Source organism: Bidens hawaiensis, unplaced genomic scaffold (assembly GCF_021521415.1).
Source record: "Bidens hawaiensis isolate Kalapana, Puna unplaced genomic scaffold, B.hawaiensis_p1.1 tig00000780_1, whole genome shotgun sequence".
Lineage (NCBI taxonomy): Eukaryota > Viridiplantae > Streptophyta > Magnoliopsida > Asterales > Asteraceae > Bidens > Bidens hawaiensis.
Genome location: NW_027491045.1, coordinates 1,744,896 through 1,816,984, shown reverse-complemented (window position 1 = coordinate 1,816,984; position 72,089 = coordinate 1,744,896). Strand labels below are relative to the sequence as shown.

General features: G+C 40.4%; 3 protein-coding genes across 4 annotated transcripts; 2 read left to right on the top strand and 1 right to left on the bottom strand.

The window, feature by feature from the left end:
• Positions 1–11,499: 11,499 nt before the first annotated feature.
• Positions 11,500–16,743, top strand: LOC143537909 (cytochrome P450 724B1-like). Its single transcript, XM_077031576.1, has 9 exons — positions 11,500–12,084; positions 12,460–12,784; positions 12,881–13,033; positions 13,357–13,644; positions 14,069–14,155; positions 14,346–14,424; positions 15,971–16,077; positions 16,191–16,318; positions 16,483–16,743. The coding sequence occupies exons 1-9, from the start codon at positions 11,873–11,875 to the stop codon at positions 16,574–16,576; spliced, it is 1,473 nt and encodes a 490-aa protein (XP_076887691.1). The 5' UTR covers positions 11,500–11,872; the 3' UTR covers positions 16,577–16,743.
• A 19,404-nt stretch (positions 16,744–36,147) lies between these two features.
• On the bottom strand, positions 36,148–37,215 carry LOC143536672 (subtilisin-like protease SBT5.3). The gene is made up of 2 exons (XM_077030611.1): positions 36,911–37,215; positions 36,148–36,842 (listed from the first exon to the last, which is right to left on the bottom strand). Exons 1-2 carry the CDS (start codon positions 37,143–37,145, stop codon positions 36,307–36,309), a joined length of 771 nt encoding a protein of 256 aa, XP_076886726.1. The 5' UTR covers positions 37,146–37,215; the 3' UTR covers positions 36,148–36,306.
• A 28,905-nt stretch (positions 37,216–66,120) lies between these two features.
• LOC143537893 (zinc finger protein CONSTANS-LIKE 10-like) lies at positions 66,121–69,803 on the top strand. 2 transcript variants are annotated; one of them, XM_077031558.1, is made up of 5 exons: positions 66,121–66,314; positions 67,512–67,983; positions 68,217–68,408; positions 69,125–69,402; positions 69,469–69,803. In XM_077031558.1, the coding sequence occupies exons 2-5, from the start codon at positions 67,552–67,554 to the stop codon at positions 69,596–69,598; spliced, it is 1,032 nt and encodes a 343-aa protein (XP_076887673.1). In that variant the 5' UTR covers positions 66,121–66,314; positions 67,512–67,551; the 3' UTR covers positions 69,599–69,803. The 2 variants fall into 2 exon arrangements, with proteins under 2 accessions (XP_076887673.1, XP_076887682.1); XM_077031567.1 differs by lacking the exon at positions 66,121–66,314 and adding an exon at positions 66,336–66,391.
• The last annotated feature ends 2,286 nt before the right edge of the window (positions 69,804–72,089 follow it).

Here is a 72,089-nt window from a genome sequence, read left to right as displayed (position 1 = left end):
CTTACAAGAGCAGCAAGCCTCAAGATAGCATTTAATGATGCAACTTTGCTACACAAATGACTAAACTTAGTCCCCAATAGATTTATTCAAATAGTTGTATCAATAGAATAATACTTGAACTTATATATCATGACATTGAATGAGGCAATATGTTGATTAAAATCCTATGAAGAAAGAAAAACATATAGATGGATATGTGAAGAGGTAGGTCTCAGCAGAGCCCAGTTGGACCCGTAAGACTCACCTTGAAGAGGGACGTCTGCGCAACGACCAACTGCTTCCGCAGGACCCACCATGCTCAGAGAAGACCTTACGCGCAGTACGCCAGCTGTACCCGCAGGGAAAGCCTCCCAATGGTGAAGTACCCCGCTTGTTCCCGCAGTCGCGGATACAAGCCATCAGGGAAGGCTACCCGCACTAATAGCAAGGCTACACGCATAAGGCACTAACTCTTGCTACTTCAGTAGTCACCTGAAGGAATGAGCAAGGCGGGAATACTCCCGCCCAAATGAGCCAGTCCGTATGCTTCTGAAAGATCTTTTGTACTATACCTGCCAAGGTATGGGCAAAATAGACGATCTGACCAAAACAGCTCATGAATCAATCACAGGGTGACAGCTCACCGACAACAGTACGAGGAGGAGCACCCTCTAGTACTGTTTGTCACTATTAGCCGCTGCCTACTCACCAACCCTTACTATGGGACGTGCGCAGCCTACAGTTGGTGGAACAGTGCATAGCCGGCAGTAAAGGAACAGTATACAGCCGACCTTGTCACTATCGGCCGCAGCCTATCCACCAACCAGCATGGCTTGTGCGTAGCCCACTGTTGGTAGAACAGGAATACTATTCAGCCGGTTGTACCTTCTTGGAAACCTACCTTCGGCTATAAATACTCCAACACCTTGGAATGGTAAGGACATCATCAGATATATCATTATCTTATCTTCTCTAGCAATCTCTTAATATACACTTATATTCAGAGCAATCTAGTCTGATTCTCACGCCGGAGGGTGGTCACAAGGAGGAACCCCCCCCTTCTCAGTGACGAGCTTACGGTGTCTGTTTTGCAGGTCACCTGAAGAACAACCTTCTTTGCTGGACCTCATCCCCGTGGGAAACATTACTTAACCCCCAGATTATCCGTAATCTGCCCAGGGTCGATTAGTGTTTCTTCATTGGCGCCATCTGTGCATAAAAGCTAGAACTAATTCTTAGTTTTTTCAAAATTTCTTAAGAAATGGTTAACGTTACTCCGGTCCCAAAGCCAGTAAGTGACCAAGAAACCCCGGTAACCACAACCCCAGCAACTAGGGGGAACACCGGCGGTTATACAAATTTTACAAACACTACCCCGGTTACCCAAGCCGGGACAAGTGCAGTAAACAATATTTCACTAGGGTTCACTGATACCCAGTTGGAGAAACGGACGAGGGTCCCTCGCCAAACACTCGATCAAGTTAAGGCGTGGGCCAAAGCACGTCGGAAAGAGTTCCAAGCTGAGTTGGATGAACGCTTGCGTTCACTTCAACAGGCTGACGAATTCGGCAGTACTCGCCAACATCTCAACATGAACAGTGAGTGCGAGTACTCGGACGATGAGCGGGAAGAATCCGATACCGACGCAAACCCTCGCCATAAGGCAAAAGGGAAGCGTAAGGAAACAGACTTCCAACCGACAAGGAATTTTGGAGAAACCTTTAAACCAACGAACGCGGGGAGAAACCCACGTGACTTCTCCAAAACCTTTAGACCAACTGCTGCAAATGCAGGAAAGTCCAAGTTTGCAAGGGACATTGCGGAAGCAATCGCCCCGAGAAGTGCCAAACAAATGTCCAACATCGGCACTTATGATGGTCTATCCGACCCATACGACCACTTGAACAGATTCATTGCGGGGGCAACCGTCAGTAACTGGACGGAACCCACGTGGTGTTATATGTTCCAGATGACTCTGGTTGGAGCGGCCAGGGCATGGTTCGATCGTTTACCGATCCACCACATCTATGATTGGGCGGACTTTCAGAACAAGTTCAGCCAACACTTCAGCCAACAGAGGAAATATACTGAAGAACAGTGGACGATCCTCAACTGCGTTAGAGAGGAGGATGAATCTTTACTAGACTTCATTACTCGCTTCAACTCCAAAAAGCTGAGTCTGGGCAACATAAGTGAAGATCTTGTTCGCGCCGCTTTCATCCAGGGCGCCGAATACCCAGAGCTTATCCGCACATTGACGGGTAAGGACGGCATGCCATCGACATGGGATGCCATCATGACGGCGGCCAAGCGCTTTGCCGAGACGGAGAAGCAACTGGGAAGGGATCTTCCCCAGAGTACACACCTCTACACGCAAAGGACTAGAGAAAACAATGTTCGGATCGCCCGGCAGAACAAAAAGAGGAAGCTAGGTATTTGGCAGTCAAGGGTAAACTTTGACACCTCATCCAGCTCTCACCCTCTTGTTGGCGGAAGAGATAACACACACCCCTCAAGCCGAAAACACCGGTGGACGCCACTCACCAAAAGCGTCACGGAGATATTTGCCACCGAAAAACTACCATGGCCAAAAGCTCCAATGATCCGACAGCGACCTAATGCGGATCAAAGCAAATCCTGTGACTTCCACGGGACAAAAGGTCATAGTACGGAGGAGTGTACATCCTTGAAGGATATTGTTGAAACATTCGTCAAGGATGGAAGACTTGCACACCTTGTGGCATCAATCAAGAAGGGAGGAAGGAATGATAACCGGTACAGAGGCAACGGACGAAAGCCCGTTGACATCAGCATCAACATGGTTCATGGCAAGATCAGAGGAAGAAAAAGGCGAGCGACAGAACCATGCGCGTGGAAGGAAGCTGAGGTGCGCTTCCCGCGAGTGCCAGGAGGACCCAGCAAAGAAGGCCCTATCGTCATCAAAAGCCAGCTGGGGCACTACATCACTTCTCGCACTCTTGCTGACAACGGCGCCTCGTCAACGGTGATGTACAGGCAGTTCTTCGACAAGCTAGATGACGAAGACAAGGAACGCCTGGAAACGATCTACGCCTCGATGGAAGGGTTCGACGGCAGCACAAACACCCCCTGGGTATCCTATCTTTCCCCGTCACTCTTACGGACGGGAATCACTCACGCACAGAAGACGTGGATTTTGTCGTGATGAGGAAGCCACACCACACATACGACATTCTCTTCGGAAGAGACGGGGATGGCAAGATTCAACGCCGTGGTATCTTCAGTCCACGGCATGATGGGATGGCCAACAGCTGAGGGTGTGTAGCGATGATCACCGGCATTCCCCAGGTATGCATCGCATCTGTCTCATCTAAACCCAAACCAAAGATGGCTAAATCAACCATCACCGAACCGGAAAGATGGGCCTTCAACGGCAAATACCCTGACCAGGCCGTTTCCATTGGCCCAACAGTTGTTGATCCCACACGCACCTTACTCAAACGCTTATTACAGAAAAACGCTGACATCTTCGCGTGGACACCAGCTGACATGACTGGTGTACCCCGAAGTAAGGCAGAGCATAAGCTCAAGTGCGATCCGGCTGTTACGCCAGTCGTACAAAAGCGCAGAGTAATGGGGCCAGAACAAACTAACGCGTGTAGAACCCAAGTCAAGGAACTCCTTGACGCAGGCATCGTACGCGTTAGCAGATATCAAACATGGGTTGCAAATCCCGTTATGGTACCGAAGAATAACAAACAATGGCGCATGTGCATAGATTTCAAGGACTTAAACAAAGCATGCCCCAAAGATTGTTATCCGTTACCCGAAATTGATCTTAAGGTGGATTCGTTAGCACCGTTTCGCCTTAAATGCTTCCTGGATGCGTATAAGGGGTACCATCAAATCCACATGGCCGTTGATGATCAGGACAAAACCGCTTTTCGGACGCCCGATGGCACATTTTGTTACCAAATGATGCCATTTGGACTTAAGAATGCCGGGTCCACATACCAACGCCTGATGGACAACCAGTTTCATGCCCAAATTGGGAGGAACTTGGAAGTCTACATGGATGACTTGGTCATCAAAAGCCCTGACGCAGAAGCGATGTTGAAAGACATCGAAGAAACTTTCAACACGCTTAGGAAGATAAACATGAAACTCAACCCGAGCAAGTGTGCCTTTGGAATGGAAGAAGGGAAGTTCTTGGGGGTCATCGTCACTAAAGATGGCTTCAGAGCGAACCCTGAAAAGGTCGAAGCCATTATCAAAATGGAATCACCTACTACCATCAAACAGGCTCAGACACTGAATGGACGACTAGTGGCACTTAATCGCTTTTTGGCAAACCACGCGGATAAGTCGTTTCCTTTCGTGTCAACGTTGAGAAACTGTTTAAAGAAAACGCACTTCCGCTGGACACCAGAAGCGGAAGCAGCTTTTCAGGAGATTTGGTCACGCTTGATCGAACTCCCAACGCTCACAGCACCAAAAGCGGGAGAGGAGTTAATCCTATACCTTTCCGCAACAGATAGAGCAACCGGGGCGGTCCTGCTAGTTGAACGGAAAAGCATCCAGATGCCAATCTATTATGTCAGCCGTATCCTAACAGACGTAGAAACCCGGTACTCTACCCTCGAAAAATTAGTCTTAGCACTTATACACGCTTCACGCAGGTTAAGACGATATTTCCAGGGTCACCCAATCACCATTCTCTCCAACTTCAAACTTGCAAACGTTCTACGCAAACCCGAGTTATCGGGACGCCTAGCCAAATGGGCAATTGAGTTGGGGGAATACGCGATAAAGTATAAGCCAAGACCAGCCATAAAAGGCCAGGTTTTGGCCGACTTTATTGCGGAAGTGCCTGCATCGCGGGAAAAAGAGTGCCAGGAAGAGGCTCAACCCTCTCCAGCACAGGACATCAATGATGTCTGGCGACTTTACACTGATGGAGCAGCCAGTAACGAGGGTTCAGGCGCAGGGCTGAAACTAACCAACCCAACAGGCCAAGAATACACTTACGCTATTCGACTGGATTTTCCAAGTACGAATAACGAAGCCGAGTATGAAGCATTCTTGGCCGGGCTGAGAATTGCGCGTAAGATGGGAGTGAAACACTTGGAAGCCCACATGGATTCCATGTTAGTAGCCAATCAAATCAACGGGACGTACACGGCCGTGAACGACACAATGGCCCTGTACCTCGCACAAGCAAAAACCCTTATGCGCGATTTTAACGATTGCAAAGTCATACACGTCAAGCGTAGTGAAAACAAATCTGCGGATGCGTTAAGCAAGCTTGCATCATTAGCCTTCACCCACTTGGGAAAGGACATCCGCATTGAACTCCTCGAGGCACCTTCGGTCCCGCACAAGGAAATTTGTGTCATCCAAACCGGCACAGAAACGTGGATGACACCAATAATAAAATACCTTGCGGCAGGTACACTACCAAAGTCAAAAACACAGGCAAGAAAACTACGCTGTAAAGCACTGAATTATCAACTCATCGATGATATCCTTTACAGACGTAACTTTCTTGGCCCACTCTTAAGATGCGTGGACAACCAAGATGCTGACTACCTCCTAAGGGAAGTACACGAAGGCATCTGTGGAGTACACGCAGGTCCACGCGCTGTTGTAGCTAAGCTAAACAACGCGGGATACTTTTGGCCGGGGATGCATACGGATGCGCTAGCATACATCAGAAAATGCAGGTCTTGTCAGCTCTACGCACCCAACACGCACCGCCCGAAGAATGAACTTGTTCCAGTCACCTCTTCATGGCCATTTCAGAAGTGGGCCATCGATGTGACAGGCCCATTTCCTACAGCAGCAGGAAACGTTCAGTTCCTAGTGGTAGCCATCGACTACTTCACCAAGTGGATAGAAGCAAAACCCTTAGCCCAAACAACCGCGAAACATATCAAAAAATTTATTTGGGAATTTATTATTTGTCGTTTTGGACTTCCACAGAATTTGGTGAGCGATAACGGCACCAACTTTTCTGACAAGAAGCTACAAAAGTGGCTGGAAGAACTTCAAATCACCCACACTTTTACCTCAGTGGCGCACCCGCAGGGTAATGGTGAGGTAGAAAGAGCAAATAAGAGCATCGTCGAAGGCATAAAGAAAAGACTCTTGGAACACAGATCCGGCTGGGTGGACGAGCTTCCGCACGTCCTTTGGGCAAACAGAACGATGAAAAAGGCCAGTACGGGAGAAACCCCGTTCAGTCTCACTTATGGCACTAAAGCCATGGTCCCGGTCGAAATTGGTTTACCCTCACCAAGGGTCTTGATTCAGCCAGAAGACAATGATGCGGAAAGACGGTTAGACCTTATGCTAACCGAGGAACGCAGAGACTTAGCCGCAGTGCGTGAAGAGAACTACAAGCGACAAATGCAAAAGTACTACAACACGCGGGTAAAACTCTGCAACTTCAATGTAGGAGACTACATACTGCGTAACAACGAGGCTTTGAACCAACAACGCCCAGGAAAACTGGCCCCGGTCTGGGAAGGGCCATACATTATCAAAGAAGTTCTGGGAAATGGCGCATACCGGCTCGAAAGGCTCGATGGCACTCCCATCCCAAGAACATGGAATGGAGCTCAATTACGCAAATGTTATATGTAGATCAATTCCAAACTTGTAAAGAAAAGGCCTAGAGCCACTTCTAATGGAAATGATTCTCCTTTCACAATGTGTTGATAGCCTTACCTTTATACTTATGAACTTCCCACACTGATGTGCCGGTATTCACCGCATAAATATGGGAAGAAGTAAGTCGTTACGTGTGGAAGGCGGCAAAACCCGCATAAACACAACGGTAAAAATTTCAAAAGTTAAGGAAAACCTCCACGCAGGTCAGATGTAAGTAAAGTTAAGCCATCCTATTAAGTGCAAGTGACGGTCTTACCCGCACAATCACGAACGAGGAGGCAAAACTTCAACCTATTATCTACCACGTTCAAAGGTTAACTTATTCTAAACACTTAGAAAATTTCTAAGGAAAAGATGAGGAAAACTTCCACGCAGGTCAGATATAAGTAAAGTTAAGCCATCCTACTAAGTGTAAGTGACGGTCATACCCGCACAATCATGGAAGAGGAAGCGAAACATAAACTTATAATTTGCCACGTTAAAAAGTTAACTTACCTAAGTACTAAAGAAATTGCTAAGTTAAATCAAAACATGCGTAAAATAAACAAGGCAAGGAATTAACACAATCTTTATTCCATCAAAATTCAAATATTACAAAGATTGCTGGGTTATACCCGCATACAAAAGAAGCTGTACAAAAATAAAAATCTACTCTAATGGTGGAAAGGGATCTTCAGGATCAAGCTTCAGGACCACTTCCACTTGGACCCGCACCATCAGTAGAACATGGCGGTTCAAGGAAAGCTTTAAGGATAGCTAGCCCATCATCAGCAGCAGCGACTTCGTTCACCTTCTCCACCACCGGATGCGGGAAGGCGGCATACTGGTTCACTGCTTGGTCATAAACAGCTTCAGTATCCACATCATACAAAGGGAAGTTGGAAGGCGGGATGCCTTTCTCAACAAACCCTAGACCAAGCACGAGTACCCATCCGAGCGGGACTATCAGCCTCCCGCGGATACAGGAGCGACTGCAAGTCGTTCCCCTCAGAAATAAAAGAAAAACAGTTAGAAGACAAACCTATATAAACAAAGAAGACAGAGTATACCGTAAGGGACAGAGTTCAAACCGTATTCAAGGACGATCGGGATCTTTTGCGCCTCCGCATCCTTCCACACCCGGCTCATCCCGAGCATCACCATCCCGGACTCCGCAAAGCGGTAAACCGGAGATTGGACTCGGGATATCTTTGAGAACCATTCCGCCTCCTGGTAGTTGGAGGCGTGAAGGCTGGGGAGTGCTTGCCCATTCTTGAACTTCATGGCAAGGGGGATGGCGCGAGCGGAGATATAAAAGAACTCCCGCTTCCATGAACGAAGACTGCGCTCGGTTGCGCAAATCTTCAAACCCTTGATCCGGGTTATCAGAGTATACCACCCCTAGATGCACCTCCAAGAGTAGAAGGTCATCAGGCGGTCGACGAAGGGCTCAACGCCCAGAATCCGGCACACCCACTCGAAGTGGTGAATCTTTGCGATCGCCATCGGGTGTACCTCGGTCAGGTGTACACCGTGCCTCTCCAGAACACGGTACACAAACTTCGTCAAAGGGAACCTAAGATTCCCATAGACAAAGAATGCGGCATATACCCCGATCTTGCCTCTGGGGGCATCATACACCGTCTGATGAGGTTCAGGAAACTCAGGCTCGAGAGACTCGAGCATGAACTTCCTGACGATGTACTGATATAGATCGACAGGCAGAGCACACTGGCACTCGCCAGCAGTACTCTTGTCATCCTTGTCGGACGTGGATGACGGGTTCTCGGCGTACACCCCAGCCTCCTGGGCTGTAGCCTCAAGATCGTGAACAGAAGACATCTTGCAGGTATGAAAAAGAGAACGATTTCAAGAGAATGCTCGACTGAAAAGGTGAGTATTCGCCGGAAATCGTTTTGAAGATGAAGAGAAAAGTGAAAGTGTGGATTACAAAGGACCCTCTCCCCCTTTATATACTAATCGCAATTAATGCGATAAATTTAATGCGGAAGAGAGAGAAATCGCAGGTGCAATGAAACTATGACACGTGGCAAAAAGCAAGCTGGCAACAGCTGTTGAAAGGACGCGTGCCAGTAATTTCGTGGCCACGCGCCCGAAAATTCGCGCCCACGCGCCTGAAAAAGCGCCTGGAATGACCATATACTGTCACGTCGCCATAACTTCCTGCACGTCCTGACACTGTCAGAAGAAACCGTCGGACGACGTTTCAATAGTTTGGACTGTTCTTATCCTTTCACCAACTCTTCGAATTTCAAAATTTCAAAAAGATTCAAAAGCGGGAAAATACCCCTTACCTTGGCAACCAAGTAACTATAAGACAGGTGCGAGTAAAGTGTTAAGGCAAAACCCTTCACATACTTAGCACCCGCAGGGAATTGACGCCAGGAATACCTTGGAAGTAAAGTAACCGTAAGACGAGTGCGGGTACAGTGTCAAGGCAAAACCCTTCACATACTTAGCGCTCCGCAGGGAATTCAAACCAAGAAGGATCTTCTGGGCCATGCTTGCGGAAACGGGAATAACATCCCCGCATGGCGGGAACGTTGAGAACTATATTGTTTGAAACTCCAAGATGGAATTGGTGGTTTTAACATAATTGATCACTATGTTGAAAACTACCAAAACCCCATGGAGAATCCACACAAGTGGGACTCAATGCTCCTGACTTGCGAGGAGGTTACAGACCTACTCGCTTCATACCCAAAGATCAAGCAGGAAAGTCGGGAATTTCTGCGTGACATTAGGAAAACCGCGGGAAGAATCCCCACGGAAAACCTTAAAACTAAAAACCCTTTTCAAAACCCCTTGCTAGTCCAAAAGTTCACCTCACTTATTAATAATTCATGAGAAGAACATTGGACTGGGGGGACTTGAAGAGGTAGGTCCCAGCAGAGCCCAGTTGGACCCGCAAGACTCACCTTGAAGAGGGACGTCTGCGCAACGACCAACTGCTTCCGCAGGACCCACCATGCTCAGAGAAGACCTTACGCGCAGTACGCCAGCTGTACCCGCAGGGAAAGCCTCCCAATGGTGAAGTACCCCGCTTGTTCCCACAGTCGCGGATACAAGCCATCAGGGAAGGCTACCCGCACTAATAGCAAGGCTACACGCACAAGGCACTAACTCTTGCTACTTCAGTAGTCACCTGAAGGAATGAGCAAGGCGGGAATACTCCCGCCCAAATGAGCCAGTCCGTATGCTTCTGGAAGATCTTTTGTACTATACCTGCCAAGGTATGGGCAAAACAGACGATCTGACCAAAACAGCTCATGAACCAATCACAGGGTGACAGCTCACCGACAACAGTACGAGGAGGAGCACCCTCTAGTACTGTTTGTCACTATTAGCCGCTGCCTACTCACCAACCCTTACTATGGGACGTGCGCAGCCTACAGTTGGTGGAACAGTGCATAGCCGGCAGTAAAGGAACAGTATACAGCCGACCTTGTCACTATCGGCCGCAGCCTATCCACCAACCAGCATGGCTTGTGCGTAGCCCACTGTTGGTAGAACAGGAATACTATTCAGCCGGCTGTACCTTCTTGGAAACCTACCTTCGGCTATAAATACTCCAACACCTTGGAATGGTAAGGACATCATCAGATATATCATTATCTTATCTTCTCTAGCAATCTCTTAATATACACTTATATTCAGAGCAATCTAGTCTGATTCTCAAGCCGGAGGGTGGTCACAAGGAGGAACCCCCCTTCTCAGTGACGAGCTTACGGTGTCTGTTTTGCAGGTCACCTGAAGAACAACCTTCTTTGCTGGACCTCATCCCCGTGGGAAACATTACTTAACCCCCAGATTATCCGTAATCTGCCCAGGGTCGATTAGTGTTTCTTCAATATGACAAGTTACTATTTGCTCGACAAGAAGGAAACACAAGTCGTGGTCAACACTTTGGTATCTGTGGCCGAGGAAGATACCAGCCTACACAAGGCAGAGGTCATTTAGCCAACCTCATATGTAGAAATGTACAGTGAAATGATCACAAAAGAAAACTAATGAAATAATATCTCTACACTATCAATATAGATATTTATAATGAAAACCCTAACATATAGAAAATAAAACAACGAACCTACATTTACAATAAATAAATGTAATACATAATTTCCTGAAAATATATATATAAGATTAATAAGAGATAAATGTAGAACAAAAATAAAATAATCACTTTGCACAAATTCTTTTAAAAAGGTGTAAAAGATAATATCTTACCAAAACAAATACATATATAGCACAAAATATACGATTGTAGAAGAGAAAAGGAAACGACTTTGAGATGGGAGATAGGAGAAAACTTGTAGAAACTTTTAAACACACACAAAAGGGAAATAAAAATTATTACTTATAAAATAAGTCATAGGTCGAATCTTACTTTCAATAGTTTTCTATATAATGTTATCACGACTATCTGCCTAACATAAACTCCGATACATCATCCATTGATTAATGTATTTACATGTCTCGTGTTTCCTTATTATTAGAATAAAAAATGAATCTATGAGCAAATAACCTTGGCGGTTTATATAAACATTTGGTTTTCGCTACATGCCTACACCCAATTGTGTGACGTGAAATCAAGGATGTCCCAGTAGGGAGAGGCTCTACAAACAAAATAGAAAACCACCTGCTACCAAAAAGCTAGCGAGAGAGGCTTTACAAACACAATAGAAAACACGTACAACCCAACTAAAAGGTTACGAATCAAACTTCCTTGGTCTATGAACTATCCCAATCTAAATCCAATTTTTCAACATGCTTTTTATTCATAAGAAAAATAAAAATTCGACATCACTAATAATTTTTGCAATCTTGATGTTGGAAAACAATTAAGATATATATCTTGAATAGCTTTCTTATTTAAACAAAAAAGAAAGAAAAAGAAAAAGTAAATGTAAAAATCAATCCTAACATAAAAGGTAACGAAGTGAAATTGTTGATGAGGACACTAGTACATACATATGTCAAACTAAACCCCTACCCTGTTTGTCTAGATCCTTAGCTAGCTACCTTAGCTATGTTTATTTCTTTTCCTATGCCTGTGATTAAAGTCAAATTTTCACCGACTGTACTCCAAAAAAGCCTGTTACTTTTTTGCTTTTAGTTCTTTGCAAAACCCTACAAAAAACACCTTCACTGTGTGCATCATACTCTCTCTATATATACACACCCAACCATCAAGGTTCCAACAGAGACAAAGGTCCAGTTTTAATCCCTTAGTCTCTTGAAAATGGGATTTTTTTGGATGGTAATCTTTGTGGGGTTTTTATTTGGTTTAATCTTGAACCACTTCTTGCCTTTGTTGTCCTTAAAATATAAAAAACTTGGTGTTCTTCCTAGAGGTTCTTTTGGTTACATGCCTCTTCTTGGTGAAACCCTAGCATTTCTTACTCCTCATCCTTCAACCACAGTTGGTTCTTTTCTTCAAGAGCATTGTTCTAGGTAATTAATTACCTCAAGTTATAATTATTAATTAATCTTTTCACATCAATATCTAAACTTTTTTTTTAATAATTTCATATATTAAATAAAAGGATCTAATTACAGTAGAGAGGTGGATAAACGGGCAACAAGATGCGCCGCCACCCTCTTTTGAATGACAAACCTGATCCTACTAAAAACAAAGTTGCAGTTCTTTAGCGTCGATAAGTTATTGTGCAGTGTGCACTTGCTAAAAACAGTAATATTCTTGATTGCACAAACATAAATTTCATGTTCATGAAAGTGATGCATGATCAGAACTCAAAAGACACATTTGTAGCAAGAAAATATGTTGGAACTTGGAAATGAAAACCCATATTTTATTTTATGTTTCAGGTATGGCAAAGTGTTTAAATCCCATTTATTCTTCTCACCCACAATAGTTTCATGTGATCAAGAACTCAACTATTTTATACTACAAAATGAAGACAAGCTCTTTGAATGTAGCTATCCAAAGCCTATCCATGGTGTTCTTGGTAAGATATCTATGCTAGTGGTTGTGGGTGATACCCACAAGAGGCTTAGAAATGTGGCCATTAATCTTGTCTCCACCATCAAATCTAAACATGATTTTCTCACCTACATTGAGAAAATCACCCTCCAGATTTTGGATTCTTGGAAAGACAAGAAACAAATCATCTTCTGTCAAGAAGCTAGAAAGGTTTGCATTTAGTTAAATTATTATTATTTTTTATATATAAATAATATTTAATCAACATTATGTTAATTAATTAATTTTTTTATTTCTTGTTTCTAGTTTACTTTCAATGTAATAGTAAAGCAAGTTCTAGGGTTAACACCAGAAGAGCCACAGACTGCAAAAATTCTTGAAGATTTTCTCACTTTTATGAGAGGTTTAATATCTTTCCCACTCTATATCCCAGGAACTCCTTATGCAAATGCAGTTAAGGTTTGCACTTCACTAATTCTTCTTTAAATATAATCTTTTTTTCATGAAAAAAAAAAAGAAAAACCTATATTATAATTGTAGTATTTAAGTATGATTAATTGTGTTTTAAGATTTGAGGATAGCTTAGTATGGTATGTTTAACATAACTATCAGGACTAAATAATAAAATTGCACAAGTATAAGAATACATAAATATATATAAAGATTTTTGGGAAAACATAATTATTTTGTTTGCATCATTATTATCATCATCTTGGTTTTGTAAAAGGAAGAAGAGGCATGTACATGTGATGATGAACTTTGTGTTGGTGTCAACTTTACAGGCTAGAATCAGAATATCATCAAGTGTCAAGCAAATTATAAAGGAAAGAAGAAGAAATAATATTGTTTTTAATAATAATTATAATATGTGTGAGAATACGAATATTAATTCTCAAAAAAAGGAGAGTGATTTCTTGGAGATTCTCCTAGGTGTTGATACCTTATCTGAAGATGAAAAAGTTAGCTTTGTTCTTGATGCTCTTCTTGGTGGCTATGAAACTACTTCTATCTTAATGGCCATGGTGGTACATTTTGTTGCCAAATCCCCTGCTGCATTTGAACAATTGAAGGTATAATAATTAGCTTGAATATTAGTTAAATGTCATTCATAATAAGCAACAAGTAAGCCTAGTTGACATGGATTTTTTTAACCAGAACTATCGATTTTTATTTAACCACGAGAACTTGTTAATGAAAAACTCACGGGACCTGCAAAACCTTGCTAACCAACGAGATCAAATAAGCTTTGTATTGGGTGGGTGGACTTTAAAAAAGGTTGTAAGAGAAAACAAGGGAAAAATGGTCCTCTAAGGTTGTGACAGAATACAAGTGAAAAAATAAAAAGAAAAAAATTGTTTGATCTTTCACACTATGAAACTTGGAAAATTCATGCCACTTTAAAGTTAAAAGCAGTTTGTTTGACTTTCTAAAGTCAGATTTAATTTTTTTATTTTATTTATGTATAAAACTTGAGTCATTATGTGTTTTTGATAGGTAGAGCATGGAAGCATCAGAAGCAAAAAGAATAAAGATGAGCCTTTGAATTGGGAAGACTATAAAATGATGACATTCACCCAAAATGTAAACTCAATTATAAGTTTAAATCAGTCTCTCTTTTTTCAAAATATTCTTGATATTAGTTTGGCTGATATTCCATTAGTGTTTATATATAATTTTTTTTTTCATTTTCAGAATATAATTAATTAGGTAGCTAATATTAATTTAATATTTATGTCAGTAACCGAGTACTCACTTTACTTTTGTCAAATAGGTCATCAATGAGGCTCTTAGATATGGGAACATTGTCAAGTTTGTGCATAGAAAGGCTCTGAAAGATATCAAATATAAAGGTAATTATATTATGTCTTTGATTTTTTTGAACGGCCAACTAAGTAATGTCGGGTACCTCGTACGCGGCCCCCATTGGCTAAAGGTAGCTCGAGCCGGCCACTAGTCCGGACGGACGGAGCCCCCTAGCGGTCCACCTGTTGAGGGATTCACCGGATAAAACCCGACCCCCACGCCCGCCAAACAGCACGACAGCGAGGAGCCGGTAAAACCGGGTGAGATCAGGACTCGAACCCTGGCAAGCCATGGTCATCCCTCATATCTCCCATATAAGTTGGTGGTAGTGAGGTTTGATCTCCCTACCTCTCACTTATAAATTGAGTGCTCTACCATTGAGCCACAACCAACATATAATATTATGTCTTTGATACCTTAATTAGTATTAAAATTAAAATAAACTTAAAAAATCCAGTATTTAATTTATCTATATTATATATAATGCATGAAACATGGGCAAATTAAGACACATACATTTTAAGTAATTCACAACTTGTAAAACTTAATGTACACCTTCTATAGCATGTAAGATATGGACAAATTTGTCCATTAAAAAATATACATGAAAAGAGTTACAACATTGCCCCCTCATCTTTACTCAACTTTTGGAAATTTAAAAAATTATTACAACTTTAAACATTCATCTTTACCTATGTATTCTTTTTTATTTTAATTGTAACTAACTTCCCACCAACGATTTTTCAACGGCCGTAACTTTTTCATACGTTAATACTTTTTTTTTTAAATTACACTATAAAAACGAGCATTTTATTGTCATTAATTTGGGTATGGTATTGCTATAGTTTTTTTCATTAAAAAAATTAACAAGTTACATATAGGCGTTCAAAATTCAGTTTTAACGGTTTCTAAGTTAAATAGTTAGCTAAACCGTTGGTTTGATTTTTTTTCATTGAAAACGAAAACTAAAGCGTCGAAAATTTAAACTGAATCGTTACTAATGGTTTGGTTTCACGCATTGAGTTTCAATAATAAGTTTACAGTCCGGTCCGGTTTTATATGGCATATTTTTGGTATAAACCGTAAACCGAACTGTTTTCTACGATTTGAACATTCAGAAACCAGCTAATTAAAAGTGGCGATTGGTTTAAACGTTTTCAAGATTTCAAACGAACTTTGAACATCCGTAATTGTTTCATCCGTAATTGTTTCATGATTACTAGAATTTTGGTTTCCCGCAGCATCGCGCGGGCACCCGTCTAGTTTTATATATTAATACAAAACAAAATTTTAACTATATTTAATTAATTTACTCTTTTAAAATAAACTAATTTTATTTCTATGTGAATAGGGTATATGACTTGTTTGCCTTATAAATCAATAAAAATTGTATATCATATATTAAAATCATGAAGGTCAAAAAAGGTTCCATCACAACAATGATTCATGCATGCATGAGCCACTTTATGTATTTTATAAGCTATAATAATTAATATTGATTATTCTGTGGGTCTTTCTTATATTAATTATTTGATATTATTAATTTTACTCGAATGCTGAAAACATAAATATTTTTATGTATTTTATTGTCAGATTATTTGATACCAGCAGGTTGGAAGGTCCTACCAATTCTAAGTACAGTTCATTTGGACCCATCTATCCATTCAAGTCCCCTGGAATTTCATCCTTGGAGATGGGAGGTAATTCAATTTATATTAAGTATTATTAACTAATATTATTTCCTTTAATTTATAAAATCATAATTATATATATAAAGGGATGTTCATTTCATAACATTGTTTTACATGTGTAGACACAAAGGCAAGATCAAACTAGCAAGAAATTTACACCATTTGGTGGAGGATCAAGATATTGTCCGGGGTCCGAACTAGCTCGGGTAGAGATTGCATTCTTCCTACACCATCTTGTACAAAATTTCAGGTGATTGTCATAATTTATCTTTATATTTTTTATTTCAGTTTGTAATTGTGTCTTGTTCTGTTTAGTTTCTAACTAGGCCGGTTTTTAATATAACTTGGCCATTAAAAATTTATTATAAATCCAAGGATAAACTTGTATTTTTAACAGTGTTTATGTTGTTGTAGATGGAGTGTAGAAGGTGATGATCAACCAATTGCACATCCATATGTAGAGTTCCAAAGAGGTCTTGTATTAAATGTGGACCATTTTGCCCTTTGAATCAACGTTGCTATATATTCTGGAAATTATCCATTTCTTGAGAGAATAATAATCCACCAAGGATACTTTTTTATATGCTTTGAATAGTATTGTACTGTAGCATTTTATTCTCTTCCTTTTTTTTTCCTTCTTTTTCTTGTATATTAATTAAATGTTATTCATAATTAATAAATTCCTATGATGAAAATATGAGAAAAGTACACCTTTCATTTTCGTTTTAAGTTATATCAAAAGAAAAATCATTTCTATAGTTATCTTGACTTGAAAGCAAAATAGAGACATGGTCTAGTAAATGAATCTAAATAAAAAGAAAAAAAAGAGTAATGCCACCACTACAAGAAAATGAAGCTATTGCAACCCCGACAAAAAGTTGCAACAAAAAGTTGCATTAGGGCCTAAAAAAGTTGCATTAGGCCTAATGCAACATTTTATCAAGGGCTGCGTTAGGTGAAGTTGCATTAGACTTAATGCAACTTTTTTGTTAGATAATGCAACATTTTCTAAAATGGTTACATTTAGTATTCAAATGCAACCTTTTTAGGATGTAACCTTAACATGCTATTGCAACTTTTTTTTATTTTAATTACAACTTTTCTAACATACAAATGCAACCTTTGTCACCTTAAATGCAACACTTTTTAAATATTTTAGTTACAACTATTGCAACTTTTTAACATGCAAATGCAACTCTATAGCTCACTGATTATATTTTTTTTATTAACAAGCAATAATATCTCATTTACACCAACATAATAATAACATAAATATAATAGTTAATCGTATATCGCAATTTAACATGTCAAATCTCAAAATAATAACTTAATCAGAATAAACTTGTCAATTACAATTATAAAATGTAACAAAAATCTACAACTCATCCCTATGATCCTCAAACATTCTGGTGTGTAACTTTATCATAAATAATAGTATAATACTCTTCAATCTTCATTGTAGCCTCAAAGTTTGCTTGTTGACTGTCAAAATATTTTCCCCATAGCTTTTAGCTTTACTTTTTTCTTTTGACGGTCCTTTTTTTCTGCATTTCAAGCGACTGTTTTTTCAACTTCAATGCTTGTTTTGTAACACCTTTGTCATTGAGTCAAAGGAAGCCATCATGCTCCGGGTTCATGACGGCCGTATAATTATCAACCAAAGCACCTCCATCTTCTAGAGGTTTGTAGTTTTTAATTTGTTCCTTCAAAAGAGAATAAAAAAATATAGTAAAAATACAGCAGCCAGTAAACAACAATACAATTTACTTGTTGAAAATATTTCATTAATGATTTAACAATGGATTTCAACTAAGCTAAACATCTATCATAACACAGTTACTAAATGAATGTCTTCATACTCAGCTGATTTAAACTATAGAACAAGCAACTGAATTTTAAAAGCCAAATATTTTTCTTATACAATAACAGGTCAAAACTTTAAACTATTAACATGTTATTTGCGAGTCAAAAATAACCCAGCAATGGGTTGTGTTAGTTTAGTTTTTTATCAAAATTAATCCGATAACGGGCCCAAGTTTCTGTCTTTGTTTAATATGAACTATTAAAGAGCTTTACGAGTCAAAACTTTGAACTAGAAGTTGCCTTAAGGGTCAAAGTGTACAGACCATTTTCTTAACTGATTCTAGTGTTATAGTTGCTTGTTGTTTATGCATAGCTACTAATTTTTAGGCAGATCACATCGAAAATACCAACCTTTGAAACATTTGGACCGATAGTTTTGTGCAGACTACATCATTTAAATCGTAACATATGAACATCCAATGGTGGGTGACCTGAGATTCAAAACCAAAATATATCTTAAATTATGACACAATAACTAATAATCAGAGTAGAATGTAAAAGTAAGTTAAGGTAAATCCTTGTATAAACTCACCTGTTAAAACATTCCACTCTTATATAGTCTTCTTTGACAACAAGTAAAGTAAATTAGAAGTTTTAAATGCCAAGTATTGTGGTGCTATGTATATCAACAAGTATTGAGTTAAGATGCAGGAAATGATATGTATCATACTTGGTATACATCTTAAAGTTTAATATGAAAAGTGATGGTGCTATGTATTTCAACGAGTATTGTGGAAAGATGCACTGTAGAACAAGTAACAAGTGTTTTATAATAGTTTTGAAATGAGTGGGGGCGCGCATTACTAGTTTCCTAAAACTAGAGGTGCAAACAAGCTGAGCTACTCAAGATCGGCTCGTGAAAAAGCTTGATTAAGACCATCTTAAATGAGCCCAAGCCCGAGCCTAAAATTGAGCTCGTTTGATAAATGAGCCCGAGCCCAAGCTTCACTTATCAAGCTCGAGCCGGCTCGCAATCCTAAACGAGCTTTTCATTTATATAATTTTTATATTATATATATATATAATTATTATACATATTGTTATGTAAAAATAACTAAATAATATATATTATGTTATATATAGAATTATAAATATATAAAATAAATAGTAAACGAGCTGAGCCGGAGCCAAGCTCGAGCTCGTGTAAGTTAAACGAGCTAAGCTCAAGCCCAGTGTAAGTTAAAAGAGCCGAACTCGAGGCCAGTGTAAGTTGAGCGAGCCAAGCTCGGGCTCGTTCGCACCCCTACGTAAAACCAACAGAAAATTTTCAATTCCCATCCAGGATCTTCTTTATTCTCTGTCAAAAGTTTATGTTTAATTCCACTTGTAAAGAAGCAAAAGATTATTGAATATAAAGAATGCAAAGTGATGTTGTACTGATTACTGCTAATGTACCTTTAGAGTGGACAAAACAAGCAACCCGCCCTGGGCCAGCACATTTCAACACCGACCCATCTTGCCACCTTGAATGTATAAGTTTATAGCATAAACTTCAGAAAGAATCTGACATCCCCTAAAAATTGAGGTTGACAAACAATGCAAGTTACAAAGATTGTATGAATTACCACCAAACCCGCTTTGCCTCTTGGGTCTCTACATGTAACCCGACCTAGAAAAAAAGCATTTACGTCATGAGAAACAACAATCAACAATTCATATACTGTTTTACCAAGAAATGCAAATTATAAGCACTTGCCTCCACAAGTAAATTAATATAACCACTTTTCACAATGAAGCAAATTTTATTAGAGTTAATGAAAACAAATCATGATACAATTGTTCTTAGCAAGTAGTAACCTCAGTTATGCTATATGATTTCAGAATCTCAGCTAGATACAACACTCTCCAAAACATTCTTCACCTTAAAATCCCTCTTTTAAGCTCGCTATTTAGCTGAAACATAAAGACTATGTAAGCAAAATTAATATAATAAAGTATGTGATTCATTATATCATTAAAATGCCATCATTTAACAATGTTATAGAAGCATAAAAAGTACCATGACCTGCATCCTCTAAATTATCAGCAGGATCATCATCAACATTACATTCAAAGCAACACAAAACTTAGCAACAACACCTGCAACAGAAAAGTGCACACCAGTAACAACACACAAAACTAAAATGGTTCAAAATACAACAATCAACAAGAAATTAAAGAAAAAACTTAATAAACCGAACACCTCTGTCCAAAATATGAGAAAATAAAGAAATTAATAAACTAATAAACATAAGTCAATCTTTAACTTTTGTAATCACAAATTCAAGTTAACAGAAAGATTTCACCCACACAAATTAGAAAAAATGAAACGGGAAGGATACTAAGTTACAACATCCCAACATGTTAGTGTTTTAGTCGCAAAGAATATATAAAAAAAACATTTAAACACTTTGAGGGGTCGGGGAATCCCATTACTAAACCTAACACCTAAATCTAAAAATACAAGAAAACTAAGAAATTAATAACCTAAGCCAGTCTCTTATTAGAAAACAAGAAGGCTTCACCCAAACTGAAATCAGAAACATACATCCGCGGGTGTTATTTCCACCGATGTTGCATAGATGATGACGGATGTGGCTGTCGACGGTACCACCCTAAGCCTTGCTAACTCTCGTAACTCGGATGCTATGGTGAAAGAGTCACAAGCTGGAACTTTAAGAGGGAGATCTAAATTAGTAATTATTTTTTGTTTAAAATTTTAAAATAGTAGGAAGACATTATAATAATACAATAAAGTTAAATTTATATAATGTATAAGATTTTTATTTTGATAAAATATCTGGAAAATTATATAAATTATTAGGCTAATTCATATAAGATCAGAAGTTTTACATTGACACATATTATAGGTTGAGAGTCGTGTTAGCACTTAATGAATTTGAAGATCTAGTGCAACTTTCTGAAAATAAGAGTTGTATATAAACTCCTTAATTCAAACTTTCTACCAAAAGTTAGAAATTTCAATAAATTTTGCAACTTCTCAAAAAATGTTACAATTTTTAGTAAAATTCGCAACTTTTATTAAAAAGGTAATTTTGCAAATTTTTTATGAGAAAAGTTGCATTAGAAGATCTAATGCAACCTTTATGTTTAACAAAGTTGCATTAGATTCAAACGCAACTTATTTGAAAAAAGTTGCTACTAAAAAGTTGCATTAGGCCTCTTTTCTAGTAGTGCACCAAAAGGCCTTAAACTCTAGCCAATCTACCTCTTTCCAAACTCTTATCATTGACCATTTTCTCAAAAATGTGCAATTCTCCCTAGTCCTTCATATCCGGCGTTGTCGACTGTCTCAACCTCTACTCATCTTCTTGACAATGAGGGTTTTCATTGCTTTGCGTCGTTAGTTGTCTTATTCTCATATGCCCAATCCATCTTAATCTGAGTTCCATTACCTTATTCGATATACTAGCCACCCTTTATAATCATATAAACTAAAATACAATAATAATAATAATAATAATAATGTTTCTTAATAATTATTCTAATTGATCTCAAGTTAAGTGTTGGGATAATGGGATATGAGAATAACACAACGTACATTACATAATATTAATTCTTTTTTCCGGTATAGGTTAAGTTAGGTACTTAGGTTAACTACCTTTCTAAGGTAGGTACCAACATCGAGCATGGAGTTAATGGTCAAATATCCTTGTCATACGCTAAGTTGATGCCCACAATGTGTGTTCACCATAATAATTTATCGATTGTTTTTAACAGAATAACATAACCTTAGTTGGTCGCATGCACAATGGAGCTTAAATATATTAATGCAGGTGTTAGCGATAGAAATATGTGTTTTGTTGAAAGGACCCAAATAAGAACTTTACTAGGTGCTTGTATCAATGATGCATAAACTTCTACTGCATTATAAAGTAACTAAGTCTAGTATTTTCACCATATATCTCTCTCTGCCATGAAAACTTCTAAGTTCTACCACAAGCACACAATAATACGCTAGCAATGGTGTATTCTTGTTAACATCGTTAAAACAACTTGTATACATCTCAGCTTAGCAAAAGGCGAGAACTTATGAACACTAACAATGTGTTCACCTCAATGTTGAAATGATACAAGCCATTATAAATGTCTCTATGAAGTAAAGCACAATTTCAGGACGATGCTTGTCACTACTCCCTAGTATTTATTTTCTCTTCTATGATACACTTGTTAAGTCATTAACAAGTGTTAAATGAACATAACTGAAGAAACACTAACCGGACCCACGGGCAGATTACGAGTAACCTGGGGGTTAGATAGATGTTTCCCACGAGGGGTTAGACCCAGAAAAGATGGTTCTTCTGATAACCTGCAAAACAGACACCGTGAGCTTGTCACTGAGAAGGGGGGGGGGTTCCTCCTTGTGACCACCCTCCGGCGTGAGAATCAGACTAGATTGCTCTTTAAATATAAATGTATATTAAGAGATTGCAAGAGCAGATATCAGGTATAATATGATGATAATGTGATAAGATATGATAAGATGAGATGATCATACCATTTGGGGTATTTATAGCCGAAGGTAGGTTTCCAAGGAGGTGTGGCCGGCTGAATAGTATTCCTGTTCCACCAACTGTGGCCTACGCACGTGCCCTGCTGGTAGTTGGTGGGTAGGCAGCGGCTGACAGTGACCAGGCCTGCTGTGTACTATTCCTTTTCCACCAACTGCCGGCTATGCACGTGGTATGACAGGAGTTGGTGAGTAGGCAGCGGCTAATAGTGACATACAGTACAGGAGCATGCTGCTCGCCATACTGTTGTCAATAAGCTGTCGTATCTTTAGTCAGATCTTTTGCCCATACCTCGTCAGGTACAGTACAGAAGATCTTCCCGTATCGTACGGACTGGCTTAGTTGGGCGGGAGTATTCCCCCTCCCGCCTTTGTGCGGGATTGTTCCCGGCTTTGCTCATTCCTTCAGGTGACACTGAGTGATTGAGAGCTAAGTGCCTTGTGCGTGTAGCCTTGCTGCGCGGGTGGCCTTCCCTGATGGCTTGTATCCGCAGCTGTGGGAACAGGCAGAGTACTTCACCATTGGGAGGCATTTCCTGCGGGAACAGCTTGTGTACTGCGCGTAAGGACGTCACGTCTCTGAGCATGGTGGGTCCTGCGGATCCAGTTGGTTTCTGCGCAGACGTCCCTCTTCAAGGTGAGTCTTGCGGGTCCAACTGGGCTCTGCTGGGACCTACCTCTTCAAGTCCCCCCAGTCCAATGTTCTTCTCATGAGTGTTTAATAAAGTGAGGTGAACTTTTGGACTTAAGCAAAGGGTTTTGAAAAGGGTTTAGTTTTAAGGTTTTCCATGGGGATTCTTTCCGCGGAAGTCCTTGTCACTTGCAGAAATTCCCGACTTTCCTGCTTGATCTTTGGGTATGATGCGGGTAGGTCTGTAACCTCCTCGTAAGTCAGGAGCGTTGAGTCCCACTTGTGTGGATTCTCCATGAGGTTTTGGTAGTTTTGAACATTGTGATCAATTATGTTAAAACCACCAATTCCATCCTAGAGCTTTAAACAATGTAGTTCTCGACGTTCCCGCTATGCGGGGATGTTATTTCCGTTTCCGCAAGCATTGCCCAGAAGATCCTTCTTGGTTTCAATTCCCTGCGGAGCGCTAAGTATGTGAAGGGTTTTGCCTTAACACTGTACCCGCACTCGTCTTACGGTTACTTTACTTCCAAGGTATTCCTGGCGTCAATTCCCTGCGGGTGCTAGGTATGTGAAGGGTTTTGCCTTAACACTGTACCCGCATCCGTCTTATGGTTACTTTGTTGCCAAGGTATTCTTGGCTTCAATTCCCTGCGGGTGCTAGGTATGTGAAGGGTTTCGCCTTAACACTGTACCCGCATCCGTCTTATGGTTACTTGGTTGCCAAGGTATTCTTGGCTTCAATTCCCTGCGGGTGCTAGGTATGTGAAGGGTTTTGCCTTAACACTGTACCCGCACCCGTCTTATAGTTACTTGGTTGCCAAGGTAAGGGGTATTTTCCTGCTTACTTTTGAATCTTTTTGAATTTTGAAATTCGAAGAGTTGGTGAGAGGATAAGAACAGTCCAAACCTCTGAAACGTCGTGCGACGGTTTATTCTGACTGTGTCAGGACGTGCAGGAAGTTATGGTGACGTGACAGTACATGGTCATTCCAGACGCTTTTTCAGGCGCGTGGGCGCGATTTTTCGGGCGCGTGGCCGCGAAATTAATGGTACGCGTCCTGTCAACAGCTGTTGCCAGCTTGCTTTTTGCCACGTGTCATAGTTTCATTGCACCTTAGATTTCTCTCTCTTCCGCATTAAATGCATCGCATTAATTGCGATTAGTATATAAAGGGGGAGAGGGTTCTTTGTAATCCATACTTTCACTTCTCTTCATCTTCAAAACGATTTCCGGCGAATACTCATCTTTTCAGTCGAGCATTCCCTTGAAATCGTTTTCTTCTTTCATATCTGCAAGATGTCGTCTCGTGATCTCGAATCTACAGCCGATGACAAGAGTACTGCTGGCGAGTGCCAGTGTGCTCTGCCTGTCGATCTGTATCAGTACGTCGTCAGGAAGTTCATGCTCGAGTCTCTCGAGCCTGAGTTTCCTGAACCCCATCAGACGGTGTACGATGCCCCAGAGGCAAGATCGGGGTATATGCTGCATTCTTTGTTTATGGGAATCTTAGGTTCCCATTGACAAAGTTTGTGTACCGTGTCCTGGAGAGGCACGGTGTGCACCTGACCGAGGTGCACCCGATGGCGATTGCCAAGATTCGGCACTTCGAGTGGGTGTGCCGGATTCTGGGCATTGAGCCTTATGTTGACCGCCTGATGACCTTCTACTCTTGGAGATGCATCCAGGGGTGGTATACGCTGATAACTCGGATTAAGGGTTTAAAGATTTGCGCAACCGAGCGCAGTCTTCGCTCGTGGAAGCGGGAGTTCTTCTACATCTCCGCTCGCGCCATCCCCCTTGCCATGAAATTCAAGAATGGGCAAGCACTTCCCAGCCTTCACGCCTCCAACTACCAGGAGGCGGAATGGTTCTCGAAGATATCCCGAGTCCAATCTCCGGTTTACCGGTTTGCGGAGTCCGGGATGGTGATGCTCGGGATGAGCCGGGTGTGGAAGGATGCGGATGCGCGAAAGATCCCAATCGTCCTCGAATACGGTTCGAACTCTGTTCCTTACGGTATGCTTTGTTTCTTTTTGTTGATTTAGAATTTCTTCTAACTTTCCTGTTTATTTCAGAGGGGAACGACTTGCAGTCGCTCATGTACCCGCGGGAGGCTGACGGTCCCGCTCGGATGGGTACTCGCGCTCTAGACGAGAACGAGTTGCCCATCCTAGAACAAACGGCGGATCGGTTCGTGGAGGTCTACCCGCTAGGCCACGAGATCCTTAGCGCCAGGCGGCCAGGTAAGGCGCTATTCGACCCTCGACCCCTCAATGTTGAAACCTCTGCTGGAATTCCTCTAATCGTATGTTCTGATGAGGAATCCGCAGATGGTCCTCCGTTGGTGCGGAAGAAGAAGGCTGCCGGCGGGAAGGGGAAGGAGAAGGTGGCCTCCACTGCCGATCCAGTGCCTCGGTCTGACTCAGAGGCCGAGAGCGAGGAGGTGGCGGGGAACCCCGGTGGTGATAAGACCACCGCTCCGGAGGCTGCAACTGTCACCTCCGGAGAGCCCCGGATGACAATGGTGAGCGGCATGAAGAGGCCGGCTCCATCGGGTTCATCCCCGCCTGTCCGTACATTTAGGCTCAAGAAAACCCGTAAGTACAAACTTCCTTTATCTTTAACTTCATAGCTTAATATCATTAACACTTAATCTTCTTTGTGCAGGCGTGGATGTTGACGCATTCCAGAGTGGAGCGCAGAGGAGTACCCCTCCGCCCATGACGGTAGGCTTGGTCAGCCTACCTGAGGCGACGACCCAGGCGGCTCCGCCTGCGCCTGCTTCCACTGGTTCAGTTGCTCACTCCGTTGAGCCGACTGTTCCAGCTGTGATGACGTCACCGCCGGCTGTGAGTGCTATTTTTACCGCATCTTTCACCGAGCCGGCGGTTACTTTTGCTGCGGATTCCGCGGCGGCTTCTACCATGCCTCCGTCATCGGCAACGACGGCCGATCCTTCAGGTATGCATGGGGCTTCTCGCTAATCTCTGCCTCTTTCCCATCTGCCTGACCTCTTGGATGGATTTCCGTTGGGTTCAGGTGATGGGTTTGGCGGCTATCGGCCTGTTATTGACCCTACAGGTGCGTAGGGTTCTTTTGGCCTATTTTATATATATTTTTTTATCATCTTTTCCTAACTGCTTTTTGTTTTTTGCAGTGTCGGATTCCAATGAAGTGTATGTTCCACGATGGAACATTCGCCGAGGAACAACCCTTCGCACCCCTGTGGAGTACGTGGAGTGGGCTCGTCACGCTGCTCCTAGTGGTGCGTTGGGGGAAGCCATGGCTAGCTACCAGGAGGGTAGGCTAACCAATGAGCTTCGGGTTCTCCTGGCCCGGATGCAGCCGCGCGTCGAGCTGCTTTGTCGTGAAAACGACAAGTTAAAAGCAGCTCGCATTAAAGAAGTAGCTCAGGCGCGGGCTGTCCGGGAGGAGAACCAAAGGCTTACCGCAGCTGCTGCGGAAAAAGAGAAGGCCTTCAAGGCCCTCGAGGTTGAAGTTCAGGCCCGGCTCGAGGCCCGTTCCAAGGCTGCCCAAGCTGTTAACGAACAGCTTCGTCTGGCTAAGGAAACTGCAAGGAACGCAACCGAGAGGGCCACCAAGGCTGAAGCTGTTGCTGAGCCTCTACGCCTAGAGAATGAAGAGCTTAAAGCCAAATTAGAGACTCTCCAGCAGGCTCATGATGCCTTGGCGATGGAGGACGCGAAGAAGCTCCAAGAAATCCTGGACCAGAGGGGCGTGCTTGACCACACTGAGCGGAAGCTAAAGGGCGTCGAAGAGGCTGCTGCAAAGGAAGTGTTGCTTGCCAACCTTAATAAAAGTGAAGCCGAACGCGCCTGTACCCAAGCTCAAGCCGCCCTCCAAGAAGCTCTGGTTGCCAAGGAATGGCTTCTTCGAGAAGCGTTGTCTCAGGTAAGCTTTTCATGTCTTTACGCTTTTCTTTGTAAATAGAAAAGGTTCTGATACTTGTATTTTTCTTTGTAGGTTGTGCATCGGGTCTTTGCTGATACGTCATATGACGATGCTATGAGCGCAGCCCTCAACACTTCTCACGAGGATGGGGAAAAGGCTGGCTTCCTGCTTGGTCTAGGGTTCGTTGAGAAAGGCGTCTCGCCTTCCAACTTCCCTTTGTATAATGTTGATACTGAAGCTGTTTATGACCAAGCAGTGAATCAGTATGCCGCCTTCCCGCATCCGGTGGTGGAGAAGGTGAACCAAGTTGCTGCTGCTGATGATGGCCTAGCTATCCTTAAAGCTTTCCTTGAACTGCCACGCTCTACTGATGGTGCTGGTCCAAGTGGAAGTGGCCCTGAAGCCTGATCCTGAAGATCCCTTCCCACTGCTAGGATAGATTTAGCTTGTATAGATTTATTTTCTTGTAGGCGGGTAGTTACCCGGCCATTCTTGTAATGAATATTATGAAATATAAATCTTTGTGCGGGTAAGACCGCTACTTTCTCTGGATTCCTTGCTTTATAAACGTTATATGACTTGCATACTTTAGTTTAAATTAGCAATTTTCCAAGTGTAGAATAAGTTAACCTTTGAACGTGGTAGATAATAGGTTGAAGTTTTGCTTCCTCTTTCGTGATTGTGCGGGTAGGACCGTCACTTGCACTTAGTAGGATGGCTAAACTTTACCTACGTCTGACCTGCGTGGAGGTTTTCCTCATCTTTTTGAAATTTCTAAGTATTTAGGATAAGTTAACCTTTGAACGTGGTAGATAATAGGTTGAAGTTTTGCTTCCTCTTTCGTGATTGTGCGGGTATGACCGTCACTTGCACTTAGTAGGATGGCTAAACTTTACCTATATCTGACCTGCGTGTAGGTTTTCCTCATCCTTTTGAAATTTCTAAGTATTTAGGATAAGTTAACCTTTGAACGTGGTAGATAATAGGTTGAAGTTTTGCTTCCTCTTTCGTGATTGTGCGGGTAGGACCGTCACTTGCACTTAGTAGGATGGCTAAACTTTACCTATATCTGACCTGCGTGTAGGTTTTCCTCTCATGATTTGTGCGGTTAGGACCGGCACTTTCATTTAGTTGACCAAAGTTTACCTATGACTGACCTGCGTGAAGGTTTGCCGTTTTTTGGGTTTATGCGGGTTTTGCCGCATTCCCCACGCAACGACTTTCCCCGTAATTATGCGGTGAAAACCGTCATATTAGTGTTGAATAAATTAACCGTTCGACGCGCGGTTGTTAATAGGTTAGTGTTCAGTTTCCTCTATCATGATTCATGCGGATAGACCGGCACTTTCATTTAGTGGGATGACTGAACTTTTCCCCTTCAACTGACCTGCGTGAAGGTTTGCCGTTTTTTGGGTTTATGCGGGTTTTGCCGCCTTCCCCACGCAACGACTTTCCACGTAATTATGCGGTGAAAACCGGCATATCCGTGTTGAATAAATTAACCGTTCGACGCGCGGTTGTTAATAGGTTAGTGTTCAGTTTCCTCTATCATGATTCATGCGGATAGACCGGCACTTTCATTTAGTGGGATGACTGAACTTTTCCCCTTCAACTGACCTGCGTGAAGGTTTGCCGTTTTTTGGGTTTATGCGGGTTTTGCCGCCTTCCCCACGCAACGACTTTCCACGTAATTATGCGGTGAAAACCGGCATATCCGTGTTGAATAAATTAACCGTTCGACGCGCGGTTGTTAATAGGTTAGTGTTCAGTTTCCTCTATCATGATTCATGCGGATAGACCGGCACTTTCATTTAGTGGGATGACTGAACTTTTCCCCTTCAACTGACCTGCATGAAGGTTTGCCGTTTTTTGGGTTTATGCGGGTTTTGCCGCCTTCCCCATGCAACGACTTTCACACTTATGTATGCGGTGAAAACCGGCATCAGTGTTGATAATTCATAAAGTATAAATGTAAAATCATCAGCGTCGATGTTCTAAGGAGAATCATTTCCATTAGAAGTGGCTCTGGGCCTTTACAAATTTGGAATTGATCTACATGCAAACTGTGTAATTGAGCTCCCTTCCATGTTGTTGGGATGGGAGTGCCATCGAGCCGATACCTGGTTCGGGATCTCGTTCTTTACGCAGTATGTAGTCTCCACATTGAAGCTGCAATTTTATTCGTGTTTTCCCCAGCTGGGGTTCTACACTCATCAGCCTGCTCCGCGTTCATTGCGCCACGAGGTGCGCGAGCGTCCCATCTCTGACAAATGCTTCGACCATATCCTTTACGTCTATGCATTCTTCAGTGTTGTGGCCTTTTGTCCTGTGAAAGTCACAGTATTTGCTCCGATCAGCGTTGGGACGATGTCGGATTATTAGAGCCTTTGGCCATGGGAGCTCCTCAGTGGCGAATATCTCGGTAACGCTTTTGGTGAGTGGCGTCCATCTGGAGTTCTGGTTCGACCGTACGTTATCCCTTCCGCCTAACCGATGTTGCAAGCCAGATGAGGTGTCAGAGTTTACCCTTGACTGCCAAATGCCTAGCTTCCGCTTTTTGTTTAATCGGGCGGTAAGGACGTTGTCTTCTCTTGTTTTCTGGGTGTAGAGGTTTGTGCTCTGTGGGAGATCTCTACCCAGTTGCTTCTCCGTTTCCGCAAAGCGTTTTGCTGCTGTCATGATGGCATCCCATGTGGATGGCATGCCATCTTTACCCGTTAAGGTGCGGATGAGCTCTGGGTCGTTCGCGCCCTGAATAAAAGCAGCGCGAACAAGATCTTCGCTAATGTTACCCAGACTTAGCTTCTTTGAGTTGAAGCGAGTGATGAAGTCTGGCAAAGATTCATCTTCCTCTCGAATGCATTTCAGGATTGTCCATTGCTCTTCGGTATACTTTCGTTGTTGGCTGAAGTGTTGGCTAAACTTCTGTTGGAAGTCTGCCCAGTCGTAGATGTGGTTGACCGGTAGACGATCGAACCACGCTCTAGCAGCCCCAACAAGCGTCATTTGGAACATATAACACCACGTAGGTTCCGTCCAACTACTGACGGTTGCCCCCGCTATGAATCTGTTTAAATGATCGTCTGGATCAGATATACCATCATAAGTGCCGATGTTGGACATCTGTTTGGCACTTTTTGGGGCGATTGCTTCCGCAATGTCCCTTGCAAATTTGGACGTTCCCGCATTTGCCACAGTTGGTCTGAATGTTTTGGAGAAGTCACGTGGATTTCCACCTGTGTTTTTTGGTTTGAAGGCTTCCCCAAAACGCCTTCTCGGTTGGGAGTCCGTTTCCTTACGCTTCCCTTTTGCCCTATGGCGAGGGTTCGCGTCGGTGTCGGATTCCTCCGAGTCATCGTCCAAGTATTCTTCGAATTCGTCAGCCTGTTGGACGGAACGCAAGCGTTCGTCCAACTCAGCTTGGAATTCCTTCTGACGTGCCTCCGCCCATGCCTTAACTTCATCGAGTGTTTGGCGGGGGAGTCTTGTTCGTTTCTCTAACTGGGTATCGGTGAATCCCAGTGAGCGATTATTTACTGCACTTGTCCCAGCTTGGGTAACTGGGGTAGTGTTCGTAAAATTTACTTCACTTGCCACGGCTTGGGTAACCGGGGTAGTGTTTGTAAAAACTGTGTAGCCGGTATTCCCCCCAGTAGCTGGGGTTGTGGTTACCGGAGTTTCTTTAACCATCTTTCCAGAAGTTTGAAAAAACTGAAAAGAAATGAAGTTCTAGCTTTTATGCACGGATGGCGCCAATGAAGAAACACTAACCGGACCCACGGGCAGATTACGAGTAACCTGGGGGTTAGATAGATGTTTCCCACGAGGGGTTAGACCCAGAAAAGATGGTTCTTCTGATAACCTGCAAAACAGACACCGTGAGCTTGTCACTGAGAAGGGGGGGGGGTTCCTCCTTGTGACCACCCTCCGGCGTGAGAATCAGACTAGATTGCTCTTTAAATATAAATGTATATTAAGAGATTGCTAGAGCAGATATCAGGTATAATATGATGATAATGTGATAAGATATGATAAGATGAGATGATCATACCATTTGGGGTATTTATAGCCGAAGGTAGGTTTCCAAGGAGGTGTGGCCGGCTGAATAGTATTCCTGTTCCACCAACTGTGGCCTACGCACGTGCCCTGCTGGTAGTTGGTGGGTAGGCAGCGGCTGACAGTGACCAGGCCTGCTGTGTACTATTCCTTTTCCACCAACTGCCGGCTATGCACGTGGTATGACAGGAGTTGGTGAGTAGGCAGCGGCTAATAGTGACATACAGTACAGGAGCATGCTGCTCGCCATACTGTTGTCAATAAGCTGTCGTATCTTTAGTCAGATCTTTTGCCCATACCTCGTCAGGTACAGTACAGAAGATCTTCCCGTATCGTACGGACTGGCTTAGTTGGGCGGGAGTATTCCCCCTCCCGCCTTTGTGCGGGATTGTTCCCGGCTTTGCTCATTCCTTCAGGTGACACTGAGTGATTGAGAGCTAAGTGCCTTGTGCGTGTAGCCTTGCTGCGCGGGTGGCCTTCCCTGATGGCTTGTATCCGCAGCTGCGGGAACAGGCATAGTCCTTCACCATTGGGAGGCATTTCCTGCGGGAACAGCTTGCGTACTGCGCGTAAGGACGTCACGTCTCTGAGCATGGTGGGTCCTGCGGATCCAGTTGGTTTCTGCGCAGACGTCCCTATTCAAGGTGAGTCTTGCGAGTCCAACTGGACTCTGCTGTGACCTACCTCTTCAATAACCATTTACAAAAGTTAGTAACTTTAAGTCATGAACGTTGTAATATGGTGCCTTGATTTATGTGTTGTTTCTATGTTGACATAGTGCAATATGAGGAGAACATTTGGGCACTATTCATTAAAGATGGCTGGTCACATGTAAAGCACCCAAGATGAGTTAAGTGACATGACCAATCTTGCTCTCATCTTTCAACAACTTGTGGATGTTTCACAACACCACTTGCATGAGTAGTTGGTCCATACATTATAAATCACACATTAATAATTACATGTTACATGTTTGGAACTTTGGATAATCGCCATTAATTGATTAAAACCATCAATACATAATGTTTCTCTATGTATGTGACATGCCTTCATGTCTTGAATAACATAAACAAATTATCGTGTTGTCATTTCGCCTAATATATGCAAGTCTGTTTGACATATATGTTAACTTTGTTATCTAACCACCACCAAAGGTGCGTTTTATGATGTTATCGGAAGTATGTTACACAAGTGTACATTCATGTACACCATGATTTCGATTAAGCTTACATTGATGATGAGAATAAAATTTGATACATGAGTACAGAGGCGGTCTTTTCTTTGGGCCAAACTAGGTCGCGGCCCCACCATCGTTTACGTTTGATAGTGTATTTTTACCAAAAGTAACCCGAAAAATTATATGTATGAAGTCCGGCTCAGCCATGTTATTTGAGTTTGGCCCATTCACATTATTTGAGTTCGGGCTAGCCATGAAAGGTTGAAAATAAAGCCCGGTTACCAAAATGATTTTTTTTGAACAACCTAGTTAGCCATCCCAAGCTAAGTAGTGCATCATCTATTTTTATCTATTCAAAAGTCTTGCGGACACTAGATTACGTGGCGAGTATTATTTGTTTGATAGAGTGGTTTCGGCTATTCTTGGCACTTCCGTTTTCTACTACAACAATAGAGGGGATTTTTTTGTAATAAAAACATTCAAGAATCGTCTTCGCAATAAGATGTCCGATGATTATCTCACGAAGAACTGATGAGTTCAAAGAGCTTAAAGGTCGTCGAGCTAAGTTGTGATTCTTTTTCAGGTACTCATCCTTCTTCTTGCATCTTGTTTTTGTTTGTTTAAAAAAATAATTTTTTTTGTAAGAACGTTAATTTGAATGATTGAATTTAAATTAAATTATTGAATTGGTATTCTTGTTGAGTGATTGAATATAGTTTTATTGTTTGACCCGACCAGAAACATAGAAGTAGGGGAAATTTTTTTTGGCTCTTATGAATTTCGTAAAACTTCCACCACAAACAAGCAATATACGCCAGCAATGTTGTATTATTGTTAACACTAGGATAGAGCTCATGTGATGCATGAGTGGTTATTAAAATAAAATGAAAATGTTAAATTTAATAATATACATAATAACATATCTTGCATTTTCACCCACCTTATTACTTAACATAGGTTGAGTAAATATTAAGGCTAGATACTTTAAACCGGTTTCGAGCAAATTTACATTTTTAAAGGACTATTATTACATTTTTCTTAAATATTTGCATTTTAAACCTTAAACTTTATTTGTTTACATTTCTTATCTTTTATTTTAAAGCTTTCCTAAAACAACTTTTCTAATTCGAGGCTTTTACTTTTATTTAGGTTTTGCTCGTTAGACTCGTCCTTCCGTTTTCCCGCCTTTTACCGACCAAGTTTTATACTTAAGCGTGAGTACTTTCATACCCCGTTTTCCATCATTCGTTTTGGGGGTGATATTGCATATCTTATTCAAACAAAATGATTTATACTTGAGTCGTAAACCACAAACGTTATTGTATACTTTACTTAAATAAATGCTCGATTTGGTGTTCTATACTTACATGCTTATATGCTAATGTGTTTACCGCTTTTGGAGGGTTGATTCGTAAATCCGTGAACTATCTTGTATTCTCTTATAGCACGGTGCCGTTAATGTATTTTTATTAACGACCTCATGTAATCCGAATCTATTTGGTATTCTCTTATTGACGGTGCAACTAATGTATTCTTATTAGCGACCTCATTTTTATTTAAATTATTGCTTTTATTTATTGTTTCGTATACAAGTTGTGGTTTTTCTTATTATATGCATATTGTTTAAAAACTATGAATTGCTCACCAACGTTTGTGTTGATAAACTTTTTTTTATGCAATGTTACAGGTTTGACGTTAGGATGATTAATTATGGAGTTTGGAGAAAGCGTAACGAAGACCGTTAGGATATTAGCAAATTGAACAATATATTTATTTGCTGTATTTTGTTATAATTATCTATGAATATTGTTATGTGACTTTATGATGTTGTGAAATTAAATGAGTTGTTAAATATTGTCGCTTTAAATAGTGTCATGCGTTTATGGGCAATCTGTCGCATCTCGGCATGTTCCGCCGCCTTTGGTTGGGGTGTGACAACTGGGTTTTATCGGGAACGACCAAGCCAAACTCGGATACCAGCGTGGATCCAGATTATGTCAACATAGTCCGGCCTGAGTCGGGTGGCGGGGCTCCTCCTCCTGTTAGACTGAGGAGTGTGATATATCTTAACTGCGAAAATAACCGTTCAAAAAAATTTTCATCCTAGTTGTGTTGGTAAGGCACAAACATTTTAAAAGTCAGGTAGTGAGTTAGATTAACACCAACAACATATTTTTCTTTTTATACTTCATTATTAAGGAAAAATTGTAAAAATCATTTTTCATTTTATCCTTAATTCATTATCATGGAATAATTGTAAAAATGGAAACTTGCACACTTGGCAGCTTATGTGGAGGTTCTAATTGAATAACATGTGTAATAATGGTATTGCTTTAATAGTATAGGTAGATCGTTAATACAACTTGTATACATTCTCAACTTACCGGAAGGCGAGAACTTAAGAACACTAATAACGTGTTCAACATAATGCTGAAATGATACAAGCCATTGTAAGTGTATACTGATTGGTTAGGAATATTGTCCCCATGAAGAAAATCGCAATTTCAAGAGAATGTTTGTCACTACTCCCCAACATCTATTTTCTCTTCTATGATACACTTGGTAAAAAGAACAGAATCATTTACAATTACAAAAGTTTGTAGCTTTAAGTCATGAACGTTGTAATTAATATGGTGCATTGATTTGTTTGTTGTTTCTATGGTGACAAGTGCAATTTAAGGATACCGTTTGGCCATTAATATTGATTAAACAGTCACATGTAAAGCACCCGAGATGAGTTATGTGTGCTCTCATCTTTCAACAAGCTGTGGATGTTTCACAACACCACTTGCATGATTAGTTGGTTCATACATTACTAATCACACATTAATAATGGCATGTGATATGTTTGGATCACCACCATGGATAAAAACCCATCAATACATAACGTTTCTCTATTTATGTGACATGTCTTCGATCATGTCTTGAATAACATTCAAAAGTATTATGTAGTCATTTCGGCTAATATATGCGAGTCTATTTGACACATGTTAATTTGTTATCTAACCACCAAAGAAGCGTTTTATGATGTTGTCGGAAGTATGATAAAGAGCGTGCATTCATGCACATGATTCAATCAATTTTACATTGATGAGTAAAGTCTAATACGCTAGTAGGGGTGGCAAATATGACTCATAGGTTAAATGAGTTGTATTAAAATATATAGAATGAGTCAAACTAAAAAAATATGATTGAAACGGGTCAAATTGGGTTGACATTTCTTGAGTTTTTTTTTTATGAAATGAGAAAAACGGAGAGAACTTTTAATTATTTTTTTGAATTTTTTAATGAGGAGTTTTTGAATCTCAACCCATTTTGACTCATTTCAAAAATTCCTCATTAAAAAATTCAAAAAAAATAATTAAAAAATCATAACTCGAAATATAAATCAAAAACTTAAAAAGTAAAAGTACTAAAAAGTTTCTCCGTTTTCTCGTACCATTAAAAAAATACCTTCAAGAAATGGCAACCGGTTTCAATCATATTTTTCAACCCAATAGGTCATATTTGCCATATGCTAGTAAAAGTAGATATGTGAATATGGAGCCGCACATCATCATTATTATTATTAGATGCGTGATTATTTTGTGACATAACTATACAAATATAAAGGGGTGTTTGGGATTGCTTATTTTCATCAACTTATAACTTATAAATTTTTTGAAAAATAATAAGGTATTTGGGATTGCTTATATTGTGAGAGGAAAAGTTCTATAAGTTATACTTCTGTAACTTATTAATTTAATTATAAGTTATAAGGAAATAAAATAAGGAATCCCAAACACCTCTAAGTCTCTAGGGACAATGGTTATTTCCTTATTGCTACCACTAATTTAATTACATATCAATTAATCTTACATTGATGTGAGTAAAAGTAGATATAGATTTTTATGTTATTATCCTCACATTGTTACCACTGATCCAAACATGAAATGATATAACCTGTAAGGTTTTTAGCAGGCAGGCAAAAATTAACAAAATTATGTGTTACAAGTCAATAACCAAGAATAAATTTCAATAATAATAATAATAACCAATAATTATTTTACTTCAAATATTTTTCCCACCCCCAAATCATATGGTTTTTAACTTTTAACCACAATGGGACTCCTCACATTATGCTTCCCATCTGACCATTTCAATTGTCCAAAAACATAATCACCACCTAAACTCCCCTTCTTTGCCTTCAAAGTAACCTTAAACCTTTTCTCTTCACCAATCTTCTTAAACTTCAACTTCTTCGGATGAACCCGAACCGATATACCATCAAGCTTCAACACTCGTGCTCTATACATGCCCGGTGAACCCACATTTGTAACGGTTCGTGTCACTGTGACTGTGCCATTAAGGTTAGGCACGGTGATGGATGGATAGTTAAAGTCAAGGAGACTAATGTTATCACTCGGGCACGTATATGGTGTTTCTGAGAACATTTCGACTTGTGACTTGGTGTAACCGAGTGCACATAGCAAGTCTAGGCAACTTGTTGTGGTCAGGTCGTAAACTAGACCAGGGTCCATGGCTCGGTTGGGACGCACATGTCCTGCTCCATAGCTAAATGGCGTTGCTATGTTATGGGACGCGTTTGTGATTGGTTTAGCCACGTTGTCGCGTATTCTTGCTGCATTGTTAAATACTTAACTTAGAAAATAGTTCTTTAAATATATTAAAGTTTAATAATAAACGCACCAGTGGTCATGATGGCGGATTTAATAGCTGCGGGACTCCATTCGGGGTGGATGGTTTTCAGAAGCCCGACAATGCCAGAAACATGAGGACATGACATTGAAGTGCCTGATACACAATTATACTGAACCCTACGCCTGTCAAACTCTTGATTTGTGGGCCCTTCTGATTCTGTATAGGCTGCTATTATGCTCACACCGGGTGCGGTTATATCAGGCTGAATATGATCAAGAAACATATTTATTAGTGGTGTGCATAAAACTGAAATGTCTGAGCCCAACCCAAAACTGACGGTTTAGCCTTTTGTTTTTCCAACATGTCTCGAAAATCTTAAAGCCGAACCAACTTATATAACCGAACTGATTCCGTAGAAACCGACTTTGTTTATGTATTATAAATTATTTTTTTGAATGTTAAGCAATTTATAAAAAGTTAACAAATGGTGTGGCCAACAAATTTTAGACCCAAATATGTAATAATAAATTCATTATTAATCAAAAAACATTAGGCCCAAATTCATTATTTTGGGCCAACTTCTTTTTTGTCCCATAAAATTCGAGCCTAAATAACAAAACCAAAACCGAACTGAACCCATTGTTAAAAATAAAAACCATAAAAACCAAAACCAAACGGTTTTCAAAAAATAAAAAATCATATTTTTCTGTTTTTGGTCCAATTTGAGCCCAAAACCGATCAGGCGTCTGGTGCTGGTGACGGAATGACTTGGTGGTGATGCGTTCTTGACTGGTGGTGCTGGCAAAAGGTCGTGGTGGTGATGGCTTTCATGGTGATGGCCGGCGTTCCTGGTGATGTTCGTGGGTGACTGGTGGTGGTAATTTGAGAGAATGTATGGTGGCTGGTAAGTTTAGCAGATGTATTTTTATTTGGTATGATATTATAATATAGGTCAAAATTGGTCTTGTTTACATGACACGTGATATGCAAAACGCGGTCTATAAAAATATTAATCTAACTTATACACTCTAGTTTTAAATTTATAAATCTAGACTCTTCTAATGCTAGGCCACTAGACAGACAAGTGTACTTATCGACTGTAGTAAAGCCTAATGAAGTCCGGATATCGAACCCACAGGACACTAGCGACACCTAAACTAGACTCTGACTAATAACTTAAATAAATAGATTTAATTGATTTTTGTGTTTTTTTAATTATTAACTATAAATTAAATAATACTTAAACTAAAACTGACACGAACAAATAGGGGTAAAACTCAAAAAGGGAGAACAACTACCTAGGTAAGGAATCTTACTAGTCAACTCGTAAACTTTAAGAATTGGATTTATGATTGGTACCGTATTCTAAAAATATGAAACTTAAGGAATAACTAAAGTACGTTAGATCACCTCCCGGTCTCACCAACAATACCTAAGAACCCTAAATATCATGTAAATCTCAACGGTTAATGGTTCGGATCTCCTCCCGGTCTCACCTTACCTAACTATGCTAAGGTACCCAAAAATTAAATCACCTCCCGGTCTCTCTAATCACAATACACCCTAAGGCGTAAAGGGGTATTTTATTGAATTCGGTTATAATTCGGATCTGTAAGAATCTAAAGGAATCTAGGGTAACTCACTCCCGTGCAATCACTACCCAAACCCGCAAAAGACCAGAACATACGACACTTAATTACCTCCCGGTCTCTCAAGTGGCAGAATATAAGGAATCTCTAAACTCTCAATTACCGCTCCTATGGAATACGTTAACTATATACCATAAACTAGTTACAAACACATAGTAAGTAACCTAATATGCATCTATACATGAAAGACATTCACAAAGACACATATGGAACAATAAATTGATCATAAATTAATACCAAATACGCATGTGCATCACAACCAAATAAAATAAAAACTTTACCAAAGCATGAACCAATTAATATATAATCCAAAACTGAAAATAAAACGAGTCTAAAAAGTATTCATCCAAACCCAGACAGTATAACAGTTTAGCTACTCATAATTATTGATGAAACAAGGATAAAACAATTAATATGGTTCATCGTAAAAGAATAATAATAATAATTGACCTTATTGCTTGCTTTCTATTTCTTGATTTCTTTGATCTCCTCTACTCGAAACAGGGGTGGCTCCCCACTAACTTGCGTCTAACCTCACGTGCCCCCCCCCCCCCCCTCCATAGGGTTCTGCACCAATCTGCCTCTTTTTATATCTCACGTCAATACTTAAAAACGTCACGCCCCCAACTCAGTTGTTATGAAAGCCCATCTATAATTAGTTGGTTAATGTCCATGTCCATTCTTTTTCAAACGAGGCCCATAACTCCACAAGTTATCAATCTTGTTGGTGACTTTTATTTAATTCTTTTAATCTCTAGCCTTAAGCCCATTAATTCCTTTTGATGTCCCTAGCAAAGAAAGAAATCGTAACAGTAATGTATTTGTCATATATAGACCTAAATTTAATTAATTCCTTTCGTCTAGCATTAAAACTTAAATCATATAATTTTGCTAGGTTATTCAGTTTACGTTACAAAAATAATAATAATAATAATAATAATAATAATAATATATAGTTAGTTATGTAAAAGGCCTTGTTTTTAGTTCGTTGTCTCATGAAACCATTAGAATTACATTTAAGTCACTTATAACTAGTATCTTAACAAAAACTAACTCAAAAGTAATTAAAACGAGGGAAAATTTATATAAAGATATATATAATTTGGACCATATCAACACGTAAACTTTTTTTTTTTTGTAATTTATGACATTGTTTAATGACAAACAAAAACGAGTGTCATAAATCTTCTATTTTACAAAAATTATGACATTTTTTAATGACTCGCATAATTGTGCGTCATAAATTCGACGCGTGTCATTGTGCACATGTCATAGAAGCCCTTTTTTCTAGTAGTGGTTATCGTTAAAGAAAAAAATAAAGCAAGCTATGGATGATGAAGATTTGACGATGTCATATAACTTTTAATCATGAAATCTTCATTGTTTATAGTTATTGTGATGCGATAAAATAATATAGTTTGTATATGTAATCATAGTCATTTAACGTGATTATTAATAAATAATAGAATTAATTTTTTGCAGTGTCATCCACATAATAAAACAAATGCATCCTGAAGAAACACTAACCGGACCCCGGGCAGATTACGGGTAACCTGGGGGTTAGATAGATGTTTCCCACGAGGGGGTAGACCCGGCAAAGATGGTTCTTCTGATAACCTGCAAAACAGACACCGTGAGCTCGTCACTGAGAAGGGGGGGTTCCTCCTTGTGACCACCCTCCGGCGTGAGAATCAGACTAGATTGCTCTTGAATATAAATGTATATTAAGAGATTGCTAGAGCAGATATCAGGTATAATATGTAATACGAGATAGTATATGATGATAAGATGATAAGATGAGATGATCATACCATTTGGGGTATTTATAGCCGAAGGTAGGTTTCCAAGAAGGTGTGGCCGGCTGAATAGTATTCCTGTTCTACCAACTGTGGCCTACGCACGTGCCCTGCTGGTAGTTGGTGGGTAGGCAGCGGCTGACAGTGACCAGGCCTGCTGTGTACTATTCCTTTTCCACCAACTGCCGGCTATGCACGTGGTATGACAGGAGTTGGTGAGTAGGCAGCGGCTAATAGTGACATACAGTACAAGAGCATGCTGCTCGCCATACTGTTGTCAATAAGCTGTCGTATCTTTGGTCAGATCTTTTGCCCATACCTCGTCAGGTACAATACAGAAGATCTTCCCGTATCGTACGGACTGGCTTATTTGGGCGGGAGTATTCCCCCTCCCGCCTTTGTGCGGGATTGTTCCCGGCTTTGCTCATTCCTTCAGGTGACAACTGAATTATTGAGAGCTAAGTGCCTTGTGCGTGTAGCCTTGCTGCGCGGGTGGCCTTCCCTGATGGCTTGTATCCGCAGCTGCGGGAACAGGCAGAGTACTTCACCATTGGGAGGCATTTTCTGCGGGAACAGCTTGCGTACTGCGCGTAAGGACGTCACGTCTCTGAGCCTGGTGGGTCCTGCGGATCCAGTTGGTTTCTGCTCAGACGTCTCTCTTCAAGGTGAGTCTTGCGGGTCCAACTGGGCTCTGCTGGGACCTACCTCTTCAAGTCCCCCCAGTCCAATGTTCTTCTCATGAATAGTTAATAAAGTGAGGTGAACTTTTGGACTTAAGCAAAGGGTTTTGAAAAGGGTTTAGTTTTAAGGTTTTCCATGGGGATTCTTCCCGCGGAAGTCCTTATGTCACTTGCAGAAATTCCCGACTTTCCTGCTTGATCTTTGGGTATGATGCGGGTAGGTCTTTAACCTCCTCGCAAGTCAGGAGCGTTGAGTCCCACTTGTGTGGATTCTCCATGAGGTTTTGGTAGTTTTGAACATAGTGATCAATTATGTTAAAACCACCAATTCTATCCTGGAGCTTCAAACAATGTAGTTCTCGACGTTCCCGCTATGCGGGGATGTTATTTCTGTTTCCGCAAGCATTGCCCAGAAGATCCTTCTTGGTTTCAATTCTCTGCGGAGCGCTAGGTATGTGAAGGGTTTTGCCTTAGACACTGTACCCGCGCTCGTCTTACGGTTACTTTACTTCCAAGGTATTCCTGGCGTCAATTCCCTGCGGGTGCTAGGTATGTGAAGGGTTTTGCCTTAACACTGTACCCGCACCCGTCTTATGGTTACTTGGTTGCCAAGGTATTCCTGGCGTCAATTCCCTGCGGGTGCTAGGTATGTGAAGGGTTTTGCCTTGACACTGTACCCGCACCCGTCTTATAGTTACTTGGTTGCCGAGGTATTCTTGGCTTCAATTCCCTGCAGGTGCTAAGTATGTGAAGGGTTTTGCCTTAACACTGTACCCGCACCCGTCTTATGGTTACTTGGTTGCCAAGGTAAGGGGTATTTTCCCGCTTACTTTTGAATCTTTTTGAAATTTTGAAATTCGAAGAGTTGGTGAAAGGATAAGAAAAGTCCAAACCTCTGAAACGTCGTGCGACGGTTTCTTCTGACTGTGTCAGGATGTGCAGGAAGTTATGGTGACGTGACAGTACATGGTCATTCCAGACGCTTTTTCAGGCGCGTGGCGCGCGATTTTTCGGGCGCGTGGTCGCGAAATTAATGATACGCGTCCTTTCAGCAGCTGTTGCCAGCTTGCTTTTTGCCACGTGTCATAGTTTCATTGCACCTTCGCTTTCTCTCTCTTCCGCATTAAATTCATCGCATTAATTGCGATTAGTATATAAAGGGGGAGAGGGTTCTTTGTAATCCACACTTTCACTTTTCTCTTCATCTTCAAAACGATTTCCGGCGAATACTCACCTTTTCAGTCGAGCATTCTCTTGAAATCGTTTTCTTCTTTCATCTGCAAGATGTCTTCTCGCGATATCGAATCTACAGCCCAGGAGGCTGGGGTGTACGCCGATGACAAGAGTACTGCTGGCGAGTGCCAGTGTGCTCTGCCTGTCGATCTATATCAGTACATCGTCAGGAAGTTCATGCTCGAGTCTCTCGAGCCTGAGTTTCCTGAACCCCATCAGACGGTGTATGATGCCCCAGAGGCAAGATCGGGGTATATGCTGCATTCTTTGTCTATGGGAATCTTACGTTCCATTTGACAAAGTTTGTGTACCGTGTCCTGGAGAGGCACGGTGTGCACCTGACCGAGGTGCACCCGATGGCGATCGCGAAGATTCGCCACTTCGAGTGGGTGTGCCGGATTCTGGGCATTGAGCCCTTTGTTGACCGCCTGATGACCTTCTACTCTTGGAGGTGCATCCAGGGGTGGTATACTCTGATAACCCGGATCAAGGGTTTGAAGATTAGCGCAACCGAGCGCAGTCTTCGCTCATGGAAGCGGGAGTTCTTTTTCATCTCCGCTCGCGCCATCCCCCTTGCCATGAAGTTCAAGAATGGGCAAGCACTTCCCAGCCTTCACGCCTCCAACTACCAGGAGGCGGAATGGTTCTCGAAGATATCCCGAGTCCAATCTCCGGTTTACCGGTTTGCGGAGTCCGGGATGGTGATGCTCGGGATGAGCCGGGTGTGGAAGGATGCGGATGCGCGAAAGATCCCGATCGTCCTCGAATACGGTTTGAACTCTGTTCCATACGGTATGCTCTGTTTCTTTTTGTTGATTTAGAATCTCTTCTAACTTCTTTCCTGTTTATTTCAGAGGGGAACGACTTGCAGTCGCTCCTGTATCTGTGACAACTGCCCAATCCGACCCGACCCAGGTACCCGTTTTCGAATCCGATTCTTTTTATGATTTAAAATTTGATTATTAATCTTTGTAAATTTAACATTAAATAAATCATATATATATATATATTTTTATATTACTTACTAATAATAATAATTCCTTCTCTCCGCCGTCCCGCCTCCCTTTTTCTCTCTTGTCGCCGTCCCGCCCCTCTGCTTAACCCTTAAGCCTGGAACCCCTTCTTCTCTTAACTCTTTGCTTGTCCTTTGGTTCTTCCCGCCTAAGGATGTCTGCGCAGCTCCACGCGCCAGACTCCTTACAAGGAAGCCTGCGCGAAGACCAACTGTTCCTGCGATACGCGAGGCGAACTGTTCCCGCAGCGCGCTAAGAAGGGTAGTTCTTCCCGCGGCGCGCTAAGAATGGTAGTTCTTCCCGCGGCGCGCTAAGAATTGTAGTTCTTCCCGCGACGCGCTAAGGATTGTAGTTCTTCACGCGGCGCGCTAAGGATTGTTCTCTGTCTGCCTTCGCCCTCGCGCGCGCTCGAGTCTTCTCGCGCTAGACCTTAAGTCTTTCTTCAGTTTTAGTCAGCCTGTATGCTTTTGAAATATCTTATCTTTTGTATGAGCACTGTAGGTCAGTTCCGACACCTGTCCGAAAAGCCACTTTTGGCGCAGCATGCGCACCAATCCTATTGGCTGACAGAAAAAGTGACTGACATAATCTTTTGAAATCTTCTTTTGCATGTCTTGAACAGTGCTTTATCTGACACCTCCCATGCTTTGATCTGTAACCTGTCAGCTTTTCCCCATCCCCTGCAGCTGCCGGCATATCTTTTGATATCTTTTGCTTTTGTTTTCTTGTGCTTTTTAATATCTTTTGCTTGATTTGATAAGATCTTTTCCCCTTTTCAAGGGATTGTGTTCCCTTGGGTTTTCCTATAAATTAAGCTAATTTCTTGTTTATTAACACTACACACACTACACTTAAACACTCCCCAAATCTCTCTCCCTTTGCTCTCTGCCGTAGTTCCTCAGCAACGCCACCCCTCTCTTTGCCTCCGTCTTCCCTTCTGTTCTGCCCAGAATCTCGGTAAATATAAATATATATATTTTGTTTTAATTTGTTTAACTAACAAAAATCGATACTTACTGCATATATTCAAGACATAAAAACCAATCGTTAAACCGATAACCTCTTATTTATAGGTTAACTTGTGCTTGTTTAAAAATTGGATTCTTGCATTATCTTTCAACGCACCGTTTACAAGTGAGTAATCTCGTACTTAATCCCCTTTTATTTTTAACGTTTTGGGATGTTCATGTGTTCGTACAACTTGAGTCTTAAACTTGTTTATGAAATTTATGTGCGCAAAACCCCATGTGTTATGGACGTTTACTTGGCTGTTTATTTGTATGTGTGAATCATTAACCGCTTTGTTCGGCCTATTCCGAAGTTTTCATGGATCCATTAGATGAACACGGGAGACCTATCGTTTACGGTTTTCTTGTTTTGTTTACACATGCAGTTATGATTATTTGTTTTTGTGCTCGATTGGGAGCACAGATTGAACTATGAGCTATGATCTATTTAGGCTTGATCACAATCTGATTACACCCTATGTTAAACCCCAGTTAAGCACATGTTGCGCGCAGTGTTTGTTATTATCTATTTATATCTATTAAACTTGATTTCTCACCGACACGCAAGTGTTGACGTTTTATTTTAACACATGTTCAGGTTTGCTGTAGCTGCTTTTGGGAATCTCAAGGACACGTAGGATGTTTTCTTTTTCTTTGGACCTAGATTAAAATGTAACAAGACAAATTATGTTATTTGAATATTTTGAGTTATGATATGATTTATGTTACTTTACGATTTGTGTTCCCGCGCATGCACAATGAAAATGTATTTATTAAATATTGACACCCAAATAGTGTCACGAGTAATGAAACAATACGTGGCGCCCCGATGTATAATCCGCCATCGGTCGGGGTGTTACAGATTGGTATCAGAGCTCCGTGACTTTAGGATAGGTGGTTAGACGTAACGACCTAGAATACCTAAGAGTCCCTTCTCGCGCCTGAGAAATATCTCATGTTTGCGCGCTTATTGTTAATTACTCGATATTTATAAAATATGCTTGCGCATACGCAGCACATAATTTCATGTTTTATTCACGATCTTTCGATTTTTATTGTTAAATTTCAATTTATTTCTTTACTTACATATTCGTTTGTTGTTGGGATTTAGCACTGAAAATCCGAAAAGTCATGGTGATACATGAATAGTTGATTTTCAATCCCCATTAACTTTATGTTTTAAATTGAAGATTTGAAAAGTCATGGTGATACATGAATTGTCAATCTCCAATATTCATTTACTCGATATTTTAAATTGAGAATTCGGAAAGTCATGGTGATGCATGAATTGTCGATTTTCAATTCGAATTCATTACCTGTATTAAGTTTGCATTTAAATTTATATTTTACTTCAAAGTTTGATAGCATTTAACCCCGCGAAACAGCTTTATAATGATATACTTTGCGCTAAAACGATTTCCTATACCAAGATATTAACAAAAACTAAAACTTTTATAGAATGCCTCCGCTATCAGCTCGCCGTCATCAGAGGAGAGAAGCCTCGCGCAGACGTATGCAGCGACATTCCCAGGAAATGGCCACCGCAATAGCCCAAGCCTTAAACCAAAATAATACCAACCCCTCCGGATACAATATTAAATCCTTTAATGCGGGTAACCCTCCGAAATTCACAGGGCTTGAAGGAGCCACCGTAATGCTCCAATGGCTCGAGAAAATTGAGAACACCTTCCTCCATACCCAATGCCCTCCAGACCGACGAACCTTATACGCCTCAAGTGTCCTAGAATCAAGGGCGCTTACATGGTGGAACGGAGTAGCTCACGCGCGTGGCGCAGAGGCTGCTTCTAGCATGCTCTGGGAGGAATTCAAGGATCTTTTGACTCGAGAATTCTGCCCTCCCAACGAAATAAAGCGCCTTGAGGAGGAATTTTGGAACTTGAAGCAGTACAGTGGCGAAGCGCGCGAGTACGCTACGCGCTTTCACGAACTAAGTTTGCTTGTCCCGCACCTAGTTACCCCTTCCCGCCGAGCCATCGAGAAGTTTCTTGGGGGTCTCCCCATGGAAATCCAAGATTCTGTATGGGCCAGGAACCCAGCAACCCTCTCTGACGCCATCGAGTTGGCCGCTGTGCTCAGCGACAACCATGTCAGGGCAGGAACCCTGTTCCTGCGGGGAGCCGAGAAAACCAAACTCACCAAGACTGTCCCAGAACCAACAGAAACCAAGCCAGAACCCTCAAACCGCGCACCAAGCGCAAGCGAATAATGACGTGGTTAATGGTACATTTTTACTTAACGGACAATATGCATCTATACTTTTTGATACTGGCGCCGATAGAAGTTTTATTTCTCGCGCATTTGAACAAAAACTTGCGCGACCGCGAGTTAACTTAAACGAAAACTTTTCAGTTGAATTGGCTAATGGTGAAACTATTTTAATAAACTCCGTGATCAAAGATTGCGCGCTTAACCTTAATGAACACGATTTTCTAATCGACCTCATTCCCATGCCTCTTGGAAGTTTTGATGTTATTATTGGTATGGACTGGCTCTCGCAAAATCGCGCCGAAGTAATCTGCGCCAAGAAGTTGATTCGCATTCCTCGGGAAAATGGTCAAGATCTTCATATCTACGGCGAGAAACCATCTAACGGTCTTAAACTTATGTCATGCACTGAAGCCCGAAGACTTTTACGAAAGAAATGTGTCGCGTTCTTAGCTCATGTGGTCAAACCTGATGAAGGAAAGAAGAAACTTTATGAAATTCCCATCGTGCGTGACTTTCCTGAAGTCTTCCCCGATGATCTTTCTGGTTTACCTCCCGCTCGGGAGGTCGAGTTTCGTGTTGATCTTGTTCCTGGTGCATCCCCCGTAGCCAAATCTCCTTATCGACTTGCACCCGCTGAAATGCAAGAATTAGCAAGTCAACTTCAAGAGTTGACCGATAAAGGATTCATTCGCCCTAGCTCTTCGCCGTGGGGTGCTCCGGTTTTGTTCGTTAAAAAGAAAGACGGTTCGTTTCGCATGTGTATCGATTACCGCGAGCTGAATAAGCTCACCATTAAGAACCGGTACCCCTTACCGCGTATTGACGACCTCTTTGACCAACTCCAAGGTGCCTCTTGTTTTTCCAAAATCGATCTCCGTTCTGGCTATCACCAGTTGCGTATCCGTGAAGAAGATATTCCCAAAACTGCCTTTCGAACCCGCTACGGTCATTTTGAATTCTTGGTCATACCCTTCGGTTTAACCAACGCACCCGCTGTCTTCATGGATCTAATGAACCTGGTGTGTAGGCCTTTCTTGGACCAATTCGTGATCGTGTTTATCGATGACGTTCTGGTATATTCCAAAACCAAGGCCGAGCATGAACAACATCTTCTGTTGGTGTTGCAAAAGCTTCGAACCGAACAACTCTATGCCAAACTCTCCAAGTGTGAGTTTTGGTCTGACGAAGTACAGTTTCTTGGTCATGTTGTAAACAAGATGGGTATTCATGTCGACCCATCCAAAATTGAAGCAATCAAGAACTGGATTGCACCGACCACTCCTACCGAAATCCGTTCCTTTTTGGGCTTAGCTGGTTACTACCGGCGATTCATTTCGAACTTCTCAAAAATCGCCTTGCCTTTAACAGCATTAACGCACAAAGGCAAACCGTATATCTGGGGCTCGAAGCAAGAAGAAGCCTTTCAAACGCTTAAGCAATTGTTGTGCGAAGCTCCTGTTCTAGCGTTACCTGAGGGTACTGACGACTTTGTCGTTTATTGTGATGCCTCCAACCAAGGTCTCGGTTGTGTACTTATGCAACGAGGCAAGGTTATCGCTTACGCGTCAAGGCAACTCAAAATTCATGAAAAGAATTATACGACTCACGACCTCGAACTTGGTGCAGTTGTATTTGCCTTAAAAATCTGGAGACACTACCTCTATGGTACTAAGTGCATCATTTACACCGACCATAAAAGCCTTCAGCACATTTTTGATCAAAAGGAACTTAACATGAGACAACGCCGATGGAACGAACTCATCAGCGATTACGATTGTGAGATCCGATATCACCCTGGAAAGGCTAATGTGGTAGCCGATGCGCTCAGCCGAAAACCCAGTCAACTCAACTGTATTTTGCCGCGCACGCAGCTTCACTTCGCGCCGATCCAAAGCGATCTTGAATCGCGCATTCGCGACGCGCAGCGCGCATCGATCAGCAAAGGCAACCTACGCGCCGAGTTAGCGTGTGGTGCAGAAGCGCATCTAGTCCCTAACCTGAATGGAATTCTCTGTTATCTCAATCGCATCTGGATCCCCAATGATGAGAATCTTCGCTCTGTCATACTGAGTGAAGCACACAAAACTCGATATTCCATTCATCCCGGCGCTGACAAAATGTACAAAGATTTGCGCCTTTCTTATTGGTGGCCCGGTATGAAAAAGGACATTGCTGTGTTCGTAGCTAAATGCCTAACTTGTTCTAAGGTGAAAGCTGAACATCAACGCCCATCTGGTTTGCTCGAACAACCAGAAATTCCTACGTGGAAATGGGAAAGTATAGCAATGGACTTTATCACCAAGTTACCCTCGACCGCAAGCAAACATGATAGCATTTGGGTAATAGTGGATCGATTGACCAAGTCTGCCCACTTTCTGCCCATTCGTGAAACCTACCGTGTTGAACAACTTGCGCATCTTTATGTCAAAGAAATTGTCTGCCGTCATGGTACTCCCTTGAGCATCATATCCGATCGCGATGGCCGTTTTATATCTCGCTTTTGGAAATCTCTCCAATCTGCGTTAGGAACTCGTTTGGACATAAGTACTGCATATCATCCTCAGACTGACGGACAGTCTGAGCGAACCATCCAAACCCTTGAGGATATGCTTCGATCTTGTGTTCTTGATTTTGGAGGTAATTGGGATTCACACCTACCTCTGATCGAGTTCTCTTATAATAACAGCTATCATTCCAGCATCGGTATGGCCCCATTTGAAGCACTTTACGGTCGAAAGTGCCGCTCACCGATTTGTTGGAACGAAGTGGGTGAAGTTCAAATCACAGGACCCGAACTAGTTCAAGAGACAACCGATAAAATCGCCAAGGTCCGTGATCATCTGCTGACTGCCAGAAGCCGACAGAAGAGTTACGCAGATCGCAGGCGGAAGCCTCTCGAATTTCTAGTTGGTGATCTTGTTCTCCTCAAAGTGTCGCCCTGGAAGGGTGTTGTCCGCTTTGGGAAGAAAGGTAAGCTTGCACCTCGTTATGTTGGTCCATTCAAGATTCTTGCGATGGTGGGAAAAGTTGCCTACAAACTGGACCTGCCGCCCGCGCTCAGCAATGTGCATCCAACTTTCCATGTATCCAATCTCAAGAAATGTTTAGCTGACGAGAACCTCCACATACCACTTGATGAAGTTCAAGTTGATGAGTCTATGCATTTCGTTGAGAAGCCTGTTGAGATTATGGATCGCGAGGTAAAGCAAACCAAGCGCAGTCGCATCCCTATTGTCAAAGTTCGTTGGCAGTCCAAGCGCGGAGCCGAGTTCACTTGGGAAAGGGAAGATCAGATGAAGATCAAGTACCCGCACCTTTTCTCTGCGCATCCTACTTCGAGATAAATTTCGGGACGAAATTTCTTAAAGTAGGGGAGACTGTGACAACTGCCCAATCCGACCCGACCCAGGTACTCGTTTTCGAATCCGATTCTTTTTATGATTTAAAATTTGATTATTAATCTTTGTAAAATTTAACATTAAATAAATCATATATATATATATATATATATATATATATATATTTATATATTACTTACTAATAATAATAATTCCTTCTCTCCGCCGTCCCGCCTCCCTTTTTCTCTCTTGTCGCCGTCCCGCCTCTCTGCTTAACCCTTAAGCCTGGAACCCCTTCTTCTCTTAACTCTTTGCTTGTCCTTTGGTTCTTCCCGCCTAAGGATGTCTGCGCAGCTCCACGCGCTAGACTCCTTACAAGGAAGCCTGCGCGAAAACCAACTGTTCCTGCGATACGCGAGGCAAACTGTTCCCGCAGCGCGCTAAGAAGGGTAGTTCTTCCCGCGGCGCGCTAAGAATGGTAGTTCTTCCCGCGGCGCGCTAAGAATTGTAGTTCTTCCCGCGACGCGCTAAGGATTGTAGTTCTTCACGCGGCGCGCTAAGGATTGTTCTCTGTCTGCCTTCGCCCTCGCGCGCGCTCGAGTCTTCTCGCGCTAGACCTTAAGTCTTTCTTCAGTTTTAGTCAGCCTGTATGCTTTTGAAATATCTTATCTTTTGTATGAGCACTGTAGGTCAGTTCCGACACCTGTCCGAAAAGCCACTTTTGGCGCAGCATGCGCACAAATCCTATTGGCTGACAGAAAAAGTGACTGACATAATCTTTTGAAATCTTCTTTTGCATGTCTTGAACAGTGCTTTATCTGACACCTCCCATGCTTTGATCTGTAACCTGTCAGCTTTTCCCCATCCCCTGCAGCTGCCGGCATATCTTTTGATATCTTTTGCTTTTGTTTTCTTGTGCTTTTTAATATCTTTTGCTTGATTTGGTAAGATCTTTTCCCCTTTTCAAGGGATTGTGTTCCCTTGGGTTTTCCTATAAATTAAGCTAATTTCTTGTTTATTAACACTACACACACTACACTTAAACACTCCCCAAATCTCTCTCCCTTTGCTCTCTGCCGTAGTTTCTCAGCAACGCCACCCCTCTCTTTGCCTCCGTCTTCCCTTCTGTTCTGCCCAGAATCTCGGTAAATATAAATATATATATTTTGTTTTAATTTGTTTAACTAACAAAAATCGATACTTACTGCATATATTCAAGACATAAAAACCAATCGTTAAACCGATAACCTCTTATTTATAGGTTAACTTGTGCTTGTTTAAAAATTGGATTCTTGCATTATCTTTCAACGCACCGTTTACAAGTGAGTAATCTCGTACTTAATCCCCTTTTATTTTTAACGTTTGGGATGTTCATGTGTTCGTACAACTTGAGTATTAAACTTGTTTATGAAATTTATGTGTGCAAAACCCCATGTGTTATGGACGTTTACTTGGCTGTTTATTTGTATGTGTGAATCATTAACCGCTTTGTTCGGCCTATTCCGAAGTTTTCATGGATCCATTAGATGAACACGGGAGACCTATCGTTTACGGTTTTCTTGTTTTGTTTACACATGCACTTATAATTATTTGTTTTTGTGCTCGATTGGGAGCACGGATTGAACTATGAGCTATGATCTATTTAGGCTTGATCACAATCTGATTACACCCTATGTTAAACCCCAGTTAAGCACATGTTGCGCGCAGTGTTTGTTATTATCTATTTATATCTATTAAACTTGATTTCTCACCGACACGCAAGTGTTGACGTTTTATTTTAACACATGTTCAGGTTTGCTGTAGCTGCTTTTGGGAATCTCAAGGACACGTAGGATGTTTTCTTTTTCTTTGGACCTAGATTAAAATGTAACAAGACATATTATGTTATTTGAATATTTTGAGTTATGATATGATTTATGTTACTTTACGATTTGTGTTCCCGCGCATGCGCAATGAAAATGTATTTATTAAATATTGACACCCAAATAGTGTCACGAGTAATGAAACAATACGTGGCGCCCCGATGTATAATCCGCCATCGGTCGGGGTGTTACAGTATCCGCGGGAGGCTGACAGTCCCGCTCGGATGGGTACTCGCGCTCCAGACGAGAACGAGTTGCCCATCCTAGAACAAACGGCGGATCGGTTCGTGGAGGTCTACCCGCTAGGCCACGAGATCCTGAGCGCCAGGCGGCCAGGTAAGGCGTTATTCAACCCTCGACCCCTCAATGTTGAAACCTCTGCTGGAATTCCTCTAATCTTATGTTCTGATGAGGAATCCGCAGATGGTCCTCCGTTGGTGCGGAAGAAGAAGGCTGCCGGCGGGAAGGGGAAGGAGAAGGTGGCCTCCACTGCCGATCCGGTGCCTCGGTCTGACTCAGAGGCCAAGAGCGAGGAGGTGGCGGGGAACCCGGGTGGTGATAGGACCACTGCTCCGGAGGCTGCGACTGTCACCTCCGGAGAGCCCCGGATGACGACGGTGAGCGGTGCAAAGAGGCCGGCTCCATCGGGTTCGTCCCCGCCTGTCCGCACTTTTAGGCTCAAGAAAACCCGTAAGTACAAACTTCCTTTATCTTTAACTTCATAGCTTTCCATCATTAATACTTATCTTCTTTGTGCAGGCGTGGATGTTGACGAATTCCAGGGTGGAGCGCAGAGGAGTACCCCTCCGCCCATGACGGTAGGCTTGGTCAGCCTACCTGAGGCGACGACCCAGGCGGCTGCGCCTGCGCCTGCTTCCGCTGGTTCAGTTGCTCACTCCGTTGAGCCGATCGTTCCAGCTGTGATGACATCACCGCCGGCTCTCAGTGCCATTTTTACCGCATCTTTCACTGAGCCGGCCGTTACTTTTGCTGCGGATTCCGCAGCGGCGACCACGGCGGCTTTTACCATGCCTCCTCCGTCATCGGCAACGACGGCCGATCCTTCAGGTATGCATGGGGCTTATCGCCAACCTCTGCCTCCTTCCCATCTGCCTGACCTCTTGGATGGATTTCCCTTGGGTTCAGGTGATGGGTTTGGCGGCTATCGGCCTGTTGTTGACCCTACAGGTGCGTAGGGTTCTTTTGGCCCTTTTCATATTTTTATCATCTTTTCCTAACTGCTTTATGTTTTTTGCAGTGTCGGATTCCAATGAAGTGTATGTTCCACGATGGAACATCCGCCGAGGAACAACCCTTCGCACACCTGTGGAGTGTGTGGAGTGGGCTCGTCACGCAGCTCCCAGTGGTGCGTTGGGGGAAGCCATGGCTAGCTACCAGGAGGGTAGGCTAACCAATGAGCTTCGGGTTCTCCTGGCCTGGATGCAGCCGCGCGTCGAGCTGCTTTGTCGTGAAAACGACAAGTTAAAAGCAGCTCGCATTAAAGAAGTAGCTCAGGCGCGGGCTGTCCGGGAGGAGAATAGGAGGCTCTCCGCGGCTGCTGCGGAGAAGGAGAAGGCGTTCAAGGCCCTTGAAGTTGAAGTTCAGGCCCGTCTCGAGGCCCGTTCCAAGGCTGCCCAAGCTGTTAACGAACAGCTTTGGCTGGCTAAGGAAACTGCTAGGAACGCAACTGAAAGGGCCACCAAGGCTGAAGCTGTTGCTGAGCCTCTACGCATGGAGAATGAGGAGCTTAAAGCCAAATTAGAGGCTCTCCAGCAGGCTCATGATGCCTTGGCGATGGAAGACGCCAAAAAGCTCCAAGAGATCTTGGACCAGAGGGGGGTGCTTGACCACACTGAGCGGAAGCTAAAGGGCGTCGAAGAGGCTGCGGCTAAAGAAGTGTTGCTTGCCAACCTCAACAAAAGTGAAGCCGAACGCGCCCGTAACGAAGCTCAAGCTGCCCTCCAGGAGGCTCTGGTTGCCAAGGAATGGCTTCTTCGAGAAGTGTTGTCTCAGGTATGTTTAGCTTCATATCTTCACGCTTTTCTTTGTAAATAGAAAAGGTTTTGATACTTATATTTTTTCTTGTAGGTTGTGCATCGGGTCTTCGCGGATACGTCTTATGACGATGCTATGAGCGCAGCCCTCAACGCTTCTCATGAGGATGGGGAAAAGGCCGGCTTCCTGCTTGGTCTAGGGTTCGTTGAGAAAGGCATCCCGCCTTCCAACTTCCCTTTATTTGATGTGGATACTGAAGCTGTATACGACCAAGCAGTGAATCAGTATGCCGCCTTCCCGCATCCGGTGGTGGAGAAGGTGAACGAAGTTGCTGTTGCTGATGATGGGCTAGCTATCCTTAAAGCTTTCCTTGAACCGCCACGCTCTACTGATGGTGCTGGTCCAAGTGGAAGTGGCCCTGAAGCCTGATCCTGAAGATCCCTTCCCACTGCTAGGATAGGTTTAGCTTATATAGATTTATATTCTTGTAGGCGGGTAGTTACCTGGCCATTCTTGTAACGAATATTATGAAATATAAATCTTTGTGCGGGTAAGACCGCTATTTTCACTGGATTCCTTGCTTTATAAACGTTATATGACTTACATACTTTAGTTTAAATTAGCAATTTTCCAAGTGTTTAGAATAAGTTAACCTTTTAACGTGGTAGATAATAGGTTGAAGTTTTGCTTCCTCTTTCGTGATTGTGCGGGTAGGACCGTCACTTGCACTTAGTAGGATGGCTAAACTTTACCTACATCTAACCTGCGTGTAGGTTTTCCTCATCCTTTTGTTAGAAATTTTCTAAAGTATTTTGAATAAGTTAACCGTTCGACGCGCGGTTGTCAATAGATTCGGTTTCCTCTCATGATTTGTGCGATTAGGACCGCCCTGGATGAAGGCAGCGCGAACAAGATCTTCGCTGATATTACCCAGACTTAGCTTCTTTGAGTTGAAGCGAGTGATGAAGTCTGGCAAAGATTCATCTTTTTCTCGAATGCAATTAAGGATTGTCCATTGCTCCTCGGTATACTTTCTTTGTTGGCTGAAGTGTTGGCTAAACTTCTGCTGGAAGTCTTCCCAATCGTAGATGTGGTGGACCGGTAGACGATCGAACCACGCTCTAGCAGCCCCAACAAGCGTCATTTGGAACATGTAACACCACGTAGGTTCCGTCCAACTACTGACGGTTGCCCCCGCTATGAACCTGTTCAAATGATCGTCCGGATCAGATATACCATCGTAAGTGCCGATGTTGGACATCTGTTTGGCACTTTTCGGGACGATTGCTTCCGCAATGTCCCTTGCAAATTTGGACGTTCCCGCCTTTGCAGCAGTTGGTGTAAATGTTTTCGAGAAGTCACGTGGATTTCCACCTGTGTTTTTTGGTTTGAAGGTTTCTTCAAAATGCCTTCTCGGTTGGGAGTCCGTTTCCTTACGCTTCCCTTTTGCTCTATGGCGAGGGTTCGCTTCGGTATCGGATTCCTCCGAATCATTGTCCCAGTACTCTCCGAATTCCTCAGGCTGTTGGAGTGAACGTAAGCGTTCATCCAACTCTGCTTGGAATTCTTTTTGACGTGCCTCCGCCCACGCTTTAACTTCATCGAGTGTTTGGCGGGGGAGCCTCGTTCGTTCTCTCTCTAACCGGGTATCAGTGAATCCCAGTGAGCGATTATTTACTGCACTTGCCCCAGCTTGGGTAACTGGGGTAGTGTTCGTAAAATTTACTGCACTTGCCCCGGCTTGGGTAACCGGGGTAGTGTTCGTAATAACTGTGTAGTCGCCGGTATTCCCCCCAGTAGCTGGGGTTGTGGTTACCGGAATTTCTTTAACCATCTTTCCAGAAGTTTGAAAAAACTGAAAAGAAATGAAGTTCTAGCTTTTATGCACAGATGGCGCCAATGAAGAAACACTAACCGGACCCCGGGCAGATTACGGGTAACCTGGGGGTTAGATAGATGTTTCCCACGAGGGGGTAGACCCGGCAAAGATGGTTCTTCTGATAACCTGCAAAACAGACACCGTGAGCTCGTCACTGAGAAGGGGGGGGGTTCCTCCTTGTGACCACCCTCCGGCGTGAGAATCAGACTAGATTGCTCTTGAATATAAATGTATATTAAGAGATTGCTAGAGCAGATATCAGGTATAATATGTAATACGAGATAGTATATGATGATAAGATGATAAGATGAGATGATCATACCATTTGGGGTATTTATAGCCGAAGGTAGGTTTCCAAGAAGGTGTGGCCGGCTGAATAGTATTCCTGTTCTACCAACTGTGGCCTACGCACGTGCCCTGCTGGTAGTTGGTGGGTAGGCAGCGGCTGACAGTGACCAGGCCTGCTGTGTACTATTCCTTTTCCACCAACTGCCGGCTATGCACGTGGTATGACAGGAGTTGGTGAGTAGGCAGCGGCTAATAGTGACATACAGTACAAGAGCATGCTGCTCGCCATACTGTTGTCAATAAGCTGTCGTATCTTTGGTCAGATCTTTTGCCCATACCTCGTCAGGTACAGTACAGAAGATCTTCCCGTATCGTACGGACTGGCTTATTTGGGCGGGAGTATCCCCCCTCCCGCCTTTGTGCGGGATTGTTCCCGGCTTTGCTCATTCCTTCAGGTGACAACTGAATTATTGAGAGCTAAGTGCCTTGTGCGTGTAGCCTTGCTGCGCGGGTGGCCTTCCCTGATGGCTTGTATCCGCAGCTGCGGGAACAGGCAGAGTACTTCACCATTGGGAGGCATTTCCTGCGGGAACAGCTTGCGTACTGCGCGTAAGGACGTCACGTCTCTGAGCATGGTGGGTCCTGCGGATCCAGTTGGTTTCTGCGTAGACGTCTCTCTTCAAGGTGAGTCTTGCGGGTCCAACTGGGCTCTGCTGGGACCTACCTCTTCACATCCGTACTTGACAAACTAGATAAAGTGATTTCATTATTTGTGCAATGGAATGTTAAGTAAATAAAACAAACTTTTGCTTTGTTGAGTACTTGAGTTATAAGTTCTTCCTTAAGGTGAAAACGAACCGAGCCGCTTGCAAGCTACTCGAGTGCGGACCGGTATAAAGCTCGAAACGAACTGAGCTTTTTCGAGCTCAAGCCAAGCCCAAGTTTCAAATAAAGCCTATTTAGTTATCAAACTCAAACTCGAGCCTTTTATGGAAGCTCGTTTAGGCTCGTCGAGCCTTATGTATATTTGAGTTTACCTTTTTTGGACTTCCATGCATTAATTTCACACTACACAGCTGAGCTTGAGTCAAGCTTGAACCGAATTTGGCTCATTCAAGGTACTACACGAGCTTCATATTCGAGCTGAGCTTAGGCTCGTTTAAGATATTTCTCAAAATATATAAAGTTAATTAGAAGAATATATAAATTAATTAGTAAATAACAAATGAGTCGAGCCTGATCCCGGACTTTAGGAAACAGCTCGAAACGTGCTGAGCTCGATCTCTCGTAAGTCAAAACAAGCATGGTTGAGCTTTGGGCTTGGCTCGGCTCATTTACCCGCTAAGTGTCCTTTTCCGTCTTGATATGTAAGCACAAGCCGCAATGTTATAAAAACTACGTTCGGGTTGAGATGGGTAGATGATTATAAAAACTACGTTTCTATGCACGTCAACTCGGCCCGACTCGTAAAATATTATGTCGGTATTTTAGTAATCCAAAATAAAAAATAATTATCAATCTTATGTAGGTTCATGCGTGTTTATTTATATTCTATCATTATATCTATCGATTTACGTATATTTATGTTCATTCATTAATGATTGTTTAGTTGTTTATGTATTCACATAATTAATTTATTAGTAAGAGGATATATGTATCGATATTGTGAGAATTGTTAAAAATTATAAAACTTGGTGTGTCTCTTCTATCATCTTAAGATATCAAAAAGCACAAATTATAAAATAAGTATAAAATTAAACCAGCCAATCCTTGGGGCTGACCCGAACACGAATTGAAGCTAAGTGAGTCATAGGTTTGACCCGAAAACGACCCAAAACATTTAAAGTAAACCCAAAACGGCAAATTCCATATTAGGTTCACGTCATGTAAGAAGTTCGTGTCCTTAGTTACCACATTGTTTCGAAGAATTTGTTAGGTCTAACATATAGACGCACTATGTGATTATAATAATGTGTGCAAACCATTACAACGGAGCTTCACGAATCACATATAACTCAACGGATGCAACTCGCTTTAGAAACCAACATCTATATCTATATATATGATAAAAGATAGAACTATGGTTGGGGTGGTGGTGGTGAATGTGATGTCAAAGTGGTAACATTTCATATTCTCATCAGTAAAAGGTTATTGATATGGACCATTCAGTGACACAATGTAGCAAAATGGACAACACTATTTTCTTACACCTTTATTTATTCCCAAAAGACTACCCCCATCCTATCCCTTGCCCCTTTCCCCACTTCATTATTTCATCATCTAATTTGTTTTTATTTTTTTTTCAAATAAAACATTACATTAAAACTGATTAATCCCCTGATCAGTTTAGGATGTTGCTTTATAATACATTCCATTTTAAAAAGTTAACTATTATATTAAATTTGAATTTAAAATTTATTTACATATTTGTTACAGATATATAAAGATAAAAACCTAAAATGGTAGCATGAACATACTATAGTGGCATGCCAATAAAGTTACAACATAGAAATGATGACATGGTACACTTCACATAATGGGAAAAAAGGTGCATGATAAAAAATTTGCCATCAATAGTCATAATTCACATATATGCATACACTAATGCACGTGTGTGTGTATATATCTAAATCTAATCATATAAAAACATATTTTGTGAAATTCATAGAATAAACCTTTTTTTTTCACGGCAAGAACTGAAATTTATAATTTAAAAAACAGCAAGACCACACCATTCAACCTATCGCTTCCTCTAAGACGACCTCTCGTTAGGTGTTCAAACATCTTACAGACAGTTTTCAAGCGTTTCAAGATCACGTATCATCCCCTTAAAATCAAAACTCGCCAAGAACCTCAAAGGTACAAAACGGCTGCAGAATTTCTTCATGAGATTAAGACCATTGCCAATGAACTCGCATTGTCAAATATTCCAATTAATGACGAAGAGCTAATCGTTGACATTGTAACTCAACTAGCGACGATTATAAGCACATCTTGCATTAAAGATTTGAGAAGCACCGTTTACCTATTCGAGTTTATTAGACAAACTCGTTCTCTTTGAAAGGTCCTTGTAAGATAATCTACCGAAACCAATCATTGCCAAGTATATAACACGCAAAGGCTCGCAATTAGAATCGGCCCACAAAATATAGGCCCAGGCCCAAAAGATTTCAAAATCACAATCGTAAGTCTACCCACACCTCAATTATTTTATTATTTTTTTATCACTATGGTAATATTGCAAGTCGCAACACTTAGCATTACATGAAATTTGCAACGTTTCTCCAAGAAAATAACACAACCATCTCCTCGGCTTCACCGACCAACCCAATTATCAACGCCTTGTCAGGTAGCTCATCTCTACCAACACCACCATGGATGCTTGATACTGGACATCTCGCCATGTCACCTTCAACCACTCGTTGTTACACACCCTATCAGAATATGGCGGGCCAGATGAGATTGTGTTAGGAAAGGGTAAATTGTGTATCAATTTCTCACACCAGTCACTAAACACTTCCCATTTCCTCTCATACATTAGATTTATAAAGTGTGTACCTTGTTCCTCAATTACGCGATAAAATTTTTCTATAGCAAAACTATGCAAATCTAACAATGTTTCGGTTAAATTTTTTTTCATCATTTTTTGGATTAGGGTCTTCGCACGTGGGCACATCTAATGCGGGGAGTGAACATTAATGATGTCTATTATGTCGCCTACAACTCTCTTCGTTGTCTTTCTCGAATCAATTCAACCACCAAGTCAACCGATTCGATTCTCTCATGGCATCACAAGCTTGGGCATCCATCATTAAAGTTCTCAACTTTTTACTTGAGTATTTTGGACTTAATTATAATAATATTTCAAATGTTTTGTTTCATTGTGATGCTTGCTTCATTATAAAAGTCATAAAATGTCTTTTAGTGAAAATTATTTTAAAGTCTTCGAGTAGTTAGAGCTTATGTCATAGTAGGGATAGCCATCGTCTGAGATTTGAACCAAACCCCAAAAGTCCGAGTACGAGTTCTAACGATTTGGAAACTTTAAAAGAATTTTAACCAAAAAGGCATTTTATGGCTTTTATTAATAAAGCAAGTATCAAAATGTTTGTTATAATTAAGTACTAAATACCTGAGTAAAAATTTGAGAACTTTGATTGACGGATGTCCAAGTTTGTGATGCCATGAAAGAATCGACACGGTTGAATTGATTTGAGAAAGATAACGAAGAGAGTTGATGGGGGCATAGTATACATCACTAATGCTCACTACCCACATTAGATGTGCCCCCGTGCGAAGACCCTAAACCAGAAAATGATAAGGAAAAATTCAACCGAAACATCGTTAGATTTGTATAGTTTTGCCACTGAAACAAGGTTATTACATATCCGAGGAACAAGGAAAACATTTTTAAATTTAATGAACGAGAAAAGTGGGAAAGTATTGTGTGACCGGTGTGAGAAATGGATACACCTTTACCTTTTCCTAGCATAATCTCATCCGGCCCGCCATATTCTAATAGGGTGTGTAATGAGGAGCGGTTAAAGGTGACATGGTGAGATTCCCACTATTAAAAATCATCGCGAGTTTTGATTTCAAGAAGATGATACAATATCTTGAAACGTTTGCAAAACTATCAGGCAGACGTTTGAATACATGTTGAGAGGTCGTCACAAAGGAGACGATAGGTTGAATGGTGTCACGGTAGCTTCCAAAGAGGACACAAAGCAGGGTTTGGTCTTGCCATAACCAAAAACGGTATGGTTGTCGTCTAGGAGTTTTTATGAATCTTTAGTTAGGCCATCCGCATATGGATAAGACTTGTTTTCTACATTAGGAAAAATTGTTTGATGTGAGTTTGATATGAAAATGGTGTTGGACATGATGAAGGAAAAAAACATAGTATAGATAACTTTGGTTATCATATAAGATTAGAACATTGCAATGAATCTTCATTGAGATAATAGGATGCCTTATATTGGCATTTTACAACAAGGGAATTAGTAATTACCAGAGAGAATTATGGATCTATGGTAGTTGGACTATATAGTTTGAATGCATAATTCTCCATATAATTTCCTTTAGAATCGGTAGTTGAACTATATAAAGTTACCCTTGAAGTTACAATATAAAATGCAATGTTGTTGTTGTGGACATAAAATGCATTATAAGATTGCATCAAAATTAAAACCTTAAATTTTTTATAAGATAGGTATAAATCAGTAGTAGCAATATTTAACGTAAATATGATGATCGATGTTTCAAGTAAAGATTTTGAATAAACGGTTTCGAATATAATTTCATGATCATCTATGAAACAGGATAATGAGTGAAGGACCAAAATTCCATTTACTACGAGAACGAAGAAAACAATATGACGTTGTAATTTAAAGACCACATAATTCATACATGAGTGAAGTAGCGTTAACCGTAATAACCTTTAAGCTTGAATTAGACGGCACGAAGACCTATAATATTATTATAACTAAAATTATATTTTGGTATTCACGTTTAGTGTTGGTGTTAACGCATTAATTATCTCATCTTACTATAAAATAACCTCATATATGTCCGTACTTAATCAAGTTCCCGGTGGCAGCAGCTTAACACAGAAGAAAGAGAGATTCATGTTTTATGTTGAAGAAATCGTTCCTATATCTTTTAAACAAGTTGTAAGCACCCTCAAATTTTGGTTTAACAGTTTGGAATGATATTAGTTAACTACTTGACTTACTGGCTTTCAAATTCAGTTTCGAGGAATGACAAAACTGATCCCTCAACTCTGTTTCTACTTAATTCAATGATTTACAATTTACACTTCTTGTTAAGATTCAATTTATTAACACTTGTACTTTATAAAATAACCAACTATTTAACTAATACGATATTTATATTTGAAATGTTCGATTATTCGTCAATCGTCGTTAGTATTCTATTGGTTCAACAAGGTATTAAGTCTTATAATAATCGACAATTATAATTTAATTATTTTATCATATTTGGTTTGTTGACAACATTATTTCTTTGGTTTCACTAATTATCAAATTGTTAATATTCGACTCTTAATTCAATATTTATTATTTTTGGTTTTTGATTTCGTATATTACCATTCACTTCCTTTTAAAGAAATTTCGTCCTCAAAATTAAGGTTATACACCACATCACCACTACATGTTTGGGTATTTCACCGTTAGTTGCTCCAATCGGGTTCTATTACTTACTTGAGTGTGTTACAGTGCTATACTAATATTTTTTATATGAAAGTCATGCATATTTATTTTTCTATAGTATTGTGATTAACCAAGGATGGACCATAAAGGAGAGCCATATTCATTTGGCATTGTATCGAGCTATTGTTAAGCATAAGCCAATGAAAACACAAAGATTTTCGACAACCCGATCTGTAAAAAGCAGACGGAAGAAACTTTTGTATTGGTCACCATGTAGCCAAAAGACAACTTTTTTTTTCTCTTTCCACTTTTGTCCCCATCTTTGAAGTGAACATAATCGAGACACAAAACCTATTAAGCTTGATGTGATATTGGTTTGATTTCTTATTTATATAGTTTATCATTTAATGTTTTATTATAGTTTCTTGTAACCGGGTAGCTGTGGCTAGAGGTGCACAAACGGGTATTTTCAGGAACCGGTTCCGGATATAGTTGGGTATTGGATTGGGTTTACCGGGTTTTTCCAGGTTCGGGTTGGGTAGGGTCGGGTTTTGACCGGGTATTTCCGGTTTCGGTTCCGCCGGGTACGGCTCCGGAGAGAAATCCTATGCCAAGTCTTACCCGCGGGTCAGGTACGGTAGGAACCGGTTCCGGGTCAAGGTATTTTTTGCGCCTCTAGCCGTGGCCCGTGTAGGAGTAGGAACATAACTTGCATAACTCAACACAAATTGATCCAAAATATATGTCTGCTAAGAGACCATTGGGCTTATGCTTGATATTCTTCTAAGTTTGGTTGGGCCGTGAGGCTAAAATATGGGCTTTGTTTCTCTACAATGTGTTTTTATTGGCTTAATTACATTTCATTTTCTGTTATCATGTGTTTTATTCTTATTTGATTTTGATTAGGTGCAATACAAGGGTCAAACGTAGTAAAAGTATATAGATGAAACTTTAATAAACTATTCTAATTATTATTATTATAAACAAATATTTATTTAATTATTTTAGTTGTATATGTAGTTTCCATCTTAGTTTTATCTAAATTCCCATATAAATTTTGAAGAAAATCGACCCATCTCTATGGGATTTTTTTTATTAACGTTTTGACGTAAACTTGTTTCGCGGGATTAATACTAATGTAAAATTCACCGAAACTAAGCGTTACAAATTTTAACGTCCCCGCGGTATTTACCTTCTGAACCTGCTGTTGAGTACGGGCAATTGCCCACTGTTACTAATATTTACCGTTGATCAATTAACAGTAGAAAATGTAGTTTTTTTGTTATTTTTTGACTTTAATTTTTAATCATTTTATTATTATTTTAATTGATTTTGAGTACATATGTGGCTAACAAATACGGTTATAAACAACTTCCTGATAGTCAGGCATCTCTATATTTAGATAGGTAGTTTAGTCGGGTGATATTTCCCCAGTTATTAAAAAACAAAAAAAATAAATAAAATAAAAGAAGAACGCTGGTATGTATATCATGAAGGAGTAAAAGTGACACATGAAAGAATGGTGACTAATCATATTTTATAACTAGTATCTCACCCGGTGTGTTGCGCCGGTGTAGGTTGGGAAAATCCAGACAATGATAAAACCTAAGGGTTGTCAGTCACGGATGTTGAGGCGGTAAATCAATGCAAATTTGATCGATTTTGGTTATGTGTGTTATGTATTGAAATTAAAACAAAAAATATAAAAATTGTGGTGGCCAATGGGGTTTGTCGGTCGGTAAAAGTCGAGCATTGTCAATCCCGGGCTTGAGACGGTGAGTCGACGCAAATTCAGTTGGTCTTCGTCATATTTGTTACGTATCATAGCTAAAACAAAAACAAATTTGGCATTCGGTCGGTTTTTTGTTACGTTCGTTACGATACGGAAACTAAAACAAAATGTAGTGAACTTATGTAAATTCAGTTTGTTCTCGTCACATTCGGTCGGTTTACGTTATTTTCGTTGCGATATTGGAACTAAAAAACAAAAAAAAAAAAAAAAAAAAACAAATTTCGTTGACCACTGAGGTGCCTCCAAGTGGCCCAATGAGGGTCTTAGCGGCACCAAAGTTGTCGTTTATTATATACTAGTTTTTTACTCGTCGCGTTGCGCCGGGCACGTTAGTAAAGCTCAAATGGTGGTAAAATCCAAGTGATGTCGGTCCTAAGCATTGAGCCGGTAAGTTGACGCGAATTCGATCGGTTTTGGTGACATGTCTTATTGTACCAGAATTAAAACCAAATATAAAACAAAAACGTATAAGAGTTTATGTGGACCAATAGTGGTGACGTCAGTTGGTAAAACTCGAGCGTTGGTAAAAGCCGATCGTTGTCGATCCAGTAACAAAAACAAAAAAAACACAAAATAAATTGACGTTCGCTCAGTTTTCGTTACGTTCGTTATGACGACTGAACTAAAGAACAAAAACAAATTTTGTGGACCAGTTCGGTGCCGCCAAGTGGCCCAATGGGGCACTTGCGGCACCAAACTTTTAACTTTTTATATATAATAACAATACATGCAAAAGATGGTTCATTTTTTAAAATTTTTTCTATCAACAAGATCTATTGAACCGGCTTTGAAGAAACGATTTTAATATGGTTTGAAAACTTAGAAGTGATGTTTTCAAACCATATTAAAATCTCTATATGTGTCGTTAAAAAAATCAACTTCTAAAGAATTATAATAGATTGTATGTCGATATAAGAGCATCTCCAATGCACATATTCACTTCATGTTTAGATTTACGTGGAACTTATGTGGATGAAAGAGGAGAGAGAAATAAACGAGAGATAAAACTTGACATTTAGTTTTTTAAACATAACTAAACAAAACTTGTGAGAGATAATTAGGAGAGAGGAGAGAGGAGAGAGAAAAGGAAGAGAGAAAATAAGCTGGCTAGACTTATCAACTTTATTTATGCATTGTGATGCTCTAACTAAAAATTACATGTTATTCTCATTTTGATGAAGTGATAAGTTGATTTGAGTGTGAAATAAGAGGTCAATGATTCAATCTCTAAAAAAAAGGTTAAAAATTGCATACTTATTTTAATTTTGAAATTTACTGTATAATAATAAAACAATTAAAGAGCTTTTATAGATATTATGATATTAGATAATAGTCAATTTCAAGTACACACGTAATTATGAGTATAAAATAACACTTTTAAGTTTATTTTAACCCCTAAATAAAAGTCAAATAATAATTTTCGTCTAAAAAACTAAAACCCAAAGGAAAAGTCAAAAGTGTCAAACAGCAGTGCACTTTTCAAATAGCCAAGCTCATTTTCATTACACTATGAAACTTTTAACGGTAGTTAAATAAATAACAATGAAAACTGCTTAAATTCTTGTATACGGGCATAAAAATAATTAAATAGAATACAATTGCAAAACATTTGATTAAAACACCATCTTATAAATCAATTTAAATCAAAATTACATTTTATCTAGTTTCCGCAGTTCCGTATTAGAAAACTAGTTTTGTAATAAACATTCATATATTGATTTTTAGCTGTAAACACAAGTCACTTAATTAAGTGATGGTTACATATATTTTTTCAACAACCAGTAAATCTAAACTTTCTCGTTGAAAAACCATTTAAATCATCAAATGTTAGAATATCATCCCTGAAGAAACACTAACCGGACCCCTGGGCAGATTACGGGTAACCTGGGGGTTAGATAGATGTTTCCCACGAGGAGTTAGACCCGGTAAAGATGGTTCTTCTGATAACCTGCAAAACAGACCGTGAGCTTGTCACTGAGAAGGGGGGTTCCTCCTTGTAACCACCCTCCGGCGTGAGAATCAGACTAGATTGCTCTTTAAATATAAATGTATATTAAAAACCATTTAAATCATCAAATGTTAGAATATCATCCCCCTCTCGTTCACGTCTAACCCTACTTCTTTTCTAAGGCTATCCGTTCTAAGAACTTTATGAGCCGCCAACGCTCCATGGGTAGAACTTTTGTGTTGTCTTTCTCGTCCACGTCAAACGCCAGGCAATCCCACAACCGTCCAAAATAATGCCCAAAAGTGAAGATTGCCATAATCACAAGGGCAAATATGTCATTAACCAAGATGAGTTTTCATGTGTCAAGAAAGTGACAAAGGTCCCACCTTTTGAGCCCACAATACCTCTATCTGCTTGCACTTTTTACCCTTTTTAAGATATTTTCTATTGCTTCTGTCAGATATTTAACACCCTTACCAAAACCAACACCTACCTCACAACAACAGATTACATAAACCAACACTAAATCCACAAAGCTCTCATCTTTTTCAGGGCTCTTGTTCTTTATACCAAGTAAGCTTTCTGGGTTCTGTTTCCTTTAGCCGCATACAGATGGGGTTTTCTTGATTTGCTTTATTTCTTCATCATCTGCAAGTTGTGATTCAGTTTCTTGATTGATCATATTTTTCATCAAATCTTTATTTTCTGATGTATATATATCATCTTATGCTGTCTATATTTGTTATGATTTTGTGAAAAAGTTGATCTTGGATTATAAAGTTTTCAGTAGGATCGGATTTGTCATTTAAAAGGGGTTGCGGCGCAGCTTGTTGTCTGAATATATGTCTCTCCGTTGTAATCGGATCCTTTTGTGAAATTATTTGATAATTATAAAAAAAATGAAAAAAATGAAACTTTCCTCATTTTTAATGCGTTATTTAGGTTTTAATCTTTTATTTGTTGCGCATACCTGTCTCTCTATTGTAGTCGGATCCTTTTGTGAAATTATATGATAATTATACAAAAAATGGAAAAATATTGAAACTTTCTTCATTTTTACTGCTTTATTTAGGTTTAATCTTTTATTTGTTGTGCGCATCTGTCTCTCTATTGTAATCGGATCCTTTTATGAAATTATTTGATAATTATTATAAAAATTAAAACTTTCCTCAAATTTACTGCTTTATTTAGGTTTTAATCTTTTATTTGTTGCGTGTACCTGTCTCTCTATTGTAATCAGATGCTTTTATGAAATATTTGATAATTATTAAAAAAATTGAAACTTATCCTCAATTTTACTGCTTTATTTAGGTTTTAATCTTTTAGTTGTTGCTAGTAGCTGTCTATCTATTGTAATCAGATCCTTTTATGAAATTATTTGTTAATTATTAAAAAAGTTGAAACTTTCTTCATTTTTACTGCTTTATTTAGGTTTTGATCTTTTATTTGGTTGTTGATAGTTAGCTTATGTTATGTAGATTCTGGTTCATCTTTTGTTGGAATTTAAGATGCTAAAAACCTTGTTCAATTTAAGCTTTTATTCGTTTGGCATCTCTACTATTCCATCAATTTTATGTTAGAATGTTTTAGGAACCATTTTATCATGAAATTATTCATTTATTCTTGGATATTATCGGGATATAATCATCTTTATTCATTAATTTTTGTTCCAAAATTGACCCTTATTTTATATTCATACTCTTAATCAATAAAATTTGTATATTTGTTCAACTTTCTGATTAAAGTTCCCATTTATCTTGATTTATGCAGGATTAAAATCTTTATCGAGGCGACAAATTATATTTAAAAAATGGGATGCAATTGTGATTACTGTGGGGAGGCAAGATCAATGGTGTATTGTCGGTCCGATGCAGCCTACTTGTGTTTATCTTGCGATCGCAATGTTCACTCCGCGAACCCACTCTCGAAACGCCATATGAGAACACTCGTGTGTGATATGTGTAATGCGCAGCCTGCAGTCGTTAGATGTGTTGATGAGAACATGTCTCTTTGCCAGAATTGTGATTGGGTTAGTCACAATGGACCTGATATGGATCCGAGTACACATAGTCGACAAACGTTAAATTGTTATTCGGGATGCCCTTCAGCTGACGAACTTTCAAAAATTTGGTCTTTTATGTCTGAATCTTGTGAGCAAGAAATGGGTTCAATGAGCATTGCTGATAAGACTCAAGAAGCTTCTGGAAATGACAAGATTCAAGATTCATCCGCGAACGTTCAGGTCAGTATGTCAATTGATACAAATATCTATTAAAGTTTTAATTTTTGTGCATGGTTTATTTTATATAAATTGATACAATTATGTATTAAAGTTTTAATTTTTGTGCATGTTTTACTTTTTATAACTTGATACAATTATTTATTAAAGTTTTAATTTTTTTGAATGGTTTATTTTATATAAATTGATACAATTATCTATTAAAGTTTTAATTTTTGTTCATGGTTTGCTTGTAGATGACATATTCAGGGACAAAAGATCCCGAACAAGTGGTTGATGATGGAGTCTATGATGACTACACCATGGACGAAGTTGACATGAACATTGAGAACTATGAAGAATTGTTTGGTGTAGGTTGTAATGATCCAAAACATCTTTTTGCAAAAGACGGGATCGATAGCTTGTTTGGCAAGAACGATGCAACAAAGGTATCACTTTGATTCATACTCAATAACTCAGATACCGTGTTCACTGAGTCACACTTTATGTTATCTGGATACTATACTTTACATGTCAAGAAATATATCGCTTTATGTTATCTGAATGCTATACTTTACACGTCAAGAAAACGTTTTTGGAGTCAGGGGTCTCACTGGAAGCAGCTTCTCTATCTTCTAGGACAGAGGAACAGTTTAGTTTGCTATGAGTGGGATTTTACTGAATATGTTTGTTGTTATGTGAAGATCTTTGTAAATTACAGTTTAGTGCCCTGCTTGCGGTGCGCGCATATAATATATATATGTGTGAACCCTCGGGTGGGCAAAAGTAAAATTGCACTAATTTTGACGTTATTTTACTAATCTCGTGAAAATAACGTTGAAAGTGGCGGAAGGTTAATCAGGCATCATGTGGTGGCGTTGATAGCCGAAAGACAAGGGCACATGCACCAATCAGCCGGTGTCCCGATGATTGAGTGCTATGTGCCTTATGTCCAAGGCTTGATGCAAAACTACTATCGAGCCGGGGGTCTCACCGGAAGCAGCCTCTCTATCCCTATGGGATAGAGTTAAGGCTGTCTACATCTTACCCTCCTCAGACCCTACCATAGCATTGCTATTGGTGGGATATACTGAGTACGATGATGATGATGATGTTTGTTTGTTTGTTTATAATATACCGTTTGCTAAAGTTTTAAGTTGTTTAGGAGTCTTCAAATATACCACAGCCAGAATGCAGTAACGCAGCCTCGATGGATTCGTTAGTGAGCTGCAAAACCGAACCGAACCCATGTTACGCACGCCAACATTCTAATATATCATTTTCAAATGTGACCGGTGAGAGCAGCGGTGGGGAATATCAAGACTGTGGGGCTTCTTCTATGGTTCCTATGGGCGAGCCGCCTTGGTGCACCCCGGGTGCGGGTGGCACCACCACTAGAAGTGATGCGGTTCTTCGTTACAAGGAAAAAAAGAAAACGCGAAAGTGAGTTTTTTTTTTTTTTTTTTTTTAACTCAATAGCTAATTAAATATCGCGTTTCTTGGGTGCAGATTTGAGAAGAGAGTAAGGTATGCAACGCGAAAGGAGAGGGCTGATGGGAGGAAACGTGTGAAAGGGCGGTTTATTAAGGCCGGTGATGCTTATGATTATGATCCCATGAGTGCAACAAGAAGCTATTAGTAACAAGATGACTTGTTGTTATGTGAAGATCTTTATAAATTACAGTTGACTTAGGGTGTCTTGAGTCTTGACAGTCTTATACTTGATGTTTGTATGTTTTGTAGTATGTAGCTTTTTCATGTAAGTTTTAAGGTTGCAGTTATCTAACTGATTAAGGATAAAATAAAAAGAAACAAACACTTTAGTTTCTTTACTTTTCATATCATTTCTGTTGTTTAGTTTCCGTTCGCCTTTAGCTCAAAACTGACCCAACATGACATATACACACCCCTGACATGGTCCAACACCGCTCAACAAGAATGGTTTTGTTGTTTTCCCTTAAAGCTAAAAATAGCAAAGAATAAATATAAACAAAAGTTCATAATTTTCTAAGGAGTTATTAAGACATGTAACATAATTTTGTGTGAGAAACTTATGTACATAATTTTTGTTTAGTTATGCCAAAAAGTGACAAGAATAATATAACATGACAAGACATGCAAGGATGTTATTTAATTATATAATATGAAGATTAAGATATAGATATCAACAGAATTGACCGGTAATAGAATTAAAAATAGTATCAATGTTAAATATAATTGGAGGTCCTATAAACAATTGTCACTATTAAGTGTAAAAGTAGACTAATCACGAATAATTGAATTAAGGTGTTTCTAGAGCTATGCACATGTGTAATAGTTCATCACCACGCAAACACCAACTGTCTCATAATCACATATTTTTTTGGTAAAAAATAATAACAATGTATGAAATCCAAAATTTCAACCAAATATCAAGAAACCAAGTATAGATATAATATTATTCCTTCTTAATTTTTAGTTAGGATTAGGCTTTTGTTGTAACTTGCAAAATCATATTTTAAATATTATATATATATAGAGAGAGAGAGAGAAGGAGGGTTAACGTACAATAATAGGTTATCGTACATTAGGTACGCGAGACCCTGCACCACCAGATCCTAATTGCAATTAAAACTACGCGGTGGCATAATTGTAATTAAATCAAAAAAAATACTTCTCGCATAACAGATCGTCATTTGCTGCAAGCCTTCAACCATAATCAAATCATCCACAAAACTAAAGCATAATCAAAATCGATAAACCCATTATCGCTATAGTTTAATAATCTTCAAATTGATCAAAAATTGTTGATTTAATCAATAGAATTGATGTGTAGGAGGCTTTAGAATCATCAATCGATTATGAAATTGCATAATAATACACTTAATTGAGCTATGATTAGGGTTCATGTTTAAACGTTCTGCACAAAAACTTTAAACGTTCTAGACTTTTTGTACAGAACTTTTAAACTTTTTGTACAGAACTTCTAAATTTTTTGTCTAGAACTTCTAAAGTAAAAAGTTTAGACCAAAATGAAGAAAAAGTTTAAACGTTCTGACCAAAAATGAACAAAAAGTTTAAACGTTTAACTAATACGTTCTGATCAAAACTACAAATTTAAACGTTCTGACCAAAACGAACACATTTAAACGTTCAAGTTTAGATGTTCTGTACCAAAACTTTAGAAGTTCTAACAAAAGGTTTAGAAGTTCTATGCAAAAAACTTTAGAAGTTCTATACAAAAACTTTATACGTTCTGTTTAAACGTATTATACGTTCTATTTAAACGTTCAGAACAAAAATCAATTAAACTTTAAAAAGTTCAATACAAAAAGTTTATACGTTCTGTTTATACGTTTTTGGTTAATGTTAATACGTTCAATGTTAAAACCCAGAACTCAAACTCAAAATTGATAACTGGAACTTCAAATTGATGATTAATTGGATCAATTTCAAAGTTTAATTGAATAATTAGTTCATCAATTTCAATTTCAATTGATCAATTTGATAAACTAACCTGTGAACAACTCGTGACGGAGGAAGATGATGTTCACGACGGTAACGTTGATGGTCGCGACGGAGAATACAATCGTTGGACGATGACGAATTGATGAACGGTGATAGTGAAGGCGGACGGAATCGATGGGAGCAGTGGATCATAGTTGATGAAATTTACAATATTGCCATCGCGTGATTTTGAAATCAACAGTGTAGGAACTCGCGTACGTAATGTACGATTAGGGATTATTGTATTGGATCTTTTATCTATCTATCTATATATATATAGGAGTGAGATTTAGAGAGAACTTCTATTAAAGAGAGAACTAGAGAACTCCCTTAACACCATTGATTTTATTAGACCAAAGTCTTAAAAAAAGGGAAAGGAGAGAAATAAAAACTGTTGGGTTTTCTTTAGTGAGGGAGGCTAATATTTGAATTAATAAAATATAAGTGTTTCTTTCTTCCCTCTTCTCACTCACCTACATCGATTCACTTTTTTTCAGATCTAGGGTTTCAATTTTTCGTCAATCGAACGTCTAGTTCATCCAAATTGACTGCAAAATCAAGCATGAATATGAAGAACACGAACATGTAAGCAATCACAAGTATAGATTTCTCGTATTTTTTGTGTCAAATGGGGTTATTATACA

Excerpts from the sequence above, each read along its gene's own strand:
- LOC143537893 (XM_077031558.1), top strand. The coding sequence starts at position 67,552 with ATGGGATGCAATTGTGATTACTGTGGGGAGGCAAGATCAATGGTGTAT. Across the intron at positions 67,984-68,216 it reads ATTCATCCGCGAACGTTCAG|ATGACATATTCAGGGACAAA; the intron begins GTCAGTATGTCA and ends GTTTGCTTGTAG. Across the intron at positions 69,403-69,468 it reads GAAAAAAAGAAAACGCGAAA|ATTTGAGAAGAGAGTAAGGT; the intron begins GTGAGTTTTTTT and ends TCTTGGGTGCAG.
- LOC143537909 (XM_077031576.1), top strand. The coding sequence starts at position 11,873 with ATGGGATTTTTTTGGATGGTAATCTTTGTGGGGTTTTTATTTGGTTTA. Across the intron at positions 12,085-12,459 it reads CTTCAAGAGCATTGTTCTAG|GTATGGCAAAGTGTTTAAAT; the intron begins GTAATTAATTAC and ends TTTATGTTTCAG. Across the intron at positions 16,078-16,190 it reads TTCATCCTTGGAGATGGGAG|ACACAAAGGCAAGATCAAAC; the intron begins GTAATTCAATTT and ends TTACATGTGTAG.
- LOC143536672 (XM_077030611.1), bottom strand. The coding sequence starts at position 37,145 with ATGTTTCTTGATCATATTCAGCCTGATATAACCGCACCCGGTGTGAGC. Across the intron at positions 36,843-36,910 it reads ATCCGCCATCATGACCACTG|CAAGAATACGCGACAACGTG; the intron begins GTGCGTTTATTA and ends TTAACAATGCAG.